Raw genomic sequence first — 58,795 nt, forward strand, 5'->3', positions numbered from 1 at the left:
TGGTAGGTTGCACCATTTCTAAGGGATGTTTTTTAGTTAATCCCCATGGGTATCTAACTTAGTGAGGATGTTAATTTTTCTATCCATAAGCAAATCAAAACATAGAGGTTTGGGGTTTTGTTTTGTTTTGTTTTGTTTTGGGCAACAGCAGAGATTGAGGGCAGAGGATACCTTCTAGATAAAGAGGGTCACCATGAACATGGATTGACCATTACTAGACCAGACATGGAGACCCTAGAGTGTGATGGGTTCGGGGAAGAACTTGCAGGGTTGTGAAGAACTTAAGGGTTGTGGGTGGGTTGAGGAAACAGGCTTCCCTTACATCCAAGGGTCTGTTTGAGTCTCCTGCCTTTCAAAACACACAAGTCTAGGTCAGCTTCCAGCCCCTCTGGGACTTGCTGACCTAGTATTCAGGCCCTGGTTTAAAGGGATGAGGGTAGAGCAGCTGGCTAGCTCAAGATGGATGGATGGGTTGAGAGGCTTCCCCTGTCCCAAGCTCTGTTGAGGCAGACCCCTAGTGTCTTCAGGATCTGGGAGCTTTCTCCAGTAATGGCCAGCCTAAATCTGACTTGCCCACGGTCACATGCCTAAAATCCAGGCCCTGAATCTGAGGGAATGGGGGCCTGGGAAGAAGCTAGCTAGAGGAAAATGAGTGGATTTGGAGGCTCCCATGCCCCCAGGCTCTGGTAGTGCCATCAGCAGTAACTTCTATAAGCCAAGGAATGTCTGAGAGTGCCTCCCCAAGAGTGTCCCAGCCTGAGCCTGGACCAAAAAAAGTGTCAAGACTTTTTTTGTTGCTTTTGGATCCTGCTTTAAAATAGATTGTTTTTCTTCCCTTAGAAGGATGTTAGGTTATTTTTTTTTCTTTCTTCAAAACACCTTATTTGAATTTCTAAATGGGATTTAAAGAGAGACAGACAGACAGAGAGCAAGAGAAAGAGACTGCAGATTTAGGGTAGAGAGACTATTTGAGAGACTAGGAGAAAAATGACCCATAAAACTTTTTTAAGTTAATGTAAAAAGTGTGATCACTTGAGAATTCTATAAAATAAAATAGATGAAATCTTTCCAGAAACGTGTTGCTTAGCATAAATGCTTACTTCTGTTAGATGGCAGCTGTAGGAATTTCCAAGTAAAGATGGCAGAAGGAGGCCAGATCACAAAATTCCCTTCCATCAATATGTAATGAAATTAATTTAAAGAAAGGTGTAAGAGCTCAAAAGAAATATTTCTTATCATACAGCAAAGAAGGAATGGGGGCACAACCTCATTTCATAAACTTCTGAAAGTGAATATAATTTAATAATAAATGCATGGCCCTTGCTATATACCAGGCTCTCTTCTAGCCATGTCTTATATAAAAATGGGTATTTGAAGCCAGCTTCCAGATCCTGCCTCTACAAAAAATTAGATTTCGGTTCATCCTAGAATAATGTTTAAACACTACCCTCACTCATGTTGCTAACAGCCCCAGCAGAGGCTGAGAAATTGTACTGAGGGAAGAAGGTGAGTGTATAAAATGCTAAGAATTCTCACTGCTATCATCCAGTCCTGAGACAGTGGAATGACATGGTGAGTAGCCCTGGAAAAAGTCAGAGTACAATCTTTCAGGTGTAGAAACTTCTCTCTACCTCCATCATGGTCTTGGCAGAGAACAGGGAAACCTGCAGCACTCATGGTTTCCCAGGGTTCAAAAGTATCATGCCATGAGTAGAGGACACACCCAGCCCAGTGGAGAAAAACCTGGTGCATTATTATTAATACTTAACATTATTTCAGATGTTCTTGTTGTAGAGAAACATGTACCTGAGCAATTCTTCATCTTCTTTGTTGAATTCAAGTTAGCTTAAAAGTAATACTGTCATGGAATGAACGTGTCCCCCAGAATTCATATGTTGAAATCTTAAACCCTAATGTGATGGAGGTCATTATGTCATGAGGTTGAAGCCCTCAAGAATGGGATTAGTGCCCTAGGAAGTGGATGAAGAAATCTGAGCTCTCTTTCTCTGCCATGTGAGAACATCAAGAAGACACCATCTATGAACCAGGAAGAGGGTTCTTGCCAGACACCAAATCTGCTGGCAACCTGATCTTGGATTTCCCAGCCTCCAGTACTGTGAGAAATAAATATTTCTTGTTTAATTCACCCAGTCTATATTTTTGTTATAACAGCCCAAACTATCTAAGACAGATACCTTTTAAATTAAATAGTATGTACAGTATGATCCTCTTTATGTTTTTCCTTTTTTCCCCATCTATTTATGCATTGTATTGCTTTCATAAAAATGAGGAAGTCATTATCCTAAAAAAAAAAAGAGATAGCATTTAACCTTTCTTTTTAAAAAAAATTCTCCAGCTTAATCAGTCTTCCTCCAGTTTTCTCCTGTCCTCCCACTGTTCCTAATTTGATTATATTTATTTCTCAGTGAAGTTCCTACTTAAGACTGAGCAAACTTGAGTTCCAAACACAAAATATTCCAAGCTTGAGCTTTAAAAATTTTCTTCTTTGCGTTGGTGTTTGTAATAATTCCATTTTAAACATCTATTTTAGTCCCTATAAAAGTCCACAGGGAGGGACGTATGAGGAGATGAGGAAAAAAATGGGGAGAGAAGGAAGCAACCATAAAGACTCTCCTGTAGCAGATTCCCTTGGGGTTTTATCCCAGACTAGGGTGAAGAGTTACAATCAGTGTACTGAAATCTCCCCCTTCCACACTGCAAGTCCGTTTGCTGTACAACATAGATCTCTAATGGGTGGTGAGGAGAAAAAAAGCACGAGGAAACACATGGAGTAAGGCCTGTCCTGAGTTCACCCTTTGCTTCTGTGAATAAAGAGGAGCCCCTGTGAGGGGCTTGTATTCAGGAGTTAACAGGAGTGACCAGCAGCAGAGCCATGTAGAGGCTGGGAGCAGTGCGGGGGGCACGGGGGGTGTACATAGTGCTGGTGAGCAAGTTCCAAGTGAATAACCCAGGAGAAGGTGGGGGCCGTATTAGAGTTCTCCAGAGAAACAGAACCAACAGGATAGATGGATGAATAGATAGATAGATAGGTAGGGAGAGATTTATTGATATTATCAGGAATTGGCTCCCACAATTATGGAGGCTGGCAAGTCTCAAAATCTGCAGGGATTGTCTGCAAGCAGCAGGCCCAGGAAAGCAGATGGTGTAACTCCAGTCTGAAGGTCAACAGGCACAACACTCAGGAAGAACCCATGGTTCAGCTGGAGTTTGCAGGCAGGACAAAAGGCCATGTCCCAGTTTGAAGGCAGGAAGAATTCCCTCTTACTCAGGGGAGGGTCAGCCTTTGTGTTCATAGCACGACCTCTGCTCCCTTCTCCCATACCTCCTTTCCTCGAAACCCCGGCATGTCATGAGTCCCCTCACTTCCCTGCAAAGTATGATCTCCCTCAGAGCTACCCTACCAGGCCTGACCTGGGATTGGAGGGCAGACAATGGGGTTCACTTCTCAGAGGTTTCCAGAAGTGAGCAACCCGGCAATCCAGGCACAGAGGGGTAGTTTCTGACTACAAAGTCCTTTGAAGGTGAAGGGAAAAGCCAATGTTTGTGCAGTTGAGTGGGGCATCCTGGGGGACCGGGTGGATGCAGATGGGTGTCGAGGGATTGCAGACTGAGTGTTGCTAAAAGACCCGGGTTCCTTGGCCTTGAGCTCTCTCTCTCTCGTTCTCTCCGCCAAGACAGCTGCGTTTCTCTCTTGCCATATCCCTCCTCCTCTCAAAAACTGACAGTCAGAAGGCAAGCACGTGCCTGCCCGCCCACACTCTCTTCCCAGACAGCAGCAGAGCCCACCATTTTCAGCTGGGGTGGTTTTTGCTGTGCAACTGGTCACAGAGTTCCAGAGCTAAAACATCTCCTCCAGTTTCCACCTTTATCAAAAAAGGAATACTGAAACACAGGCAGCAGAAAGGGTGAGCACAGGTGGAGATGCAGCATGCCCTTGGCATTCAGATGTCTAATTAGGCTCCAGTGGTTTCGGTACAAAATCCCTGAGGCCAAGATCACCGGCCCAGTCCTTTAGGTCCTTTAGGCTTTGCTGTGAGAGAGAGAGAGACAGAGAGAGAGAGAGAGAGAGAGAGTGTGTGTCTGTGTGTGTGTGTGTGTGTGTGTGTGTGTGTGTGTGTGTGTGTGTGTGTGTGTGTGTGTTGGGGGCTGGCAGGAGACAAGGCCAGTGCAGCCTGTGAACCTCCTCCAGCCTGCAAACACAAGCAGACTACGTGGACTTCAGCCAGCAAATTCCCTGCCAGTGGGGACAGCTCCTCTCCTCCCCCTGCTGCCTCCCCCCACCCCCGGGCCCCTCGCCCCTCCTCCTCTGACGTCACCGACATGCTCTTTGCAGACTGGCTCTGGGCCTGGGGAGGAGAGTCTGGCCTTGGGGAGGGCCTGGAGAAGAAAGGAGGGAGAGAGGAGCTCACGAACACTGGGAACTTGCCTGACAGCCCCTGGGAGTTTAGAACGTCCTTCTCACGCATGTCACATGTGTGTCAACAACTCTGAGAAGCAGCAGACTTTTCAGCGGGAGTAGAACAATGCAAGTGCTCTGGTGATAAGATGTTCTACCACAACACTCCCTACCTGTAAGAAACTAAATTATCTGGGGTTCAAAGATGAACGATGTAAAAGGGACAAGAGGAACAGAAAGACCGAAGGAAATGAGCATAAAAAGGGCAGTAGATTTAGAACTGAGGGAGGCCTGCTGGGTCCAGGACACAAAGGAACTAACAGGTCAAACTCACCCAGAAACAAACGAAAGAGGAGAAGCAGAGAATGGGATGTGATGACAGAAACAGAGATCCAAGGGATGAGACTGTTGGCTTTGCAGATGGAGCAAGGGGCCCAAGCCAAAGAATTCGGGCAGCCTCTCGAAGCCGGAAAAGGCAAGGAAATGGATTCTCCCCTAGAGCCTCCAGAAGGAACTGGGAGCCCTGCCTACACCCTGATGTACCCCGTGAGATGCTCACTCACTGGACCTCTGACCCACAGAGCTGCAAGACAGCAAATGTGATGTTTCAAGGCACCAAGTTCGTGGTCCTTTGTTAGGGCACCCATAGGAAGGAAGGCACTCCCCAGCTGGTAAGCTGAAGGCGCGGCAGTGGCTTCAGGGTCCAGGCTTTCAACAGCTACACCTTTCTGTCTCCCTCATGCCCGATATCTGTCACCTATTTGTTGGTCAGCAAAAAATTTTAACACCTTCCTGTTTTATTTGGTTTATAGAACAATACATGCGATAATTTTAAAAAATTCAGTGGTTATGAAGATAAGTATCAATAGCCAACTTCTTCATTCTTAGCCCTTCGCCCTATATAAGCACCGTGAGATTGCCTTCTTCTTATATAAGCATGTAACCATACCCTCCATTTTAAGGCAACTTCATTCTTTTAATTCAAAATATGTCTAGGACCCATAGACTTAACTCGTCCTTGGAAATAATTGTGCATTATACTATATGAAAATATATTATTTTCAACCGCTCACTTGTTCATAGTCTGACGGATTTCTTTTTCGACAAATGGCCCTCCTGCACTCCCAGCGCAGGGGCTGGGGTCTGCATCCTGGATTTAAGGCGGATTTAAGGCTGCATCTTCGTGCAAAAACTGACACAAAGCGGGGCCTCTGCAACAGGGGCCGCCGGCCAGGCTCCGCCCCCACCAGCGCGGCCACCAGTCAGATCCCAGGACCGCCCCCCTCTTAGCCACCCCCAACCCTCCGTCCTTTCTACGTCCCAGTCCTCAGTCAGCCGCCCAGTCCCTTTTCGTCTGAGGAACTCCTGCGCCTTGGGAACCGCCGCCGCCCCCTCCTAGCTGGTGTTCTTTGCCCCCAGCCCGCGCTGCAGGGAATAGCGGGGCTAAGGGTGAGTGTGGGCCCGCGATGGGTTCTGGACAGGAGAGGCCTGGCGATGACACAGGCCACGGTCCGGAGCGCGGGTGGCCGGGCGGGGAGACGGGCGACGTGGGCGATGCGGATGCCCGGGACGTGCGTTTGTGTGGGGTCCGGGAGGCGTGAGGGCTGCCGTGGGGCCTCTGCGGTACCCAAGGGGAGGCAGCAGGTGAGTGCCACAGAGGATTGCTTGCTGTTTATTTCTCGGCTCCTTGTGTCTCCCTGCAGCTCCATCTCTGTTCCCTTCTTGCTTCGTTGTTACTCACCCTTGCTGGTCTGGAGGCGCGGGACCCCCTGTTTTCTTGTGCTTTTTTGTGCTCCGCTGGGAGCCGTCGAGATTTCAGCTGAAAGGAACCGTGGAGGCGATGTCATTTCACCTCCCAGGGACTTGCTCTTGAATTCTTTGGGGGTGGCTTGCTTCTGCAGAGCCCGCAAGGTGAAAGTGCTTTCCTCCTCAAGTGCTCTACGCGCCCTCAGGCTCTGAGTGTGTCTGCGGTGGGGGAGTGAGGGGCAAGGTGCGGGAGAGTGGGTGCGGGGCGTCGGGCGGACTCTTCGGAATGCAGTGCCTTTGGCCTGAGGCAGTCAGGGTTGGATTGAACAGTTCCCAGGTAAACAGACCCAAGCTGGCCACTGACTTGGCTCAACCTGAAATGGAGGGAGAAGGCCTTACGTATAGGAGAAAAACATTTACGAATCAGTTAATCATGGAAACTTCTTGGAGGACGTGCAGGTCTAACTAGACATAAAGGACAGAACGTATGGCTAGCTGACCATCCATCCATCCATCCATCCATCCTTCTGTACCCCAAAATATTTATTTGTGAATTGACTTCACTTCAGTACTTTGCTTTCTTTTTTCCTTTGGTTTGATTTTTTTTTAATTTATTAATAAAAGGTATATACGCTAATAAAGTGAGTGCCTGACCATCTCCTAGGTCAAGAAGTAGGACCTAGCAGTACCCCAGAAGCCCCTTTGTATCCTAGGTCGTGCTCATCCTCCCTTCCCTGAGAGATAACATCTATCCTGATTTTTTGTATTAATCATGCCTTTGCTTTCCTTTATAATTTTACCATCTGTGTGTATATATTTTTTACTTTAGTATTAATGGCATTGTACCACACGTATTCTTAAGTTTTTGAAGTTCACGCCAGTTGATAATTCCTTCATTTTCACTGTTTATGGCTTGAGTCTACTATAATTCATTCATTCTACATTTGTTAGTTGTTGCTCCTTTGGGGTTTATATTAGTTATCTATTGCTGTGTAACAAATTACCCCAACACTTAGCAGCTTAAAACAAAACAAACAAACAAAAAGCATACTATCTCACAGTTTCAGTGGGTCAAGAATCCAGGAGGAGCTTTGCTGGGAGCTGACTCAGTGTCTTTCTCAGGCTCTAAGCAAGGTATTGGCTAGCGCTACAGTCATTTCAAGGCTGGGTGGAGGGAACCCCTTTCAGGCTCACTCACATGACTGTTGGCAGGCCTCTTGGCCTCACTGGCTTTGGTTGGCCTCACTTCTTTGCCACATGGGCCTCTGTATAAGATCGGCATGGCAGCTTGCTTCCACCAGAGTGAAGGCTTCCAGAGACAGAGAAAGACAAAAGCCAGAGACTTTTTGTAACTTAATCTCAAAAGTGACATCCCATCGTTTTTGCCGTCTTCTGTTCATTAGAAGTGAGTCACACTCAAAGGAAGGGGGTTAAACAAGACCATGAATATCTGGAGGCAGCGATTACTGGGGGCCCTTTTAAAGGCTGCCTACTACCCGGGATATTAACAAATAATGTCCTCTAACTATCTTGTACATGCCTTCTGGTTCACGTGCACCCATTCACTCTGGTTCCTTGGAGTGTACACCTAGGTGTAGAATACTGGGTTTTAAGATTTGTGTATGTTCAACTTTCTTAGGTTATTGCTAAACTGTTTCCAAAGTGTTGAGCCAGTTTGCACTCTCTCCAGCAACAGATGAGAGTTCCTGTTTTTACATATACCTGTCACAATTTGGTATTATCCAACTTCATTTTTAGCCAGTCGAGCAGGCATGAAATAGCACTGTTTTGATTTTGATTAACATTTCTCTGATAACTAATGAAACTGACCATATTTTCATATAACGATGAGCTATTTTCCTTTCTCTCTGAGAAATTCTGCTTCCTCTCTTTCATTCATTTTCAGGTTGGGTTGTTTGTATTTTTCGTATTGTCTATTGGAATGCTTTCTTTACATAACCTGGATGCTAGTCAATCCCTAGTTAACCACATATGCTGCAAGTATCTGCTTTCACTTTGGTGCTTAGCTTTTCTTTCTCCATATGTCTGCCTATCTCTGCCAATGAATTAAGTTCTGAATTTTAATTTCACTTTTACTATACTTTCCTCTAAAAGTTTTTAAAGTTTTGTATTTGGCAATGTCTTAATCCACCTGGAAGTTTCTTGTTATACTATTTACTCCATATGAATAATCAACTGTCCTAGCACCAGTGATCTGCATAAATCAAGTTTTTCATATGTGCATGGATTTGTTTTAAGCTCCCTACTCTCTCTGATTATCTATTTGTCTAACTCTACATCAATACAAAATTGTTTTTAACTACTATAGTTTTATAATAAGTCTTTAAATCTGGTAGGAAAGATTCTCCCACCTCTTCATTCTAATTCAAGAGTTTTTTTTAGCAATTCTTGGACCTTTGATCTTCCATATAAATATTTAAATAAACTTGTCAAATTCTTCAAAACAGGAAACAAACAAGCAAAGAAACAAACTTGCTGGAATTTTTATTGATACTGAATTAATTCTATGTATCAATTTTGGGAGAAATGTTCTCTTCAAGGTGAATTTTTCCATCTGTGAACTTGGTATATAATGCCATTTATTTAGCTTACCATTAATATTTTTTAATGTTTTGTAATGTTTTATAGTATCTTTCATTGTTTTCCTTTTGCTCGTTTCTGTTGACTTTATTTCTAAGTACATTATATTCTTATTGCTATTGTAAATGTTTTCTTTTATAAAAATATTTTGTAGCTATTGCTTGTTGCTGGTGTATAGAAATCCAATTGTCTTTTATATATTGATTATATATCAAACTTGATAAGCTCCATTAATAATTCTAAATTACCTATAGAGTCAGATTTGCTAAAAAGGCAGTTATATCATCTGAAAATAATGACAGTTTTGTTTCTTCCTTTCTAATCTTTACACTTTTAATTTCTTTTTCCTGTCTTACTGCATTGGCTAGGAACCCCAGCATAATGTTAAATAAAAGTAGGGAGGGGTGTCTTGTTTTATCCGTAAGATAATAAAGAAAAAGATTTCACTATATCAACTTTAAATATTGCATTCATGATGGTTATTTTGTAAATGCTTTGTCCTATGATAAGAAAATTCAGTTCTTCTTTCGGTAAGCACTCTTATTAGTAAATGTTTCATTGAATGCTTCTCCTATAGCTATTGATTTTCTCACATGATTTTTTTCTTTAAGTATGTTAATGTGGTGAAGTTTAGTTTATTCAAAGTAATATTAAATCAACTTTACATTCCTGGAATAAACTCTCTGTGATAAATATCTAATAACTTTTAGATATAGATATAAGGATAAGCATTAAATATTTGTATCTATATATGTGAATTAAGATTGGCCTGTAAATATTCTTTATGGTACTAACCTTATCTGTCATTAATATCATTTCATAAAATAAGATGAGTAGTATTCTCACTGTTGCTATTCTCTGGAAGAATTTGTGCAAGATTGGAATTATCTGGTCAAATATTACTTTAAATCACCAGCACAACACTCAGGGTTTAGAGTTTACTTTGTCAGAGGATATTAAACCTGTTGGTCCAATTATTTTAAAGATTATAGGACTATTTAGGTTTTCTTATGGAATCAGTTTTCATAAATTGCATTTTCTAAGATATTTAACCAAAATTAATGGAACAAACTTGTTCACAATATTCTCTCATTATCCGTTTAAATATTTTATATTATTATGACCCCCTTTTCATTACTAATGTGTGTATATTTTCTTTCTCTTTTTGGCTTGATTAATTTTGCCAGAACTTGGACTACTTTGTTAACTCTTTCACACACACACACACACAAACTGTTTGTTTTCTTCATTATTATTTATTACTTCTTTCTGCTTTCTTAGAATTTTTCTGTTATTTCTTTTCTAAGCTCTTAAGGTATATGCTTAACTCATTAATTTTGAGCTGTCGTTCTTACATAAGCTCTTCAGGCTATAAATTTGTGTCACTGCTCTTTAGCTTTATCTCACAAGATTTGATATGAATATTTTGCTATCATACTGTAAATATTTATCATTTCTATTATGGTTTCTTGTTTGAGCCATGAAATTTTAAGAAATGTGTATTTGAATTTCCAGTCACTCCATAAAGAATATTTTATTATCTTCTAGTAAATGTTGCCTAGCTAATTTATAATTAATTCAGAGAATTATGATACCAATTCCTTTGGATTATTGAATCTAGCTTTACATCCTAGCACATTGTCAGTTTTGTGTGCTTGAAAATAATGTGTAATCTCTAATTATATAATGTCCTGTATATACCTTTAAAACAAGTGTGTTAATTATGAAATCCAGAGCTGCCATATCTTCACCAATTTTTATCAGCTTAAATTATCAATACAAAAATAGATACATTAAAATCTCACTGTGATGGTGAATTTTGAAATTTCTCATTGTAGATCTGTTTATTTTTACTTTATATATTTTGAAGCAATGCTATTAGGGAATTGGAATAAATTGAAAATTTTATCATAATGTAGGGATATAAAATATTATGGCTAAAATAAAATAAAATACTAATGCTTTTGTTTTGAATTCTTAATGTGTTCATATATCATCAAATCAAGAGTTTCTTGATTGATGTTTACCTCATTTATCAATCTTTCATCTTTTCACTTTAAATCTTTCTAAATCTGTGTTTTAAATATATATGTTGACTTTTGTCAAAAGCTTTTCTGCATCTATTGAGATGATTATATGGTTTTTATTTTTCAATTAGTTAATGTGGTGTATCACACTGATTGATTTGTGGATATTGAAAAATCATTGCATCCCTGGGATAAATCCCACTTGATCATGGTGTATTATCCTTTTAATGTATTCTTGGATTTGGTCTGCTAGTATTTTGTTGAGGATTTTTACATCCATGTTCGTCAGTGATATTGGCCTGTAATTTTCTTTTTTTGTGGCACCTTTGTCTGGTTTTGGTATCAGGGTAATGGTGGCCTCATAGAATGAGTTTAGGAGTGTTCCTTCCTCTGCAATTTTTTGGAAGAGTTTCAGAAGCATAGGTGTTAACAATTCTTTAAATGTTTGATAGAATTTGCCAAAAGCTTTTGACAAAATTCAACACCAATTTATGATGAAAACTCTCCAGAAAGTGGGCATAGAGGGAACATACCTCAACATAATAAAGCCCATATATGACAAACCTACAGCCAACATCATACTCAGTGGTGAAAAGCTGAAAGCATTTCCTCTAAGGTCAGAAACCAGGCAAGGATGTCCACTCTCACCACTTTTACTCAACATAGTTTAGGAAGTCCTAGCCACAGCAGTCAGAGAAGAAAAAGAAATAAAAAGGAATCCAAATTGGAAAAGAAGAAGTAAAACTGTCACTGTTTTCAGATGACATGATACTATACCTAGAAAATCCTAAAGAAGTTACCAGAAAACTACCAGAGCTCATCAATGAATTTGGTAATGTTGCAGGATACAAAATTAATATACAGAAATGTGTTGCATTTCTATATGCTAACAATGAAAGACCAGAAAGAGAAATTAAAGAAACAATCCCATTTACCATCTCATCAAAAAGAATAAAATACCTAGGGATAAACCTACCTAAGGATGCAAGAGACCTGTACTCTAAAAACGATAAGACCCTGATGAAAGAAATTGAAGCTAACACAAACCTGAAAAGATATACCATGTTCTTGGATTGGAAGAATCAATGTTGTCAAAATGACTGTACTACCCAAGGCAATCTACAGATTCAATGCAATCCCTATCAAATTACCAATGGCATTTTTCACAGAACTAGAACAAAAAAATTTTAATTTGAATGGAAACACAAAAGACCCTGAATAGCCAAAGCAACCTTAAGAAAGAAAAACAGAGCTGGAAGAATCAGGCTCCCTGACTTCAAGCTACAATACAAAGCTACAGTCATCAAAACAGTGTGGTACTTTCACAAAAACAGAAATATAGATCAATGGAACAGGATAGAAAGCCCAGAAATAAGCCCATGCATCTATGGTCAATTAATCTATGACAAAGGAAGGAAGACTATACAATGGAAAAAAGACAGTCCCTTCAATAAATGGTGCTGGGAAAACTGGACAGCTAAGTGTGAAAGAATGAAATTAGAAAATTCTCTAAGACCATACACAAAAATAAACTCAAAATGGATTAAAGACCTAAATTTAAGAGCAGATACTATAAAACTCTTAGTGGAAAATGTAGGCAGAACACTCTCTGACATAAATCACAGATCTTCTTCAATCTGTCTCCTAGAGTAATGGAAATAAAAACAAAAATAAGCAAATGGGACCTAATAAAACTTGAAAGCTTTTACACAGCAAAGGAAACCGTAAACAAAACGAAAAGACAGTCCACAGAATGGGAAAAGATATTTGCAAACGCTGCTACTGACAAGAGATTAATCTCCAAAATTTACAAACAGCTCACACAGCTTAATACCAAAAAACAAACAACCCAATCAAAAAATGGCAGAAGACCTAAATAGACATTTCTCCAGACAAGACATACAGATGGCCAACAGGCACATGAAGATGCTCAACATCACTGATTATTAGAGAAATGCAAATCAAAACTACAATGAGATATCACCTCACACCAGTCAGAATGGCCATCATTAAAAAGTCTACAAACAATAAATGCTGGAGAGGGTGTGGAGAAAAGAGAACCCTTCTACACTGTTGGTGGGAATGTAAATTGGTATAGGCACTATGGAGAACAGTATGGAAATTCCTTAAAAAACTAAAACTAGAGTACCATATGATCCAATAATCTCACTCCTGGACATATATCCAGAGAAAACCATGGTTTGAAAGGATACATGCACCCCAGTGTTCATTGCAGCACTGTTCACAATAGCCAAGACATGGAATCAGCCTAAATGTCCATCGACAGATGAATGGATGTAGTACATATATACAATTGAATATTACTCAGCCATTAAAAAGAATGAAATAATGCCATTTGGAGCAACATGGATGGACATGGAAATTATCATACTAAGTGAAGTAGGTCAGACAGAAAGATATCTTGTGATATTGCTTATATGTGGAATCTAAAAAAAAAAGATACAAATGAAAATATTTACAAAACAGAACAGACTCACAGAAAACAAATTTATGGGGAAAGGTTGTGGGGACGGATAGATTGGGAGTTTGGGATTGACATATACAGACTACTGTATTTTAAATAGATAAGCAACAAAGACCTGCTGTATAGCACAGGGAACTCTGCTCAATATTCTGTAATAACCTAAATGGGAAAATAATTTTAAAAAGAACAGGTATATGTATATGTATAACTGAATCACTTTGCTGTACACCTGAAACTAACACAATACTGTAAATCAACTATAGTCCAATGTAAACTAAAAACTTTAAAAATAAAGAAATAAAAACCACAATGAGATACCAGTACATAAAAAAGCATATATGTCATAAACTTATGTGTATTTCTTTAAATCCTAGGTTTTTAAAATTTTTGTTAGACAATTTATAACATCATTGAATAATTTAATCCAGTTATATTTACTGTGATTAGTAATACAATTGGATTTATTTTTACCATCTTATATTTGCTTTTAATTTTTTCTGCTTTATCTGTCTCTTTCATTCCTAACCACTCTTTCTTTTTTCTCTTTTATTCCCCATTTTACTCCTTCTCTTATTTAGAAGTTACATGTTCTAATGTTTTAGGTCAAATGTTTTAGCAGTAATTCTAGTAGTATAGCACACTTAACTCATAACATTTATTGAAGTATAATTGAGAAATAAAACTTGCATATATCTAAGATGTACAATGTGATGTTTAGATATATGTATACATTGTGAAATGATTACCACAATCAAGCTAATTAACATATTGATCACCTTGCATAGTTTACCGTTTTTTGGTGAGAACAATTGAGATATACTATCTTAGCAAATTTCAAGTATATAATACAATATTGTTAACGACAGTCATTGTGCTATACATTAGCGCTCCAGAACTTATTCAGCCTGCATAGCTGAAACTTTGCAACCTTTGCTCAATATTTTCCCATTTCCAACCTCTCCCCAACTCCTGGTAATGACCATGCTACTCTCTGCTCCTATAAGTTCAACTTTTTTAGATTCCACATATAAGTGAAGTTGTATAGTATTTGTCTTTCTCTTTCTGAATTATTTCAAAACTTAGCATAATGCCTTGAGGTTCATCCATGTTGTCACAAATGGCAGGATTTCCTTCTTTTTAATGGCTATATAAATTCCATTGTGTATATATGTCACAATTTCTTTATTCATTAATCCATTTGTTAGTCACTTAGGTTGTTTCCATATCTTGGCTACTGTGAATAATGCTGCAATGAACATGGCAGCACAGATATTATTTCCAGTTACTGATTTCATGTCCTTTGAATATATACCCAGAACTAGGATTGTTAGAAAATATGGTAGTTCTAATTTTAATTTTTTGATGACTCTCTATACTGTTTTCTATAATGACTGTACCAATTACATTCACATCAACAATGTGCAAGGGTTTCCTTTTCTCCACATCCTCACCAACACTTGCTATTTTTTCTCTTTTTGATATTAGCCCTTCTAACAGGTGTGAAGTGATATCTTGTGGTTTAGATTTGCATCTCCATGATGATTAGTGGATTTGAGTACTTTCCCATATACCTGTTGGCCATTTGTATATCTTCTTTTGTGAAATGTCTATTCAGGTCCTTTGCTTATTTTTAATTGGATTATTTGTTTTCTTGCTATTGAGTTGTTTGAGTTCCTCATATATTTTGGATATTGTTAACTCCTTATTGGATATATGGTTTGTAAATATTTTCTCCCATTCTGTGGGTTGTCCCTTTACTCTGTTGTTTCCTTCCCTGTGCAGAAACTTTAGTTTGATATAGCCCCATTTGTTTATTTTTGCTTTTATTGCATGTGTTTTTGAGGTCATATCCAAAAATTTATTTCCCAGCCCAGTGTTAAGCTTTTTTCCAATGTTTTCTTCTAGTAGCTTTACAGTTTCAGATCTTATGTTTAAGTATTTAATGCATTTTGAATTGCTTTTTGTATATGGTATGAGGGAAGAATTCACTTTCGTTGTTCTGCATGTGGATATCCAGTTATTCCAACACCATTTATTGAAGACACTATCCTTTCCCCATTGTGTGTGCTTTGCACATTTGTCAGAGATCAGTTGAATGTATGGTTACAGGATATAAAGTGAACTTACAAAAATCAGTTGTGGGGACATCCCTGGTGGCACAGTGGTTGCGAGTCTGCCTGCCAATGCAGGGGACGAGGGTTCGGGCCCTGGTCAGGGAGGATCCCACATGCTGCGGAGCTACTGAGCCCATGTGCCACAACTACTGAAGCCCACGTGCCTAGAGCCCGTGCTGTGCAACAAGAGAGGCCACTGCAAGGAGAAGCCCATGCACTGCCATGAAGACCCAACGCAACCAAAAATAAATAAATTTAAATAAATAAGTGAGTACCAGTTAGTCAGGACCTAAATTAAAAAAAAAAAAAAAATCAGTTGTGTTTCTATACACTAACAGCAATTTAGCAATTTCCTGAAAGGGAAATTTAAAACAAGAATCCCATTTACAATAGCATCAAAAACAATAAATACTTAGAAACCAATTTAACCAAGAAGGTAAAAGACCTGTACACTGAAAACTATAAAACATTGATGAAAGTAACTGAAGACACAAATTAAAAGCTATTCTGTTCATGGATTGGAAGAAGTAATAATGTTGAATTGTCTCTGCAAGTTTATATATAGAAAAGCTTAATAAAAGAAGTTAGTCATCTGTAAACAGAGATATCTGCAAACAAAGGCAATTTAACTTCTTTCTTTCCATTTTGGATGGCATTTCTTTTTTCTTGCCTCATTGCTCTGGCTAGAACTTCCAGTACTATGTTGAAAAAAAGTGAAAGGGGGACCCCTTGTCTTGTCCCTGATCCTAGAGGAGAAGCTTTCAGCCTTCACTCTCGAGTGTGATGTTAACTGTAGGCTTGCCGTATGTGGCCTTTATTTTGTTGAGGTACATTCCTTCTATATCCAATCTGTTGATAATTTTTTGTCATGGAAGGGAGTTGTATTTTGTCAAATGCTTTTTCTGCATCTGCTGAGATGATTTTATCCTTCATTTTGTTAATGTGGTAGCACATTTATTGATTTGCAGATGTTGAACCATCCTTGCATCCCTGGAATAAATCCCACCTGATCATGGTGTATGATTTTTTTAATGTACTGTTGAATTCACTTTGGTAATATTTTGTTGAGGATTTTTGCATCTATATTCATCAGGGATGTTGGTCTGTAATTTCCTTTCTTATAGTCTCCTTGTCTGACTTTGGTGTCAGGGTATGGGTAAGGCTCAAACAATGCAATAAATTTAAAACCATTTATCTTCATTAACCACCATCTTGTAGCTGTGCTCTTGTTATTGTATGTTTATTATGCTTTTATATCCCACAAGACATATTTGTTTATTTAAATATCAATATTGATATTTGCCCAGGTATTTACTCTTTCCAGTATTCTCAATTCCTCCTATAGTTATGTACTCCCATCTGGGATCATTTTTCTTAATTTTGAAGTACTGCTTTTTATACTGTAATGCTAGCAAATTCTCTCAGCTTTTGTTTATCTAAAATTGTCTTTATTTTGCCTTCATTTTTTGAGAGATATTTTTGTTGTGCATAGAGTTTTAGGTTGGCAGATTGTCTTTCTTTTTTTTTTTTTTTTTAACCAATACCACTATGTTCCGGTTTCTATCGTTTTCTTTTGAAAAGCCAGATATATTATTGTTCCTCTAAATGGAAAGTATCCTTTATTTCTCGCTGACTTTCAGATTTCCTCTCTGAATTTGTTTCTTAGCATTTGACTGTAATGTGCCTAGGTGTAGTTTTCTTTGTATTTGTTCTGCTTAGGGAATGAGGAGGGTTTTTTTGTTTTGTTTTTCTTGTGTTTTTTTTTTTGCGGTACGCGGGCCTCTCACTGCTGTGGCCTCTCCCGTTGCGGAGCACAGGCTCCGGACGCACAGGCTCAGCAGCCATGGCTCATGGGCCCAGCCGCTCTGCGGCATGTGGGATCTTCCTGGACCGGGGCATGAACCTGTGTCCCCTGCATAGGCAGGCGGACTCTCAATCACTGTGCCACCAGGGAAGCCCGAGGGTTTTTTTTTTTAATTCGAGTTTTGATGTTTTTCATCTCTTGAGAATTTTCAATCATTAATTGTTAGCATATTGCTTCTGTTTCACTGTCTCTCCTCTTCTTCTGGGAGTCTAATTACACATATGTCAAGACTTTTTACTATGTCTCATAATTCCTATTATAGTTTTACTGTATCCTTTCATCTCCTTATGCATCCTTTCTTTCCTCTGTGTGTTATTTTTACATACTTTCTACTGATTCTTGTTGCAGTTCATCAATTCTTTGGTCATTTGTGTCTAATATGGTATTACAACCAACTATTGAATTCCTGATTTCAATGATTATGTTTTATTTCTAAAATTTCTATTTTAATATTTTACGTTTTAATTCTATACTGGTATTCTCCAGCCTGTTTCTGTTATTTTTGAACACATTAATCACAGTTATTTTAAAATCAGTCCCTGTCTAAGAACTCAAATGTCTGAACCACTTGTCTGTTTCTATTTTTTGTTGTTTCTCTTGAGTTCTTGATAATTCATCCTTATTTTTAGCCTCCTTCTAAATTTTTGATTGGATGCAGGACATCATGAATGAAAAATCAGAAAGTTCTGGTTGATGTTATTGTTTATCAAAGAGGATTTTTCTGGCATGGGGGACAGATAAAGTACCAGCAGATTACTTTAATACTATCAGAGATTAGCTTTAAGCTTTCTTAGAACTGGTCCCTTTCAGGTTTTTCCTTTATCCAAGAGCATAGACCTTACTTCTCAGCATTATTTTTATTCATATGCCATGGTTCTTCTCATGTCTCAACTGAAAGCAGATAGTGTTGATAAAAATCAGTTACTTTGGTGGGACTGGACCTCCATATTTCCATAATAGTACAGCTACTGAAATGACTGCTCAATTGATTGGCATTTTAGCCATTATTTTCTGCAGGTTTTTTGGGTCTCTCCCTGTGCATGCATACAGCTTAGGAGTCAGCCAGTGACTTAAGGGGAATTTGTACATAGATTTTTATTTATTTATTTATTTATTTTTTTTTTTTTGCGGTACGCGGGCCTCTCACTGTTGTGGCCTCTCCCGTTGTGGAGCACAGGCTCCGGACGTGCAGGCTCAGCAGCCATGGCTCACGGGCCCAGCCGCTCCGCGGCATGTGGGATCTTCCCGGACCGGGGCACGAACCCGTGTCCCCTGCATCGGCAGGCGGACTCTCAACCACTGCGCCACCAGGGAAGCCCTGTACATAGATTTTTAGATTCACTTCTCTGAGGTTTCTTCTTGTCTGAAATTTCACTCCTTTGAGTTTTAACTGGTTTGGTAATCTTGAACCAGTAACGCTGACACTTCCTGCTTGGCCTCAGTTATCCTGCATTGTGAACTGGAAAATGCCCTAAAAGAAGAAGCCACAGTGAATGTGCAGTTCATGTCCTGAGTTTTCCTTCCCTCAGGATTGTAGCTTCTCTCATCCTGCTTATATTGTTTGCTCTTCAAAGTCTTCCCTTGTTTCCTACATTTTATCCAACTTTTATTGCTGTTTTTAGTGGAAGCATTGTTCTGAACAAGGTATTTTCTCAATGACAGAATTGGAAGTCTCTCACCATTTTGTCTTACATCTCAGATTATTTATCTAAGATTATTTTATTTCTTCTTGAGATCTATGCTTTAGAATTTCTGTTAAAGCAGACATTTTGATAATAAATTCTCAATATTTGTGGGTCTGAAAGTAACATTTAAGACTCTTATAATAGAAAGTAGGGGACTTCCCTGGCAGTCCAGTGGTTAAGACTCTGTGCTTCCAATGCAGGGGACGCAGCTTCCATCCCTGGTGGGGGAACTAAGATCCCACATGCCTCAGCGCGGCCAAAAAATAAAAAGTAGTTTAAAGAAGGTAGTGCCGCGGTGGCACTAGGGATGAGAAAGCAGTGAGGGTAGCTTTTGGGTCACTTCCAGACTATTAAGGATGGTGCTGCTTTGAACATTCTAGTACATGTCTTTTGGTGACGTGTGTATGCATTTCTGTTGGATATATACTTAAGAGTGGTATTACTGAATAGTCTTATTTTTTATTTCAAAATAATTTTTGTAACATTTTAAAAATACAAAATATCTAAAGAAAAAATTACTGGTCAACCCTTCCCACTTCCTGAGGTAGCCAAATATATCCTTATTTTTCCTGTTAGATAAACAGAAACATACAAAAGTAGGATCATTAATTTTTCACTAAAAATATATGTTGAGAGCATTCCTCAAGGTTTGACTTGAGCTCATCTTTTTAAAAACTGCGTAACATTTTGTAGTATGGACTGTTAATAACTTCTTCATTCATTCCTATGTTGCTGAGTATCTACAGAACTTAATCTCTCAAAAGTTATTTCAGTGCTTTCAGGATTTCATGGCAGTCTCTATTACTCAGGGCAGAAACTGGAAAGTAAAACAGAACCTCTAGGGGAAGTAGAAATAAGAAAGGAATCAGGGGGCTTCCCTGGTGGCGCAGTGGTTGAGGGTCCGCCTGCCGATGCAGGGGACACGGGTTCGTGACCCGGTCCGGGAAGATCGCACATGCCGCGGAGCGGCTGGGCCTGTGATCCATGGCCTCTGAGCCCGCTGAGCGGGCTGAGTGAGAGGCCCACGTACCGCAAAAAAAAAAAAAAAAAAAAGAAAGGATACAGGATTTATACTTATACTTGAGCTAGTAAGGTAGAGTCTGAAACAGAGAAAGAGAGGACAGAACCAGTTGAAATTTTGGGAGACACAGAAAACAAAAGGCTTAAGAGAGAAAATTAAAAGAGCACGAAGATGAGGAGAAAACTTACAATACAGAAAATTTGCAATTTGGTCAGTTTTCTATGTCATGGTCCTATTTGTTTCATAGAGGAGTGATCCTAGGATTGCTTTCCTCACCCCACAATCATCTGTCTTGTGCATTCAACCATCAGTTGGACATCACGGATCACCCGTTTACGGCCACATGAAGTGGAGAATCTGGAAAAGAATGACAGAGTTCTTGGCTTGTGCTCTAGTTTGGGGAGTTGTAATGAAACCCTGAAGTAGTACAAGGTGTGGTACTCTATCCACTTTACCTTGAATCCACATTCCTGTGGAAGGTCCAGCCTGGACACTGTTTTGTGCTAGGGGAGAAAGCTTTAAAATTGTCTCTTCCTGAGGATAGTTTGGTCTGGGGACATCTTCTCCTTAGATACCCAGTGTATAGGGACCAGGGTGGTGATGCGTGAGGGGTGAGGAAACAGGACAGTATACAGAGGCCCCACAGATCTTGTAGGCCTTTGGGGCCAGCCATAAAAAGGGGCTGTGGGGCTTCCCTGGTGGCGCAGTGGTTGAGAGTCCGCCTGCCGATGCAGGGGGCGCGGGTTTGTGCCCCGGTCCCGGGAAGATCCCACATGCCGCGGAGCGGCTGGGCCCGTGAGCCATGGCCGCTGAGCCTTCGCGTCCGGAGCCTGTGCTCCGCAACGGGAGAGGCCACAACAGTGAGAGGCCCGCGTACCGCAAAAAAAAAAAGGGTCTGTGGTTTTCACCCTGGTTTCTAATGTTGAGCTCACCAAGCTAGATGAGCAGACACCTGATTCAGGACAACACGTGGTCAGGCATAAAGCCAGATCCTGGCTCAAAAGTCAAGTGTTGCATCCCACTCTTCCTTGATTAAAATGAGTCAGGACTAGGAACGAAATTCAGGAAACCCATACACAGGGAGAAATCATTTTCATAGAAGGGTCACTACTGGCTGCTTGAGCAAGGATATTTTATCTATTTAGTTGATTAAATGTATCTATTTTTATCACAAAATAATATATATTACCGTTGAAACGTTAATGAGGTGTATGAAGAAAAAATACAAATAATCTTCTCTTTACTGTCCGATTCTTATAGTTTGATGTATGTCTTCCATAAAATTTGTGTTTATATAAGCATATAAAAATACTTTAAAATTTATTTGTACAAAATTGCAAAATCTGTTTTACTACCACGTTAAATGTTTATTAAAAATATAAATATAGTAAGACAGGAATAAAGACACAGACCTACTAGAGAATGGACTTGAGGATATGGGGAGGGGGAAGGGTAAGCTGTGACAAAGTGAAAGGGTGGCATGGACATGTATACACTACCAAACGTAAAATAGATAGCTAGTGGGAAGCAGCCGCATAGCACAGGGAGATCAGCTCGGTGCTTTGTGACCACCTAGAGGGGTGGGATAGGGAGGATGGGAGCGAGGGAGACGCAAGAGGGAAGAGAGATGGGAACATATGTATATGTATAACTGATTCACTTTGTTATAAATCAGAAACTAACACACCATTGTAGAGCAATGATACTCCAATAAAGATGTAAAAAAAATAATTTTAAAAAAACCTTTGTTAGCTGTGATAAAAATAAATATAGCCAAACTCCTGGCAAATATATATAGATTTAACACATCCTTGGAAATAGTTGTATTATTTTATATAAAGAACTACCACTATCCACCAACTCGTTTGCTGGTAAATAGTATCACGGATTTCTTTTTCCGCAAACTGCCCTGCAGCACTGCCAAGGCGGGGGCGGGGGTTCTCCGTCCTGCATTTGCTGGGGGCATCTGCGCGCAGAAACTGACACAAAGCGGGGCCTCTGCGGTTTGTGGGCTGCCGGCCAGGCTCCGCCCCCACCGCTGCGTCAGCCAATCAGCTCCCGGGACGGCCGCCTTCTCCCTCCCCCACCCCCGCCGCTGCTCACCTCTACCCGCAGCGTCCACCACCATCTACACCAATTTTCAAATCCCGGGCTGTGTGCCCCTTCTCCTTGTCACGTCTCTGCAGAGGAGTCCCTTCCCCCTTTGAAGTAGCGGGTGTGGATATTGCTGGACTACGGGTGAGTCTTGTACAAAGATGGTTTCTGGGACCAGAGCAGGCCACGGAGCACCAACCGAGTTCCCTGCGGCCGGGCTTCGAGAGGGAGGGACGCGGCCAGGGTCCCAGGGGAGTGGGCCCAGCGGGACTGAGAAAGTGGTCGGGTTTTTGCTCTGAGACCAGTTGGGCCTAAGGAGGCAGATGTCTTTCAAAGAGGATTCCCTGCGGTTTCTCCATGTATGTTTCTGGCTCTGCTTTTTTTCCCACCGCTCTGGCTTTTATTTCTTTAGTTCTGTTATTTCTTCTCCTCCAGGAAGGTAACCATCAAAAGTCTAATGCATTCTTGCCCTTTCTAAACATTTTTCATAATAAAATCTGTCAAAGCTACAGATAAGTACAGAAAATAATATAACAGATTTATCAGGTGTTGACATTTTATCACCTTTCCTTCAGCTCCCTCTCTCTCAACGTCACTCCCCCTCTCTCCCTCTGTGTGTGTCTCTCCTCCTATTTAAGAAACAAAATCTGACATTTAAAACCTTTTCCCCACCAAGTCTCATGCCACCATCCTGAGAGGTAAGTTAGGTTGTATCCCTCCCATGTATATTTTTGTCCTATTATTTATTTTTATGTATGCAGTATATGCATTTTTGTTTTGAAGTTTAAATTTTTCATGAAACAATGTTTCAGGTTTTACCTTGGTGCTACTAGTCTTGGCATTTCAGACCCAAAAGGGTCTTAGCAAGCAAGTCACCAGCCCTCTTTGTTTAGAAGAGGACCCTGACCCCTGGAGAAGATAAAAGACAGCCTCACCATCACTCCTTCACCAAGCAGGATCCTGAATTTAGGTCCTCTTGATTTCTGTTCCTGGCATTTCCTCTATGTAAACCCTGCCAGTGAGCTCACCTGCCCACATGCTCCTATTGAATTATTGTTCATAGGATTCAATTTGGGGAAAGAGGATTGAAGGGAGATGGAGAAAGGAAATATGACTTGGATTTGGACCAAAATCCTAGTCAAGATGAAAAAGTATGCATTTTCTTGAAACATATTTATTAACTCTTAGGATGACCAGAATATTTATTTTATTTAACAAGCAGTCATACAGTCTTACTGTATATGCCAGACATTGATCTAAGAACTTTGTATTCACTCACCAGGCTTAAGCCGAGGAACAGAGGAATTAAGTAACTTGTGCAAAGTCACTCAGCCCCTAAAGTATAGCACTAAGATCTGAATCCAGGTTATCTCGTGACAGTCTGAGTTCCTAACCATTATCCTACATTATACTACCGTAGCACCTGAGCTAGGTGAAGTCACCACACAAAGTAGGAACTTGGAATTCAGAGAAGGGAGGAGCAACTGTCAGCTGGTCATCAGAAAGGACTTTAGGAAAGAAAGAGGATTTGAAAAGTACACAGAAGAATCCATTTTAGCCACCTATTGTTTGCTTGAGATATAATATATTCTTATTTTTAATTTACCAGACGACACAGTAACACTGCAAATAATGCAGCGCTATATAAAAGTTGCCCTGCGCTATTCCTCAAATTAAACAAATATTAGCAGGTAGAGATGTAGCTATCCTTTCACCCACCATAATACAAATATATGGAGGGATGCTTTTTATTATAAAAATGAAAGCATATCCAACAATTTCTGCAATTTTTATTTTCCCCTAGGCAATATGTCAAGTACATTCCTCCAACGAAATGGAGATCTAACCTCTTCATGAGAATTGAATAATACTCTGTAGACCGTGTCCTATGGTTTGTTCAGCCATTTCCTTTACTAATGACTAGTCAGAGAAGTTTCGTCTTTAATTAGACGGCCGTCCCCACTGCCAGAATGGGGACCACCGCAACGCCGAGCCGACAGGGCCGGCGACACAAAGAAGTGCTGTCCCCTGCCAAGCGCCGCCCCTCGGGGTCGCGGTCCCGCCCAGGAGGAAGCGGGGAGGAGAAGACTAGTCCGGAACCCCACCCCCGCTTCGTCTCCGCCCAGCTCGCTCGCCCAGCGCCGCTTGCTGGGACGCCCCTTCCCCGCAGAACCCTGCGTCTCCCTCTGCCCCCAGCCCTCCTTCTTCCAGCTAGCGCCTTGGAAGTTGCAGGGCGACCTGGTGAGTGGCCCTCTCCGAATGCCCCGCAGGCTGGACCGGGGGCGGGTGGCCGTGAACTGAGCTCGGGTAGGGAGAGGGCGGTGCCGGAGGCCGAGGGGGCGCGAGGGGGGCGCGGGCGGACCTGCGGGCCCCGGCGAGCGGCAGGGTTGCCGGTTCCCAGATAGGGGCACAATCCCTCGCTGTTGTGTCCGCCTTCCTGTGAGAGATTGTTCTGTGTTCTCCGGCTCTGCATCCCTCCTGCCGCATTGCTCCTCCTCTTGGGGTTCTAACATCTGATGTTTGTTTAATTGCTTTGTGTTGTCGAGTTGCGCACAAACATGGCCTAGAGAAACAGCATCTAGTTCGCAGCTTTATCGGGTGAGACTACCGTAGCCCAGGGAGGTGGCAGGGCTTGCCCAGGGTCACACGGGGAGCTGGTGGTAGAGCATCACTTCTGTCCTACTGCCCTTTGATCTTTGCAAACACTCTCTGGGACTGAGATCCCTCGCCCACTTGCATTGCCCCCACCGAGACTAGGGAATGTGTGTGTGTGTGTCTAAGAGGAGCCGATGGTCTGTGTACCTCCAACCAACCCAGACCTCCGTGCCAGCGGGCCTGGAGAATTCCCTGCCAACGCACGCGAGCTTTTCCGCTGTCTTCCCTCCTCTCACCCCTCCTTCTGCTGCTTCCCCCCACCTCAGCCCCCTCTCCACTCCTCTGACGTCACCGACATGCTCTTTGCAGACTGGCTCTGGGCCTGGGGAGGAAAGTCTGGCCTGGTGAAGGCCTGGAGAGGAGAGGAAGGAGGAGGATCCCACACCAGAACTTAGTCCTGACAGCCCCTCGGAGTCAAGGCCGGCCCTCTCCCATATTGTCCATTTGATAGGACACCCTCTGAAGCCAGATGATCAACAGCTAGGAAGAGGCAACACCTGGATTTTTTTTTTTTTTAACTCAGGTCTCACTTATGCGCTCATACTCCTACATTATGCTGTTTTCCTGGGATTTTACCTAGTAGAAAAGTGAGCAAATATGAGTGAGAGAAAGACAGAGAGCCCAGGGGGAATTAAGAAGGGAGCGCAATTAAGATTAACTAGAGGAATGGAAAAAGCAGAGTTCTGAATCATGCCTATTTTTATGGGGATGGGGGGAGGAATTGATTCTGGAGGGCCACAAGAGGGCCTTCAAAAATGTTAGTAACGGTCTGTTTTTTAATCTGGGTGATTGGTGTATGGAAGTTTGTTTAATTTTTAAATTGTTTTATTATTTTACCATCCAAATTCTTCCACGTGCATTACATATTCTTTTAAATGTATGAATTAAACCATTTTAAGTGAAAAATAAGTAAGATTGGGCTGGTATGAACCCACCCCAATTCTGGCTACTATTAACAGAAGATGGTGGACACTGGAAAAGATACTGGACATATAAGGAAAAATAAACAAAGCGTTCGCGGAAAAAAAGGCATGAAGATGAGAAAACCTATAGGATTGGATGTCTGTGATATGGATCATTTTGCAAGGCCCGAGTAGCTATATGCTGAAGAATTGATCCCAGGTTTGCCCTTACGTTCACATCCATGATTCAGTCGCCCATCCGTGGAGCACCTCTTCATTCTTGTGGGGAATCCAGATATATAAATCACGTCCCCTGACCTCAGATACTTACTCTACTTTGGGGATTTCAAATCAAGCTACAGTGCGGGATGCGGTGCCATATCCAAGGCAGGCCCACTACCCTTCTTGCGTTCTAGATACGTCTCTTAAAGGGAGACCCCGTTTAGGTGCCATGGGGCCTCTTTGTGGAAGGGGTAAGGGATCTGTAAAGCTCTCTCCTTGAGTTACAGGTCGTGCCTGAGGTGCCTTGTACTCCCGAAGTGCCTTGGGTTCCATTAGTTAGCGGGCCTGGGGAGAGAAAGCAGGATCCACAGAAGGAGAACCAAGGATGAAGAACTTAAGGGGAGAAATAAGAGATTACCAGGCTATGTCCATCTGCGCTCACCAAGCTAGGAGGGCAAACAGGGATTCAGGCACAAAGAAGAAGCATTTAGTTGAAAAATTGAGTGTGGGACTCATTGATAGCTGGTTAAAGTGGGGACAGAACCAGCTACAAAGTTCAGGGAACCTCCACAGAGGAGGAATTCACATTTATTGGTGGACAAACGCACAACTTGGGAGATGAAGGAAGACATTTTAGAATGAGTGAGATAGGATCAGTTGATGAATCCAATCATTTATATATTCAATCATTTAATGTGTTTACTTGATTGAACTTATATTACCTGTGCTATTTTTCATTGCAATAGAAATACATGCAACGATTCAAAGGATCGCTGTGCAGACTTACATAAAGAGAAATACTGTTCACCTCTTCCTTTCCTATGCAGTCAGTGTTAGCTTGTTGAAATGTGGCCTCCGTAGTTTTCTGTTTATATAAAATCCTAGTAACAGGCTTATGTATTTCTGGTACTTAAGAACGTGGACTCCAGTGCTAGATTTCCTGGGTTTGAATGAAGGATCCACTTACCACCTATGTGACTTAAGCAAGTAACAAGTTCTCTGGCCATCAGGTTGTTTGTTTCGTTTGTTTTCTGGTCTTGCGCATTTTTAAAATTGGGATAGTGATAGTACATACCTCACAGGTTTATTGTCAGGATTAAGTAACGTATGTAAAGCGCTTATAACGATGCCTGCAACCTGGTAAGCACGATCTTGCCGTCACTACTACTAAAATTGCTAGTCCTACTATTGTTAGTAACTTCATCCATACAAAGGTGGGTTTTTGTCCTACATGTTATAGCAACTTGAAATTTTCACTTCAGATATATCTAGGACATTCTTCTAGGTAGAAGACAAATAGGTGTAACGCTGTTCTTTATGAAAGCCTCGTGATATTCTGTAATACAGATTAGCGTGCTTTTCTCAAGCATTCTCCTTCTCAAAGCTTGTCTTGCCACGCTCAGAGCCTTGCTGTCAGACTAAGGAACAAGGAAAACCGGCAGAGAGAAGGGCGCTCAGGTGGTTCCACCCAAACCCCACTCACCTCAGGCCACCCGTCAAGCCCAGGAACCAGGTGGGAGACTCAGCAGGAAAAGCACCCCTCTCCTCCCTTGTCCCCTACTTTTCAAATCTCCAGGCCACCTGTCCATCCCTTTGTCACTTCTCTACAGATACTTCTCCCATGAACTAGCTCAGAGTACAACGAGTGAGGCAGAGCTGCGAGTTCCCTGCTCTGGGTGTGTTTGGAGTATCAACGCTGGGGGCAGCATGGCAGTTGTTTACAGTGTGTGTATGGGTGGCCGCCTGGGGGCTGTGCCCCGGGGTCTCAGGTTCGGTGCCATGGCAAACTCCGGGGGTTACATGGAAGTTGGGTAGCCGTGACTTTGGGTTAGAGATCCTGTACCCACGGGAGTCAAAAATGGTTCTAGGGAATATTGTTTGTCATCTATCTATCTCCCTGTCTAGATTTTCACTTATCTATCTCCATTTGCAGTTTTGTTGGGCAGTGACCATCCTTGTGCGTATATCTTTAATACTGCTGTTCTTATTTTTGTAAGAAAGGTTATGAGTAGGCCTGCTCATCTTAAGATGGGCACACCTTTGAAACTGAGTTGCCACTGTCAGATTGCTTTCAGATTCTCAGTCCTTCTAACAGATCGTGCTAGTGTTTCCACAGCCTTGGGGCATTGGACATTATTATCTTTACCTTCCTCTCCTCCTCTTCCTCTTTCTTTTTTGCCCCCTTCTTTCTGGACAATCTTATGGGCAACGTACATTGTACTTAAATTGCCTGATTAGTGATATTGAGCCTATTTGCAGAGATTTATTAAGTTTCCTTTTCTGTGAATATTTTCTCTCAGAAAGGTAGGATTTCAGTGGCCTGAAAGATGTGGGAGAGGGAACAGGAATAAAGAGAACGGAAAGAGAATCTAAAATGAAAGCAGGGCATGTCCAGGAAGGCCAAGTATCCTGGAAGCTGCAAGAGATATGCTGGAAAGTAAGAAGCAGCCAGCCCTGGAGGCCTTAAACCCCAAGAGGAAGCTCAGATTTTCCCCTGTGGGCAAAGGCGAAGCTCTGGGGGGTTCTTTTCTGGGAAATAATACAATCAGTGGCTGTAGAAGAATAAAGGCGAGAACAGATGCTGGTGACTTAGAAGCCGGGTCCATTTAGTCCAGGAATGAATCACTGAGGACCCAAACTAGGTTAACGGCAGTGTGATTGGAAACCATGAAGGACGAACGACACTGTGACCAGCTGGATATGGATCAGAAGAGAGAAGGGACACAACTGTGACTCCTTGCCGTTTGCTGTCCTGGCTGTTTGTGGACCCCAGGAGGAGCCAGGGACGTGACAGATTCTTATTAACCAACTGTTTGCTGATTGTATCTTCTCAGTAGTTCTCTGGGGTGGAGGTTACCCTCTTTAACAACTAGGGACCTCGAGCTTATGTTTTTACCCAAGAGGAGCTAACTTGGAGGGAAAAGAATAAATTTAAGACTTTTCAGTTTCAGAGACAGTTACAAATGGCAGAGTGTGCTTTCAATAGGGGTCTTGAGTTTATGGCTTATGTCAGGACCAGGGCCTTTGCATCTGTGGCCTGGGGAAGGCACAGAGAAGGCCTCTGCCAAGGGCCCGTACAAATCCTTGAGAACTAAACAATCATCAGTATTAGTACTGGCTCCAAAATATGAAACCTGTAAAATCAAGAGTCAACAAATGCTTAATCCAGTGTTGGTAAAATCTAACCTTAGGTTAGATTTGTTTTCGCTTTACAATAATTCCCTATTTTGCACATACTTAAATAGCTTATTCGTAACCAAGTAATTTTAAGCAAAGATATATATATAATAATTGAACACGTATATGTATGTACATATCTATAGATCCATATATAATACATAATGGAAAGGCACTTAACCTATGCTATTCCTTTAATCTTCAGAACAGTCCTATGTGGTAGATAGTATTATCCCTACTTAATGAACGAGGAAGCTAAGTTCAGCCTAACTCCAGAGCCTAAGCTCGCAATTGCTGTGCCGTAGTACCTTGAGTGAGCATATTCTTTCACAGGGAAAAAAGCAGTAAGGGCCAGAGATAAACACCTAAAGAATACCTGCATGTTCAGAAGAGGGAAGAGAAGGATAGGAATGAAGCGGTTTGAGAGGTTACACATGATGAGGTTGGCTCGGGCCATAAGGCTGGAGGTGGTAATAGCCTCAAGGACCAGGAGAGCAGCACTGTCCAGACCCACCAAGTGGTCAGTGAGGCCTGGATGTCCTGACTATTCAACGCGTCTGTCCTTGAGGGAAGTGCTTCGGTGAAGTGCGTATGGAGGAGTTCAGACTGCAGAGAGACCCTGAGCGGGGAGCTCGTGGTGAAGAAGCAGAGGGGTTTTGTGAGTACGCATCCACAGACATACACACCTTTCTCTGCTGTGTCCAGGTGCAAGTAAGAATCCGCCGTAAGTTCATAAATTGTTACCTCGGCTTCTGATTGTCTGGGACCTGGACTCAAGCCAGAGGACTTCTGCTTTCCTCTTACCCAGCCTATGACTGTGACCAGAGAACCCTCTATGAGGACCCAGACTTTTCAGACTGAAATTCTGGCCCCAAGCTGAGATGAATACGATCAGTGTGGAAGCCAAATGGGGAGGAGTGGGGGTGGGGAGATAGCATGCTACACCACTGCATTGGTTTCCACTGGTTTACCGCAGCAAAGTACCACAAACTGGGTAGCTTACAACAACAGAAACGTATTCCTCTAACACAACGGTCCCCAGCCTTTCTGGCACGAGGGACCAGTTTCGTGGAAGACAATTTTTCCACGGACGGGCGGCGGCGGCGGCGGGGTGGGGGGGGCGGGGGGCGGGGATGGTTCAGGTGGTAATGCAAGAGATGGGGAGCGATGGGGAGTGGCAGATGAAGCCTCACCCGCCGCTCACCTCTGCTGTGCTGCTCAGTTCCTTACAGGCTGCAGACCAGTAGTGATCCGCGGCCCAGGGGTTGGGGACCCCTGCTCTAACAGTTCTGGAGGCTTAGAAGTTTGAAATCCAAGTGTTGACAGGTTTGGTTCTTTCTGGAAGTTCTGAAGGAGAGTCTGTTCCATGCCTCTCTCCTACCTTCTGGTGTGTGCCAGCAATCTTTGGCATTCCTTGGCTCATAGAGACATCACCCCAGTCTCTGCCCACATGTTCTCGTAGCCTGTGTGTCTCTCCCCTGTGTACCTGTGTCTGTGTCCAAATATCCTCTTCTTATAAGGACACTAGCCATTAGATTAGAGCCCACTCAAATCCAGTATGACCACACCTTAACTTGATTACATCTGCAAAGACCCTATTTCCAAATAAGATCACACTCACAGGCGCTGGGAATTAGTACTTAAATATATGTCTTTGGAGACTCAATTCTGCCCGAATTCTTCATTTCTGTTTGCTTCCTTATGTGATGCAAAATGTCGAGCTTGTTTAGTCTGACCATGAGAATGTTAGCTGACAGCGCACAACAGGGTCTCCTGGATTGGAGACACTGAGGGCCCTGATGAGTGCTTGAGTCAGTTCACAGTGTCGGTCTCATCTGCTTAATGGGAAGAATTGCCCCAGCTAGTGGAGGATTGAACTCTTGGCTTGTTTGTTTGTTTATCTATTCTTCACCAGGCTGAGGCTTTGCTTTCCTCTCTGCAGAAGCCGATCCAGCCATGGCGACTCCGTCTGCTGCCTTTGAGGCCCTTATGAATGGAGTGACAAGCTGGGATGTCCCTGAAGATGCCGTCCCATGTGAACTGCTTCTAATTGGAGAGGCCTCCTTCCCGGTGATGGTGAATGACATGGGCCAGGTCCTCATTGCTGCCTCTTCCTATGGCCGAGGCCGCCTGGTGGTGGTGTCCCACGAGGACTATTTGGTGGAGGCCCAGCTCACTCCTTTTCTCCTCAATGCAGTGGGTTGGCTTTGCTCTTCCCCTGGGGCTCCTGTTGGTGTACACCCATCCCTGGCACCTCTGGCCAAAATCCTTGAGAGCTCTGGTGTAGAGGCGAAGGTTGAACCAGAAGTGAAAGACTCCCTGGGGGTTTACTGTATTGATGCCTACAACGAAACCATGACTGAAAAGTTGGTCAAGTTCATGAAACGTGGAGGGGGCTTGCTAATCGGAGGCCAAGCCTGGGATTGGGCCAACCAGGGCGACGATGAAAGGGTTCTGTTCACGTTCCCTGGGAACCTTGTGACCAGCGTGGCCGGCGTGTACTTCACTGACAATAAAGGGGACACGAGTTTCTTTAAAGTCTCTAAGAAGATGCCCAAGATCCCAGTCCTAGTTAGGTGAGTGCATTACCCCAATGGGGAGTTGGTCCCAGGTTAAAAAGCAGAAGGTGATTCTTGTCTTCAGGCTACTCCCAGGCTAACAGAAGAGAATTTGGCACTCAACGTGGACTCGCCATAAATCAACCAGAGTGTTAAAATACCCTGAGGTGCAGGAGGGGCAGGATCCCTGTTGCCTCCTCAGACCAGATCACTTAGCTCTTTGAGGGGAGAAACATCTTAGTGACCATTATGTCCCCCGGCATCTTGTTTAGTAAAATATATTGCTGAATCCCAGGGTTCACATGACTAATCCAGGAAGGTGACAGGTGAAGGTTGCCTGCAACTGAAGTGTAAGGAAAAGGAAGACGGACGCGAGGGGTCCAGTAAGACAAAGTCTAGAGAGCTGTGCGAAAGGTTTTGCAATGTCCAGCCAGATAGGGTTAGGATGGAAGTAAAAACTAGAGGATTTAGAAGTTGAGATACCAGAAAGATGGCATAAGTTCTATGTGCTAGATCTTAAATCTAGGAGTCAGAGATGATTTTTATCTCTGGAAGCAAAAGACCTGCTGATGGAGGATGAAGAAGGCAGCTGATAGGTTCCAAGACAGGCTACACAGAAAGTTCTTTGAGGGCCTTGCCCAGCCTGTTCCTTTCACATTGTGCTCCAGCACCTCATATGGTGCTGAACATGGAGCAGGTTAGTAGGTGCTCAGTAAACATGTGTTGGATGGATGACTGGATGGATGAAGAGAGAGATGAGAAGCTGGAGTAGTCCCAGAAGTAGAAAAATCACACGAGGCCACGCCCTATATTGTGCATGAAAACTGTCAGCATCCTTGGAGCAAAAAGCATTGGTATTTCTGTCCAGTGGGAGCAGAACGAGGTAGAACTGAGTGAGGATGGTACACCAGGGTAGTACAGAGACTTAGGGAATGAGCTGTGGCCTCTCCTTGGCATGGAACTCCTGGAACACCCCACAGCTCCATTCTCACATGTGCAATGAGGAAAGAGTTGTTCAGAGGCACAGTGATTGATCAGATTGATCAAACTTCAGCTTACTAGTGATCTTCATTCTAAGGAACAGGAAGGTAAAACTTGGGTGTAATTCTATTTCTTAACAACGTAATCCCCTTTAGTTGCCTTAAAAGATGTTTTTCTCTATCAAAATCATACCTCTTTTTTCTTTGGCTATGCCTATATCATCTCTCATCATCACTGAATCTTAATTTTTTGCCTTTTGGTTAAATCATGTGTGTGTGAGTATGTGCACACGTGCACGTGGGAAATCAACTTGAAGGCTAACGCAGGAGGAAAAATCAGACGTAATAAGGGAAGTGCATAGAATCTCCTGTGGAGATTATGGGTTATTAGCATCGGTTATTCCCTAGGTAAGACTTCACTGCAACTCTTGCCTCTGTGCTTGTGCAGGTAGGTATATCATAGAATTACCTGTATGTTATGAGGGTCATTTTTTGACTTGTGGATGGATTCAAGATGGCAGCAATGATTTCCTAAGTTAATTGGCTGAGATGAAATGAAGAGAAGGAAAAGGTACAAGAGAATATATGTCTGTGTGTGTGTGTCACATATATACATTTCTTAACTTATCTACATTAAGAAATACCTATGGGGCTTCCCTGGTGGCGCAGTGGTTGGGAGTCCGCTTGCCGATGCAGGGGACGCGGGTTCGTGCCCCGGTCCGGGAAGATCCCACATGCCGCAGAGCGGCTGGGCCCGTGAGCCATGGCCGCTGAGCCTGCGCGTCCAGAGCCTGTGCTCCGCAACGGGAGAGGCCCGCGTACCGCGGGTAAAAAAAAAAAAAAAAAAAAAAAAGGAAATACCTATGCATAGGTTGAGATGAGTAGGGAAAAACAAAAGAAAAACCTCTCCTCCTCACCCCAGTTTCCTTAATATTAGCTTTCAAGCACCCAGTATGTGTGTTCCATCCAACCCTCCTTCCCTCCCTCCTTCCCTCTCCCTTGCTCATCCCTTATTTCCTTCCTTCTACAAAGTAATATATTCACAGAGTTCAAAAAATCAAAACAATGCTGAAAGGTCAGCATCAACCTATCTTTCTCCCACCTCCTGTTGTGGTCGTTACCAAACTATACATTTATCCAAATTCATTCATTATAAACCTAAATTGTGTGAATTTTACTTATGTAAATTAAATCTCAACCTTTGAAAATATATTTGTTAAAATAGGACTTTAAAAAATAAATAATCTGAGATATAATCAGATTCAGGTATAAGGATTGCAATTCAGCATTATTTGTTATTGGGAAGGGTAGAAATTATAGAACACTATACAATGGATTATTAACTAACCATAAACATATTATGTTTCCAAGAATATTTAAGGACAAGGGAAAGCTCTTTGGGGATACTATTAAGTGAAATAAAATAGGATACTAATGGTGGTTCAATATGTTCCCAGTTTTGTTAAAAAAATATATAGCTATATGTAGAAAATATTACATAAGAAGAAAGCCCCAAATATCAGTAATAGGTAGATCTCTTGATTGTGGGATACTGATAGATGATTTAAAGTTATAAACTTTAATTTTCAAACTTCCTATCAAATTTTTTAAGAAGGCATATACTTCATTACCTTGCTTCACATGCAGTTCAGAAATCACATTTAAAATCTTCCACGTCTTTATGACACACAAATGCTTTTTTATTTAATAAGCAGAAAATATTTTTAAAATTCTAACTCGTTAATAGATCACTTTTTTTTCACTTTCCTTTCTAATATTTCTGAAACATGCACACACACATGCGTGTGCAGTGTTGCCAATACAGCTGACCCTTGAACAACTTGAGGGTTTGGGTCATCCCTCTACACAGCTGAAAATCTACGTATAACTTACAGTCAGCCCCCTGTATCTTCGGTTCCGTAGCCTCAGATTCAACCAACTGCGAAACGTGCAGTACTGTGGTATTTAGTATTGAAAAAAACAACCTGTGTAGAGTGGACCTGCACAGTTCAAACCTATGTTGTTCAAGGGTCAACTGTACTTTTGAATTACGATTCTTCTTCATTGGATACTCTTAGATTACTTTTTCAACATTGCTGGATCTCTTATTTTTTTATTTTCATTTTAAAATTATTAAATCATAAACCCACAATACAACTCTCTTTTCACCTTTGCACATTATTTTCCCCACTCATTCATAATTTTGCTCCCTTGTCATCTTAGTATACATGCTATTTTGAATTCTGCTCATAAACTTTTTCATTCTATGTAATCTTTAAAATTATACTTGATTCATTTTATGCAAATGCCAGTGTATATACCTCATTTATTTAATCATTTGCCTACTGTTGAAGATTTGGATCTTTCTTTAGTGTTCTTGTAATTATGTAATACTGTATAACATTATCATCAACGCATTTTCAGCAATACTAGACACCAACATGCTTCTATTAGAATTCAAGAAGGAAGATTATTTCCATCACAGGCTGTCAGGTTCACATTGAAAGTCCCTGTGGGTTTAGTTACTCTGCCCAAATATCTTATTTATTTTTAAACCCACATTTGAACATGCGAGTGTGAATTAAGATAGCTTTAACCTTGCTACTTGTGCATTTCTTACTAAATTAAATTCTAAATAAGATATTAGGATGAACCTTCTAAGAATAAACTGTCCACAGGTCTTATCAAGATGAATCAAATTTTTATCAGAAGAAGTTACTAATTTTATGATGGAAAAATAAAACCCTACATAATAAAACCAGATGATCTACTTTTAGCCTGGTGAGAATACCTGCAGATATCAGGACACAAGTCTCATAGTCACTGCCCTCACTTCCTGCCTGGAAAGCACCATGATCTGCACTTAGAGCACTGGCCACCATGTTGTCTCTATGGCCACACTGCCTGTACTCTGTTCCCTGAACAATTTCTAATCTTCCATCCGCTTATCCTCGGAGGTCTCCACTGTATCTCCAGATCTGAGGGCAATGGCTATTGTACTTTAAATGCAGAACCAGTCCCACCTTCTTTCTATTAAGTATTTCATTTGAACAAACACTGGATCCATTGTCATAAACACAGCCTCATTTCAAGACTCAGGATTCTAGTAAGAGATTTCATATCTACTGGGAAAAGCACAGATTTTAGTGGAGGCCAAATTTAATAAGTTCCCAAGCTCTGTCTGGTGCTTGCTCTAAAACCTTGAGCCATAAGTAAGCCTCATCTCTAAAGTAGGATTAATAATGACTACCTTTAAGGGTGGTTGTGAGGATTAAATGAATTAAGAAACATGTTCAAAGTACCTAAAACACTTTATTTTGACATCAGCTTTCAGGCTGTGGTAATGTAAGCGTATGAGGTCATGAATATCATTTCCAAACATTGAAAATTACTTGGCAGCCATCATTATGCTGCTTTGCCCCAAGTCATGTACGTTTCTCCAGTTGTATAAGCTATCGATTTTTTTTTTTTTTTTTGGCTGTATGCGGGCCTCTCACTGTTGTGGCCTCTCCTGTTGCAGAGCACAGGCTCCCGACGCACAGGATCAGCGGCCATGGCTCACGGGCCCAGCCGCTCCGTAGCATGTGGGATCTTCCCGGACCGGGGCACGAACCCGTGTCCCCCGCATCAGCAGGCGGACTCTCAACCACTGCGCCACCAGGGAGGCCTAGCTATTGATATTTTAACTGGTAGTTTTCCTACTTCATCCACCAAACTGAGGCAGCAGCATCATGATGGATTGCCATGTTTTACCCTTTTTCTACATTTAACAAAACAGGGACTAGACACTGAATTGGCTTTACCGATAAAGGGACTTGATGCTGATTAAACATATCATTAGATAACCGATCTGAGGGAGGTTTGGGGAGAATCAACCACAACAGTTTAATCTGTTTCATGGATAAGAAGGCCCTTGTCTCATTTTAACACAAATCTCAGGCTTTTGTTAGAGTTCTAGTTCTATGTGTGTTCATTCATCCATTCATTTAGCCAGCAATTTATTCGGTATATGCTATGTCTCAGGCTTTATTTCTTATTTCAAAAAAATGATTTCCAAATATCTGAGAATTAGAAGAGCAGAAACGTCTCCAATAACCAGGCCTGGAGGAAGTCACAGAAACCAAGTAACTGTTGTAGGAAGAAGGCTTGTGATATCAAGGTTCGGTAGAACCTGGAAACCTGGGCTTGCTGCCAGCAACTGCACGCCGTGACCTTAGCGTGTGCTTTCAACTCTCTTTCTCCCTCTAAATGGGAAGTGCTGGAGTAGAAGGTCCTTGCCCTCATTTCAGCCATTACTCCATTGAGACTGGTTTTCAGTCTTCAGTAATCCCTGTATATTCACGGTCATCAGAGATGCAGAGAAAAGCATGTCGAACAGTGGTCATGCTCTGAAATGTCCACATGCTCCAAATTGCTTGGCTTGAAAACACCCCTGTGAAACCTGAATGGGCAAACATTATCTAAATTGATGCCATATGTGTATATATACACACACATATATATATGTATATAGACATCTCTACTTCATTTTGAAAGATGGCCAAGGGATATTATATAGAAAAGTCTTTTGAATTCCAGATTTTGAAGATTTCAGGATTTTGAAAATAGACTACTTCAAATGAGCCGAAATGCAACAAGAGAACTGCCAAATTCCTGAAGATAATCAATGTGTATATGACTCTCCAAGTAGTTTGGAAAACAAAAATACCTGAACAGATATTAATACGCTTATTTGTAACAAGGATCCACAAGTCTTTGGAGGTCATTGCTAGGATAGATAGAATGCTAACTGCAGATGTTGGTCAGGGTCATGGCCCTGCGAGATGGGGTGAGCATACCTACCTAACTCTGAGCGTCTTACTACAGTCCTAGCCATGTATAGTAGAATTGTATTAACTGGTTCTCACAAAATAAATTAGAAGTTTTTAGAGAGTGAATTCAAGTGGGAAGATATGCCACTTTAGAAGAGAAATTGCTAGGTCACAATTCAGTTTTCTTTTCCTTTTTATGAACATTTTCCTTTTTTCAATTTCAAAATAATATGCTTACTGGAAAAAAGAGAAATAGTCCCAAAGTATACAAAGTAAAAAGTGAAAGATCTTCGTCCTCCACCTCAGCCTCTTACTAATTCTTCCCAGAGGTAATCACTGCTTAGTTTGGACTGTATCTTTTTTGATGCTAACGCTACATGAACTCTTTCGGAAAATAAGAGGAGAGGAAAGTTTTTGTAACTTATTAAAACATTATTTCTCTGATGCTAAAACCAGAAAAAGACATTGCAAGACAAGAAAACTACAGAACAATGTCCCTCATGAACATAGATAGAAAAATTCTTACTAAAATATTGTAAGCAGACTACAATATATAAAAAGGATACTACATCATGACCAAGTAAGGCTTATTCTAGGAATGCTTGGCTGGTTTAACATTCAAATATCAAATTAATTATTCTGTTCATACAGAATAAATGAGAAAAACCATATATAGTCAATAGATGTACACAGACCAAAAAAAACCTTTGACAAAATTCAGTGTCAAATCATGACAAAATTTCAGCTAACTAGAAATAAAAGGGAACTTCTTCAGTGTGATGAGTCCTCTTTGAAAAACCTATAGCTAAGAACATACTTAATGGTGAAATACCCTGATACTGAGAACAAGGCAAGGAAGGATAGCTGTTTTCACAAATGATGATTAATCCCTGTTCTTTGGTTTTCTTGATCTTCTCTTTCACATATGTGCAGTTACAGACTCTTCTGTTCTCTTGGGTTTCTGATCAATCTGATTTCATTTGATTTATATTTCCTATAAATTCCTCCTGTCCCAGCTTGCGGATTGCACCCTTCTTGAAATATAGTGAATCTAGTGCTATCATGATTTTATTGTCTTTTTTTTTTTTTTTTTTTGGTACGCGGGCCTCTCACTGTTGTGGCCTCTCCTGTTAAGGAGCACAGGCTCCGGACGCACAGGCTCAGCGGCCATGGCTCACGGGCCCAGCCGCTCTGCGGCATGTGGGATCCTCCCGGACCGGGGCACGAACCCGTGTCCCCTGCAATGGCAAGCGGACTCTCAACCACTGTGCCACCAGGGAAGCCCTATTGTCTTTTTTTTTTTTTTTTTTTTTTTTTTTTTTTTTTTTTTTTTTATGCGTTACGCGGGCCTCTCACTGTTGTGGCCTCTCCCGTTGCGGAGGACAGGCTCCGGACGCGCAGGCTCAGCGGCCATGGCTCACGGGCCCAGCCGCTCCGCGGCATGTGGGATCTTCCCAGACCGGGGCACGAACCCGTGTCCCCTGCATCGGCAGGCGGACTCTCAACCACTGCGCCACCAGGGAAGCCCCCTATTGTCTTTTAAAATAACTTTTGTTTCATTTCAGACCAGAGAGGGAAAAGAAAAGTAAAAATCCAATTCAAGTTTTTTTTGTTGTTTTTTTTTTTGGTGGTAAGCGGGCCTCTCACTGTTGTGGCCTCTCCCGCTGCAGAGCACAGGCTCCGGACGCGCAGGCTCAGCAGCCATGGCTCACGGGCCCAGCCGCTCCACGGCATGTGCGTTCTTCCCGGACCGGGTCACGAACCCGTGTCCCCTGCATTGGCAGGCGGACTCTCAACCACTGCGCCACCAGGGAAGCCCCAGTTCAAGTTTTTTTATGAAACATTTATCTCCCCCTGCATATAAGCCATGGCTGTCAGAAATAACAGGTCTCTGACGATGCTTCCGACTCAGCAGGGAGCATCTAGGGTCCTGCTAGTGACGCAGTGTCTGGGTCTCAACTTTGCACATTCAGTATTGCTCATCTTGTCGTAACAGGCTAATGTACAAACCTTGATACCAATGTAAATCACCTCTTCACTGACTACACTTCTAAAACAATTAATTGCATGAAATTTATGAACAGAACTCGTGATAAGAACTAAAACACAAAGCACCGAGCTAATCTCCCCGTGCTATGCTGCTGCTTCCCACCAGCCAACTATTTTACATTCAGTAGTATATATATGTCGATGCTACTCTCACTTCACCCCAGCTTCCCCGACCCACTCCAAGCCCTCAAGTCCATTCTCTACATCTGTGTCATTATTCCTGTCCTGCCCCTAGGTTTTTCATAACCTTTTTTTTTCTTTTAGATTCCATATATATGCATTAGCATACGGTATTTGTTTTTCTCTTTCTGACTTACTTCAGTCTGTATGACAGACTCTAGGTCCATCCACCTCACTACAAATAACTCAGTTTCGTTTCTTTTTATGGCTAATATTACATTGTATATATGTGCCACACCTTCAATAAAGATCTATTTAAAAAAAAGAACTAAAACCTTTTCTATTTAATCTTGTATGCATAAAGTACTTAAATTTTAAAACGAATGTTTTTTGCTTTAGAATCAGCAAATTAAAGATATACTAAGATGTTGCTAGAGAAATATAAATGTCACAAAAAAATAGAAGATTTTGGTTTTCCTGGCCAGTGACTTCTTTCTTTAGGCAGATGATCCTGGGAAGTAGTATTATTATCACAAGGTTGTTTGGTAAATTTGGAATCAGGGCACGAACAGCTAGTTGAATTTTAATGGCTAGTGCTTCAAGGAGGTGGAGAGTCATCTTGTAGGGTGATACCTTTATCTTCAGGAAAGGTTTGTACCTGCTAAGAGGACTATAGTTTCCCCATCAGTTAATTACGGCTCTGCCAACCACAGAGAGTACAACACAAATACTGTAAATATGCCACCTACCTGACCCCCATTTTTCAGTGTTTCCTTACAACTGCCTCTGACCATACGGTTGCCAGAGATTTACCTAACGAGAGTGACTTAACCAGCTCTGGGACCTCAAGCTTAGAGATCACTCTACCTCTTACCCCCTCATAATCCCACTACCTGGGGCTGCTTCCCCCATTTTGGGGGTTATAGGGGTCCTGAGAGTCTTATAGGAGTTGGTTACCCTTAGAGAGGAACAGGTGGTGATGAGAAAAACCTTATAGCATGGATGTGTATCACTCCTGTTGGGCCGGCAATGAATGTGTGGGATTCTGGGTGTAGGCAGTCAGTCCTCTTGGATTCACATAACCCGAGAGTCCCACTAGAGTTGAGGCCGGTCTGCCCCACCTTTTGAGATAATAGTGATTCTTCACTAGCGCCACTGACTGACTCAGCTCTCCGTTAACTTTATTTGTAGAAAATTAGATGCATGAAATTATAAACAAGCCTCCTTATAAGAATGAAACCATGATTTTCCATTCAGTTCTTTGTATAGTGCTTAAAAGGCCGAAACACACACTTAAATCCAGAATATTTAAGATACAGTATTGGGTACACCCAGCAGGACTTCTTTCGAGATTTCCTTTGGAGGGTTTGCACACAGAGAAAGAGCAGAATTAATGCCGAGTGCCTCTGTCTTCCCTCCAACAAGTCTCCATACCCAGTGAGGCCAGGTCTGCCCACTTTGTTCTCCCAGTTCCCTTGTAAGAGCTAAAAATGGTATTGATAAGTCTGACACTTGCTATATGCTGGGTGCTGTTCTGAGCGCTTTGTAATAGCGAACACATGTGTCTTTTGCAGTTGTGAAGACGACCTCTCCGAGGACAGAGATGAACTCCTGCACGGGATTTCTGAGCTGGACATCAGCAACTCAGACTGTTTCCCGTCCCAGCTGCTAGTGCACGGGGCTTTAGCCTTTCCCCTGGGGCTAGATTCCTACCATGGCTGTGTCATAGCGGCTGCCCGCTACGGCCGGGGCCGGGTGGTCGTGACTGGCCACAAGGTCCTTTTCACCGTTGGTAAACTGGGCCCCTTTCTGCTCAATGCTGTGCGCTGGCTGGACGCGGGCCGCAGAGGCAAGGTCGTGGTGCAGACAGAACTGAGGACTCTGAGTGGGCTGCTTGCAGTGGGGGGCATAGACAGCAGCATTGAGCCCAATCTGACCAGCGATGCCAGTGTCTATTGCTTTGAGCCCGTGAGTGATGTGGGAGTCAAGGAGCTGCAGGAGTTTGTAGCAGAGGGCGGGGGCCTATTTGTTGGAGCCCAAGCCTGGTGGTGGGCCTTCAAGAACCCAGGAGTGTCCCCTTTGGCTCGGTTCCCAGGAAACCTCCTCCTCAACCCCTTTGGCATTAGCATCACCAGCCAAAGCCTCAACCCTGGGCCCTTTCGTACTCCTAAGGCAGGGATAAGGACCTATCATTTCCGTTCCACTCTGGCCGAGTTCCAGGTTATAATGGGCAGGAAGAGAGGGAACGTGGAAAAGGGCTGGTTGGCAAAGCTGGGACCGGATGGTGCAGCTTTCCTGCAGATCCCCGCAGAAGAGATCCCTGCCTACATGTCGGTGCATCGGCTCCTAAGGAAGCTGCTAAGTCGCTATCGGCTCCCAGTAGCGACCCGAGAGAACCCTGTCATCAACGACTGCTGCAGGGGTGCTATGCTCTCCCTGGCCACTGGGCTGGCCCACTCTGGAAGTGACCTCTCTCTGTTAGTCCCAGAAATTGAGGATGTGTACAGCAGCCCCTACCTGCGCCCCTCGGAATCTCCTATCACTGTTGAGGTCAACTGCAACAATCCAGGTAAGGAATGAGGGGTGGGAGCCTGGCGGGTGGGAACTGGAGGGCAATGGGTCGTGATGACTTGAGCAGCTCAGCTCCAGATCTGATCACCCCCAGGAGGCCATCTCCGTCCTCTGCCGTGCACTCTAAAGGAGATGGGGGTTGAGGTTTTAGGTGATGTTTGGAAGAGTAGAGCCAGGGCAGCATGGAGGCAGGAAGATGTACAGAGCTCGTGAAGGGACTCTGGAAGCTGGGTGGCGATGGAATCATGGAGGAAGGGTAACGTCTACTCTTCCTTTGCTTTTGGCAGGCACCAGGTATTGCTGGATGAGCACCGGGCTCTACATACCCGGGAGGCAAATTATAGAGGTCTCGCTGCCTGAAGCCGCTGCCTCTGCTGACCTGAAGGTAAGGCATGCCCCATCTCACCACCTAACGTGGAACCCAAATACGGAAGCCAGATGCTCTTGCTTTCATAGTGGGCATCTTACCTGACCTTCCTACAAAACCAGCTGGCACTACAGGGCATGTACTTGTACCCCCTTAGTTGCTTAGGATGAAGCAGCTAAGGTGCAGAACAGCTATAACTGATTGATTGAAATGTGTGGATTTGATACATTTCAGCGCCCAGGACTCAAACCTAACCAGCTTCTGGCTCAAGTTTTGTGCTTTTAACTTAGGTCATAGAGTGGGGAATAAGAAAGGTACCAGACGGCTGGTGCCCTAGCACACAGTCCAATAAATCTTAGCCCACGTTCCATCCCGTGTACATTTCACATCAAAGCATGAGGTCCTTCTGACTCCAGCTTCTTCCCTGTGACACCATAGGCTGTTCCTAGCGTGCACGGTCCGCGTCAGCTCTGTCACTTTCACGTGCACACACACGGTATTCACAACATTAAGCTGCTGTCCTGCTCCATCCCCCTCGCGGGTCATCGTGATGGTTAGCGTCCGTTTTGTGCCTGTATCTGTCCTGGAACTTGTTTAGCATAAACCCGGGAGAACAGTCCCAGGATGCCTCTGAGGACAGGGGTGACTCCACTGGCGCAGGAATAGGGGCCTGGGAGAACAGGTGGAACTGAATCCATCTTCCACGTCAACCGGTCACGTTTTCTCCCACTGGGCCTCTCAGGTCAAAAGGCAGGATCCCCTCTGCCCCTTCCCAAAGCCAGAGTCACCACGGGGGAATAGGCAGCCGAGGATTCTGGTGTTACAGAGACAGCAAGGGACTCTGTGTGGGAGTCACCCACCTCAGAATTAGCATCTGGGCCACACCTGGTGCCCCTACATCAGCGTCTCAGCGTGACCCTTTGTGGAGCTGTTTGACCCGCCCTGAGAGTGAATTTACACGATCTGGTCCATACGACCTTGAGGGATGATACAATTTCATGGGTTTAGCGCACAGGGCTTATAAATGGTGGGATGCCTGGACTTGCCTAGGGTCATGGCCCCATGACCCTTCCTGTCCCCATGTCCTGGGCGCTCTCCCCTTTGGCTCGTGCATGCCCCAGCGTCACTACGTGGGGGATCTCTCTGCTCCAGGTACAGATTGGCTGCCACACCGACGACCTGACCAGGGCCAGCAAGCTGTTCCGAGGCCCCCTTGTGATTAACCGCTGCTGCCTGGACAAGCCCACAAAGTCGATAACCTGCCTCTGGGGGGGCCTCCTGTACATCATTGTGCCTCAGGGCAGCAAGCTGGGCTCCGTGCCTGTCACGGTTAAGGGGGCTGTGCATGCTCCCTACTACAGGCTAGGTGAGTGGACGCCCTGGAGCGAACCCGAGGGACAGGGGGAGCTGGGGGTGAGGAGGTCATCTGGGGCTGCCTGGTATGGGAAGAGGGAGATTCGGATCCGTGGAGGGAAGGGAGGGAAGCTTCCTTATCGTCAGCTTTGAGGCTGAGGGGATAAAGACCAAACCGTATCACATCCATGGGACCTTTGTAGGAGAAGGATAGGGCAGGTATGTGGTCGTTCATGGCATTGGTGTTCTCCTGCTGGGGTTCAAGTTGAACGTGGTAATGTCAGGGGTTTGGGAGAACAAGTTTCAAGCGCTGTGGCCTGTCTTCCAGGGGAGACATCCCAGGAGGAATGGAAGAGGCGTATCCAGGAGAATCCAGGTCCCTGGGGAGAGCTGGCTACAGACAACATCATCTTGACGGTGCCAACCGCAAACCTTCGCACTCTGGAGAACCCTGAGCCGCTGCTACGCCTCTGGGACGAGGTGATGCAGGCCGTGGCCCGGCTAGGTGCTGAGCCTTTCCCCCTTCGTCTGCCTCAGAGGATCGTTGCCGACGTGCAGATCTCAGTCGGTGGGTACCTGGGGCGAACCTCTGCATGCTGCCCCCCCCCAGGGCCTTCCTTCTTGCAACAGCCATGCAGTGGGCAGCCAGCAGGGTAGAAATGTTCTTATGGCAAGGCATATAAAATGTAATCCTTGCTGTTTAAATGGAAAGGGAAAAAATGCGTCAAAAAAAAAAAAAAAAAGACTCGCTGTGTCCCCCAACAAAACATTGGAAACTACCTAAGTGCCCAACAGTTATGGAATGGTTCAGTAATGTATTGTGTATACCTTCAGTGGACATTAAGGAAGACATTTAAAGTGATATTTTGATGGCATAAGGAAATATGATGAGGTTATGTGACACATAAAAAGCAGGCCGTAGAACTATATGTACACTGTATGTTAAAATATGTAACAGTTTTAGTCAAGAGATGTTATCAAACAGTGGGAATGGTGCAGAAAATACATGCTGGGTTTTCACAGACTTCCATCAGGGGACTTCAAGGAGTGGATAAAACCGACCGAGGGCCTCTTCCTAGGTCACAGGTGTTGGGAGAAAGCACTGAATAAAGAGATCTTTGCCAGCAGGTCAAGAGGCCTGAAAAGTGAAGGGCGTATAGAAATTAAAGAACCGAGGAAATCTCTCTGGACCTTAGTTTTCTTGGCTTATGTAGATGATCACTATAAGGTAGTCTCGACGTGGGCAATTCCATGTCTAAAGAATGAGAACCACAAGTTCTTAACTTTGAGAAAAGAGTATAATGATGGGTTCACAGGACAGAGCACTCCCAGAGAAACAGAAAAATTGAATAGTGACACGAACGGTGATCTGTAACCTGCCTCGGCTCCCATAGCCAGTCAGAGCAGCGATGAAAGCATTATTACAGAACGAGAGGGTAAGGAGGAAGGCCCAGGAGGCTCTGGGCTTTGCCTTTCTGAGCATTACAGGGTTCTGGAAGTCATGGGATCAGCGGGGACTGGGTGTTTGGGGAGATACAATAGAGAGAATAATTTTGTTAGATGGGTGGGGAGCGCTCTAACCTTCTTTTCCCCCTCCTGCATCTCCCAGGCTGGATGCACGCAGGCTACCCCATCATGTGTCACCTGGAGTCGGTGCAGGAGCTCATCAGTGAGAAACTCATCAGAACCAAGGGGCTGTGGGGCCCTGTGCACGAGCTGGGCCGCAACCAGCAGCGGCAGGAGTGGGAGTTCCCCCCGCACACCACCGAGGCCACCTGCAACCTGTGGTGTGTCTATGTGCACGAGACGGTCCTGGGCATCCCTCGAGGACGAGCCAATATCGCTCTGTGGCCCCCAGTTCGGGAGAAGAGAGTCAGAATCTACCTGGGCAAGGGTCCCAATGTGAAAAACTGGAACGCGTGGACGGCCCTGGAAACGTACTTACAGGTGCTGGGCCAGCGTGGGCGGTGGTGGGAGCCCCGCAGTGGGGACCCTGAGCAGACGGTAGCGTGGTGCCCGGGGGAACTCCCGCTGACCCGCCTCCCGCACCAGGTTGGGGAGGTCCTGACAGCGCCCAGGTGTGAAGGTGCTAGTTGAGGATGCTTCTCAGGGCATCACTTTGCATGGCCCTAAGGTGGACTTAATTGCCTCAGCCCCACCCTTCACCCCAGGACTCTGAAGAGATTTTTGAGAGTAGACAGAAAGCACTGAGAAAGGTTAAAAATTGGTAGAGGCAAATGTGATGCTACATATATAGTTGCTGTCACTGGCTTTAAACCTAGACATACCTGAGACTGAAGCCAAACTGCGCTGTTTAAATAGCTCCCTAAAGCTGAACACACCCTGATTTGTGCGCGCACGCGCACACACACACACACAAATATGTGGGAAAGGAGCTGTTTTTTCCCTAGGTGAGTAAACTGTCTTCTTATTATGACTTGGCTGTGCCTCAGTTTCCACCTTATAAGCAAGCCAGGTTTCCTCACTGAACTGGACGTGGGGGTGGCCTTTGCCTTTCAGTTATCACACAACACCCCAGTGGATCAGTTCCCAGCTCACTGTGGAGAGTTTCATCACCTTGGATTCTGGAACTCAGTCTCAGGCCAGCCACACTCCATTCTGGCCCTTCCACCTGCTGGAGTTCTCACTGCAGATCCCCTCCGCCACAAGAATGACGATGACACTGCTAGAAAACTGCTTTAACCTTGTCATCGGGACAGAAGTTCCTCCTCTGTGAAATCAAGTTGAGGTTGGAACTGCTTCCCTGGTGGCGCAGTGGTTAAGAATCCACGTGCCACTGCAGGGGACACGGGTTCGAGCCCTGGTCCGGGAAGATCCCACATGCCACAGAGCAACTAAGCCCGTGCACCGCAACTACGGAGCCCGCGCTCCACAACAAGAGAAGCCACCACAATGAGAAGCCCTCACACCACAGCAAAGAGTAGCCCCCGCTTGCCGCAACTGGAGAAAGCCTGCGCACAGCAACAGAGACCCAGCACGGCCAAAAATAAACAAATTAACATGGGCTGTTTCCAACAGCCTCGGGATGGCTGCCTTTTCCCAAAATTATGCCTTACTCTTAATTCTAGCTACCTAGACTATACATTGTCTTCTGCTTCTACTGGACTCACCTTTTTTCCCAAAGGCCGTTTTTGGTCGCCTTGCAAATTGACATAGACCTACAGTTAGTGTGGATTATGTCAGGATACGGCTGGGAGTTCCCTAATTGTTGGGGTTTAACTTTGCAACTATGAAAAACAGTGGATTTTTTCACTTCAACCAATTTTAAATCCTCGTGTAATATCCGATGACTACTTTCATGGTCTAGTGAGATAGGTGAATAATGATATTGGTAGTAAATCCTACAGTTTTCACCACAGCTGTCTTGAGTGTCTGCTTTGTGTTGAGCCCTGTGCCGGCTCAGAGGCCCTTCTCGTCGTCAGAACATGAGAGCAGCAGTGAGGCTGGCAGGTAAAACAGTAGAGGGTCAGTGATAGATACGAAACTGGTGTTTAAGGGGTGAAACGTGTTAACTCATTTAGAGTGTTTGTTGGGTCTCTTGTAGATCAGATGTCTCATCCTCCTCCTTCCTTCTCTTTCCAGCTCCAGGAGGCCTTTGGGTGGGAGCCGTTCATCCGTCTCTTCACTGAGTATAGGAACCAGACCAACTTGCCCACAGACAATGTCGACAAAATGAATCTGTGGGTGAAGATGTTCTCCCACCAAGTGCAGAAGAACCTGGCTCCGTTCTTTGAGGCCTGGGCCTGGCCGATCCAGAAGGAAGTGGCAACCAGCCTGGCCTATCTGCCTGAGTGGAAGGAAAATATTATGAAATTGTACCTCCTCACACAGATGTAAGGAGTGCCCAGCGAGGTGGCAGGTAGAGAGGTTTGGGGAGTTAGGCAGAGATGGGGATTCACTCCTCGACCTCTGTCTCTTAGGTTCTAGCCTTGCCCTCTCAAGCTCACTGCCCCTAGATCTTAGTCATATCTCTGGGGAGTGGGTTCAGAACATAGAAAAAAGTGGAATCATAATTCCTCAGGAGCAAAGCCTTCTGTTTATGAGCTCGTTCCTCTGCTCCCAGCCATCAGATGCCCTCCTGACCCTGTGCTGGGCCAGTGCTGAGAGCTTTGGCCCCTGCTCCTATGCCAGCCCTTGGTTCACCATCGTGGGCCATAGCCCATAGAGGGTGGCTCTCACCCTGAGGACTCCCTGGGCTTTTATTTTGATCATTTCCCCAAAAACCTGACCATAGAACCCAACTGAAATACTAACTTACCATGATATTCAGACAGCTCCCTGATGACTCATATATTTTATGTCTTGGGTAGTTTTCCAAAAGCTGTCTGGTGGATTACGAAGAGCCCATAACTCGGGTTAGCTCTTGGGAAAGTCGTTTTACCTCTGAACTCCCATTTCTTTGTGTGTAAGGTGAGGGTAAAGATCCCTGCCTCACAGGGTTGTGGGTGAAGACAGACCGCTCATTCTGAGGAGTGTGGAGACCGGGCATGCACTCTGAGGGGTGGTTTTATTTCATGATGGTCCACAGAGTAGTGAGTTTCCTACTCCCCATTCTCTTCCCACAGCCCAGGGGTTAAGGTCATCATCTCTCACAGTTGACTTACCACATCCAAGTTCTGGTTCTTTCACCAGTTAGTCATATGACTCTGGGCAAGCTCCTGAACTTCTCTGTGACTCAATTTCCTCATCTATAAAATGGGATCTATTTCATAGGACTATTGTGAGGATTAAATTTTAGTACCTCTAAAAGTGACAGTACCTGGCATTTAGTAGGTACTGAGAAACTGTCAGCTGCCACTGTTACTGTCAGATTAACTCAACATAATTTTAGATCAGGACTGCACTTTCAGATGGCATTTACAGATGCAGTGAATTAACCCTATCCCATCCTACACTTTTATACACTGACTCTGAAAGGATTCTGGTATATTGCCCTATGATGTAAAGGAAGGTCTCTATATTTATAGTGGGGTTTTAAAAGCTGCTTGGGGTTTGGTCTCCTTCAATTCCATCTTTCAGGTAAAATCCCTTCTTTGATTAAGAGTGGAAGTCGCTTGAAAACCAGAACAATTCCACGAGGATGTTCATCCTTAGCAAACAAGGAGCATCCGGCTGAGTGATGGTGTTTATATTTCCGCAGTGACACAGATTCCTGTCGGCTGTTTGGCAGATAAAGTCCATGCACAAATAGAACCTTTACACTGGAACAAGATAACTGGATGCAGCTGACCCAAATTTCATTTAATTACAGTACATTCAGAGATTTTTAACTTTTCTTCCAATCTTACTCAGAACCTCCCAATTCTTCGTAGTTTCAGCTAGAGCTGGGGCTCCAGGATTAATGCTGTGTACATCCAGCCAGTTTTCCTTTAGCTCACTTCTTTTGATTTAGTTGCTTTAATGCACTGTTTTATTTGCTTAATTGGGAATTGGATGGATGCATAGACAATAAGATTTGACCTAGACAATGTTTTTCTTTCGATTCTTTTACTGTGTCATTTCTTAATACTAGAATTATTTTCCCTTATTTCATGAGTATCTATCATCCAAGTACTTCAAACATAGATGTTAAATATTCATTCAGCGTTGAAAATAATTGCTATCAATTAGTGGGTTGTTGAGTATGTGCCAAGTATATAGACTGTTTCATTTAATCTTCACAGTAACCTTACGGAATGGAAACTTAACAGCTCCCATTTTTCAAATGAGTGAACTGAATTTTATGGAGATTGAGTAAATTGCCTAAGCCTTTATTGGTAATAAGTGATAGATCTGGGATCTGAACCCAGGCATTCTGAATACAAATGAGTTTTAGTAACTACAGTGCTTTGAACAAGCAAATAAATGAGGAAATGAAGAAATGAACCAGCAAATAGAAGGAACTTTATGTCCCTCCTCGCCAGCACTTTGGCTGTTTTTACTTAGCTCTCATCTAATTTTATCAGAACAGAAAGTCCTTTTGTTTACCCCAAATGCCAGTTCAAAGGAAGACTTTGAGGTAGGCTCCTGAGGTGCTCCCAATGGACAGTGCTGGGATGGTCCCTTTAGTACGGTCCCAGTCATCTGGGTTCCGGGATCTTCGGGTTTCAGTCCTTATCTCCAGGGCACCATGAAAGCATTCTACTAGCTTATTGGATTTTGAACGATGGGCTATTTTGGTAAAGTGTCTGACTCCCAAAAGTCTCAGACACTGTATGTTTTCAGAAAGGAAATTAGATCCTCAGTCATTTAGAACAATTTTTATACCCATTCTTGCCCTCCTTAGTCCATTTTCAGCAGTACAGCCCCGGGGACCTTTTAAAAATATCGAGTTATCCATGTCACTCCCCTGTCAAAAAACTTCCAATGGGACTTTGAATTTAAGATGATGAACTGAACATGTAAGTTTACTTCCCTCCCTCCCCAGGCCCCACTGAAACCGAAGTCAAGAAATGTAAAAGAGAACTGACACATCTCAGCAAAGAAAACTGAAGGAATTTGGTTATAAGTGAAGAAGATCTCAACACATTTCTGGAAGAGAGAAAGCGGAAGAAGTGATAATGAAAGAGTGCAGCTCCTTTCAGATGGAATATAAGCTGATCTGAACATGTAACCCCAAAGAGATTTGGGCACCTGAAAAGTCTGTCTACTGAAGAATTATGTCAGTTGTGAAATTGAACCCCATCTCATTCTACCCCAACCTTTGCACAGAATACAGGCAACCTACCACTGGTTTCTGTTAAGTCTGTTGTTGTTGTTGTTTATTGTTGTTGTTTGTGTAAAGGAGTCGAATAAACTGCTTGAGGAAAGGTAGGAGTTGGCGCTCCAAAATAAATTTCTCTTCTGGGGAAAAAAGTGAGCCCCTAGCAGTTAGTTCTCTACGGATGGCTGAGATCCCTACTCAAGTAACCAAGTGCTTTTAGTCACAGAAAGGCTTACTGGAGAAGCAGACAGACCACACAATGGCAGAGGGAACCCACAGCAACTCCTATAAAAACAGTTATACTGATTCTTCAATGCAAATGGTCAGCTGGGAATTCCCAGATATTGAGCCTTAGGGGTAGGGGTTGGGGGAGGGACCAGGGGAGCAGCATGTGAGAAAAATAAACAATCAGGAGATTTGAAAAATATAACAGACTCTGGGGCAACAGTTAACATGGAAGAAAATGACTTAAATATCTTCGGAGACATCTAAGGTGCATTTGTAAGATAAAAACAGGATGCTACAAAGAAGGGGAAAACCCTGAAAATAAGAGGAGCCCTTAAGTTGAAATAGGACTGCCAAAATTATTTAGTAGACAGGCTGTAAAATAAGGTTGAGGGAATCTCCCTAGATATAGAGCAAAAAGAAATAGAAAATATAAAGAGAGGAAAGAGACACAGACAATATCTAACTGTTACGAGTTTCTGGAAGAGAGAACACAGGAAATGTTGTGAAGAAAAAAAAATTGAACAGAAATAAGTCTCCAAATTGAGAGGACCCTATACAACCTACATCTAGACATAATCTTGTGAAATTCTGGATATATATTAAGGATAGAGCGAAGATACTGAAAGTGCCAAGAGAAAAAAATAAAATTAGGTCATCATAATTAGCTCAACTAAAAAGGGATGAGAAATAGACTGGGAGCCGATTTTTCATCATCAGCACAATGCTAGAAGCCAATAGAGAAGTGTCTTCACACGTGGAAAATCTTTGTACCCAGAATTCCATAGCAAGCCAAACTGTCAAGAGTCAAGTCGAAAGGAATTTTCCAACATGCGCGTTTTCAGAAAGTCTACCCTCTTAGCACCTGGAAAGGAAGTTCTCTCTCACCTCCTGAGGAAGTTCTCCAGCAAAATGAGAATGAAAATCAGGAAAGAGAAAGAAATGGAATCCAGAAAACAGTGGACCTCACCAAGGATGGCTGACTCCAGAGTGACCATTATCCAATAGGATAGCTCACTCCAGAGTGACAGTTATCCAACAGGAAGGCTCACTTCAGACTGACAGTTATCCAATAGGATGGCTCACTCCAGAGTGACCATTATCCAACAGGAAGGCTCACTTCAGAGTGACAGTTATCCAATAGGATGGCTCACTCCAGAGTGACAGTTATCCAATAGGATGGCTCACTCTAGAGTGACAGTTATCCAATAGGATGGCTCACTCCAGAGTGACAGTTATCCAATAGGGTGGCTCACTCCAGAGTGACAGTTATCCAATAGGATGGCTCACTCCAGAGTGACAGTTATCCAAGAGACCCATTTCAGATGAGAGTACACAGTTTCAGGCTCTCTGGGGAGAACATGCATTCTGTGCCATAGATATTATCCTTGAGAAGCTGGAATGTTTGAGAATATGGAGGAGATACATTCTTTAGTAAACAAGAGAACAAAACAAAAATGTCAAATTCAGGTTCAATTATGAGACAATAATAAAAAAAATCATGGAATGTAAGAAGAGACTCATTTTGACATTGGCAGTAGGTACACTTCATTTCAAGTGACACAGGAAACATGACATTGGATATGTTTGGAAGAAAATATCCTAGCTTCTACTTAGTTCCCAGTAAACAGTATTTACAAAGCCAAAATAATGTAGATACTATTTATTGGTATTCAGTGTTCTGATCAGCCTATAGGTAAAACATGAAAGGCTTGATCTTTTATTCAGAAATAAAAGGGAGAGTAATCCTGAAAAGGAAAAGGAAAGCAGAAAGAGGTTGAGAATTAGTTGGGGGAAGAGAGGTGGAGGGAAGAGTAGAATTACTTACCTATTCAAAATGGGGATGAAAAGATAAAGTCTACAGTTAATGGAACAAGGACTAAAGGATTGTTACTGTTCAAAACTATAAACCAATAGAAGTATTAAAAATTTGGAAAAGGACAGGCAAATGAAAGGTGGGAATAGTGTAAGTTAAATCCTTATCTTTTGTAATGGGGGATTATTAAAGATTGTCTAAAGTTAATAAGTCAAGAAATTATTGTTCAAACATTATTTAATGTTAGGAAGTTAGTTAACAGAATATCTAAAAATAGAAATTGTTAAATGCATTGCCTCTAGGGTATGGGACTAGGGTTAAAAGGGTGGGGTGGGAAACTGTGTTTTTCATTTTAAGTCCTTCTGTACTATTTAATTTTTTACCTTGTGCATGTATTACTTTGAAAATTTTTTAATAAACTTAAATAAAAACCCTTCAATGGCTTCATATTAACTAAGATACAGTCCAATCAAAACACTTAAAATGGCTTATAAGGCCCTCAAGTATTTGGATCCACCCAGTGTGTCCAAGGCTCATCACATCTCCCCATCCCTCTCTAGTTCTAACCACACTAAATACCCTCCAGCTATTCAGACACACTTCCCCTTCTCTTGTTTCTACAGGTGTTCCACAGAAAACAAATCCTGTCCCGGTCTCACCATGTGTCTGATTAAGCTTACTGTCTAGCAGGTTTTCAGTATCTGTTGAGTGAATGAATGTGCAACAGGGTGTTCATGAAAATCACCAACTAGTGCTCTTTCCCAAGAAGGCACGTGATGTCTGTCTCTATTCCAGGAGCATTTCAAGACCATGATGTACGCTTTCCTGAACTATTCATTTGACAGTTTTGACAAGTTTTAGTCATATACGAGACCAGGTGATGTCAGAGGATTTCTATCCATCTGTTAGTCTCTTTGGTATGTTCTTTGCCAAACTGCCTCAATATCATAATCGATTTTCAGCTATTTTTTCCCTGTAGTTGGGAGAAACAGCCAGCTATCTAGTGGACATCTTCAGGCTCCCAAGTTTCATGTGTCCTGCTATGCCTAGTTTCTTGGTGGCTCTTCCTTCTTCATTAATTTACCCTCTTCTATTGTCTACCTTCCAAGGCCAACTGGAGCTCTCTAATGAGTATTGACTGACCTTACTGCCAATCTTCAACAACTGCATTTATTGGAAATCTTTCCTATCTCCTCTTAAGATCACTCTCTGATTTACCTAGTCCCTAAGCCAATGTCCCCACCCAATGTCACAACCTCACCTAATACATGTACTAAACAGGCCAGTAAGTAATCAAACACTGCCCTAGATATTGACTATTCTTGCTGACAAAAGTAACACACCCTTCTTTCAAGACTAATTCACGCCTATGTTCTTTACTCCTTCAAAGATTTTGGACCCCTACTTGGCTTCCATTTTGAAACAGATTTCTTTCATTGACCCACATAATTGGAGTCAGTCTTCCAAGTGTGGTAGAGAAGGGGTGGAGGTTATCTTTAACTTTTCAGACATCTAGCTACAGATACACAAAAACAATTCCACATCTAATTCGAAAGAGTTACAGAAATGTTACTTATTTGGATTCTTGTGATTTAAATGCTGTAAAGAGAAGCGTTTCTTTGATAGGAAAGCTTGAGCAGTTTATTTCCAATGTTCTAGTGTCATGTTAGGTGGTTGGTTTCATAGGTGCTCATTATATTAGAAATAAATAGAATAAATAAATGAGTACATTAAAAACAAGGTGCGCATTGACCAGTGATGACTGTCAGAAGGCAAGGATCATGCTAATACAAATGTGTGCACCTGAGGGCCATCAGAGTTTATCCTGTCCATCTGCACTATACGGGACTCATAATTAGTTAAGAAATATGTACGTGGAGGCGCTAAAAAGTTCTTTGCATGAGCTGCCTAAATTTGGACATCACAGGCACTTTCACAGACTGCCAAAATTATTTAGTATAATTTGAGAACTGAGATAGTGCTGAAAGGGTAGGAGGGAGGGCAAAATGATCAAATGCACAGTATAAAAACAAGTCAGGTGGTTGGGAAGAGGCCCCAGAGACATAGAGAGAAGACCCCTCTCCGCTTCTCAACAATACAGCAGGCTCTGCCTATGCCTAGTCCTCTCATCTGTGAAGTGTCTGATGTAAACAGGAGCCAAGAACCTGGAAAGATCATAAGCCCATTCCTCACCCTTTGTCAAGGTTAATAGAGACAGGAGAGGAAACTCCAACTTTTTTTTAAAATAGTTTCTCCTTTTCTTGCTATCTGTGTAGCCTTGGAACCAAACTGTTACAAAGTAGACAATAACAAGCCTTAGTTAAGGCTTTTGACATTTAATCACAGGATGATTGGCACTATAAACTTATTTATTGATGACGAACTTAATCAAAACTTAGAGCAGACTTAAATCTCAGGTCCTCATAGGGAAACTTTCAGATAAACTTTAAAAGGGCAAAGATCTGACTTATCAGAAGTGTTTGAATGACCTTTGGATAAAACCTAGTGGATCTCTGGTACTGGATAAAGAAGGGCCTTTGGGGCTTCCCTGGTGGCGCAGTGGTTGAGTGTCCGCCTGCCGACGCAGGGGACATGGGTTCGTTCCCCGGTCTGGGAAGATCCCACGTGCCGCAGAGCGGCTGGGCCCATGAGCCATGGCTGCTGAGCCTGCGCGTCCGGAGCCTGTGCTCCACAACGGGAAAGGCCACAACAGTCAAAAGGGCCTTTGATGGGGTGGGGAGGAGAGAATATGCTCAGGTATAGCCGGTGATGGTGTTAATGCCCTCCAGCCAAAGACCATCAGGAACACACCTGTAGTTGAACAAGTTGGATGTATTACTTATCGCAGCTGGGGGAAATGCACACCACAGGGAACTGTGGGAGTCTCAGTAAAAGAGTGTTAGAAAGAACCTGTTATAGGATTTGGGCTTGGGTAGGTAGTTTAAGGGAGGGTCTAAGGAAGCAAGGCTTTGTTCTGGATTGGATGCTCTCAAGAAGCAGTGGCACTTCTATGAGTGAGTTTCTCAATAAATCTCATCTCTAAGGAGGGCTGACTAAAGTGAGCTTAAAGCTGGAATTGGCTTTTTTTAAAAAGCAGCAGTTACTCACTTTAGACAAGAGAGAGATGTGTCTGGTATTTTGTGGTTGCCCAGAGATCTTGTTTCCATCTAACTTTATTTATCATAGTCTCAGAGTGACCTTGTCTGATGTCAATGTTCTGTGAAATTTTTATGTCCGACAGGGCAAACATGGCCATGTTCTAGCTGTGAGTGTCAGACAACTTCCTGGGTGTCAGGGGCTGCCTTTTTTTAATTTTCCTTATGCAAAAGAATAGAGAAAGAGCCTTTGTTTCTCTTACAGAAAATTCAAAACTGTACTTCGCTTGACTGAGCATAAGGGATAAGTTAGAAAAAAATTAATATCACAATTAATATCACAAGAGATATCCTGGGAAAGGATGGTTCCCTAGTGATCCCCTAGACTTGGTGGAAGTCTTGGTTGTAAACCAAAATGAAGTTGGGACCGTGCTCAATACTCAAGGGGCGCTCACTTATTGTCTGAAACATGCCCACTCCTTAAATGTAGGTTCTGGGCCATGCCTAGGAAGAATAGGAAGCAGTCATGAGAGTAGCAGTTTGCTTTTACATAGGAGGGATAACAACAAACCTTTACAATTCATGTAATTTCATTTGCTAACTGTTATAATTGGTGCACACAGAAGGAATTGAAATTTAAAACGGAAACTGGAAGATGCATTTCCCCAGTGCTCAGACTTCCCTTGCTAAACTTAAGAATCTCTGTTGGGATAGGAGATTAAGGTAGTAAAGGTCCATGGCCTCACCCAGATTTTCAATATTTTTTTAGCACTAAACTAGATGAAGCCACTAGAGAAACACTTCTCCAAGTTAAATTAAAAACCTTTTTTTTTTTTTTTTTTGCAGTACGCGGGCCTCTCCCGTTGCGGAGCACAGGCTCCGACGCGCAGGCTCAGCGGCCATGGATCATGGGCCTAGCCGCTCCGCAGCATGTGGGATCTCCCTGGACCGGGGCACGAACCCGTGTCCCCTGCATCGGCAGGCGGACTCTCAACCACTGCACCACCAGGGAAGCCCAACCTTCTTGTTTTATCTGCCCTCTTTTAAGAAACATTCATAACATGTTTCTTAAACATTCATAAAACCAGTATAAAATTTTGGTTTCTGAAAGATACATTTCCCACATTTGGGCATCCTCTTCTAGTCTAGCCATCAAGTCACCTAAAAATTCATTAGATAAACATGTATTGAACACAGACTGCAATGCTAGTTACTGTTACAGGGTCTGGAAATACAAGGTAAACATAATAAAGCTCCTTCCAGTTAGAACATAAAAATGAACAAATAAACATATATCAGGTATGTTAAGTCCTGTGAAGCATTATAAAACAAAGGATGGGGAAGAGAGTGTTCTGGGATAGAGGAGTAGACAATGGGTAGTGAGGTCCAGGAAAGCCTCTCTGATAAGGCGACATTTGAGCAAATTCTTAAAGGAAATGATGGAGCAAACCCTGCAGATAATTCACGGCAAAGAGAGGTAAAATTATATTTGGCATATTGAGAGCAGCAAGACAGACATGAGTTTCATCCCTAGGATAGTCAATAGCTACTTTCTCAGATGTAAGTCTTGACCACAGATTTCTGACCTTAACAATCTATTAGGGGCCATTAACCTAATGGACACTTGTAACTTTTGAATGTCTGTCCTCAAAGTCAAGCCACATTTCACAATGAATTTTGCAGCTGCTCCCCTCTGAAATTTCTCTGACTAAAAAGAAAGAGGGGCTCATCTCAGTAGTTGTTATGGCCTCTACCAAAGGGACTGAATGGAGACATGACTCTATACTTTTCTATACTAATTTCTGGGCCCCTGTCAATGACCCGATGGATCCAGTAAGTAGAATTTGGAACCAAATTCATATGGAGAAAATTGATCTGGAAACAATTGACAAAATTTGCATACCAATGAAAATTTTAGTCTTATATGTTGATGCCCATCACGACAAATGTGTAGAGAGTAGCAGGAACCTTAGACTCAGTTATTCCTGGCTTGTCATTCTATATCCACCCTTCCCCCTTTTCCCCACCTGCCCAAGCTGAATGATGTCCATTTGACCTCAGTTCAAATTAAAAGACACTTCGGATCACAAGTCTCAATATATAACGGGAAGACTTAAAAAGGAAGGCCTTCATGTCACAGGAACTTCAGAATAAATTCTGAACTAACATCTGCAGGAAGAAGAATTATGTTGCTGGTCTTTATAAGAGTAGGAACTTTGACACACTCTTCCTCTGTAGGAATTTTGTTATGGAGATATTTGGCCTTCCATGATTCCCAATGCCCATACAACAGCCCCTCTGGCATCTTGATAGTTGCAACCCTTGTGGGATTGTGTATGAAGATGTATAAACCACACTGGTGTAGGTGCGATCATAGGAACTTGGATCTGTTGTGTGCCTACCCATTGGGTCTGATATTTCAGAGCTGGAGGAATAACATCCATTCAGCCTTGGGCTAAGTCAGCTCCACTGGTTCCCAGATGGCTGAAATCTTCAGTACAAAACCAAAGTTTATGTCTGACCTGGAAATGGGAGGAGTTTAGAAATGTAAGAAGCCCACTCCCTCATTCATCAATGGAGGGAGAGAGTTTCAGCCTGGATATCTCTGGAGTGGCAGTGATTTTCTCCAAGACATCTTCTGTGGTTGGAATATTACTGGCTCCTACCATATATATTCCATATACTTATAACCCAAAAAAGAAAATATCACCCCACATTAATTTCACAAATGCACCAAAGGAGAATATGAAAACTTTTATAACTCTGAATTAGGGCTGGCCACCTGTCAAGATGGCCAGCAAACTCTACCTTATTGCTTTAAACAAACATGCAGGCAGGAACTTGCCCCTGGAAATAGACCATGCTATAATTTGAATAAAGGTTATCATACATGTACTACAGAATGAAAAATGTGGATGAGTCTTCCCTAAATGCTCAAGTTGATGACTTTGCTCTTTACTCCCACTACAATGCAATTTTAATGAATACACTTGAGCATTTTAATGTTAGGAGATATAATTATAACAGTACTTATATTAGCCTGGGTCCTCCAAGAGGCAGAAGCCTGATGAGGTCAGGTGTACAAGAGGTTTATTAAGGGAAACACTTGTGAGAGAAGATGGAGAGAGACCCAGAGG

General features: G+C 42.9%; 1 protein-coding gene across 4 annotated transcripts; it reads left to right on the forward strand.

Annotated features, from left to right (window-relative positions):
- The first annotated feature begins 5,732 nt into the window (after nucleotides 1-5,732).
- Nucleotides 5,733-52,029, forward strand: TCAF1 (TRPM8 channel associated factor 1). 4 transcript variants are annotated; one of them, XM_032643349.1, is made up of 9 exons: nucleotides 5,733-5,866; nucleotides 30,953-31,586; nucleotides 41,103-42,097; nucleotides 42,387-42,484; nucleotides 43,619-43,832; nucleotides 44,148-44,387; nucleotides 45,429-45,766; nucleotides 47,423-47,673; nucleotides 50,247-52,029. In XM_032643349.1, exons 2-9 carry the CDS (start codon nucleotides 30,967-30,969, stop codon nucleotides 50,254-50,256), a joined length of 2,766 nt encoding a protein of 921 aa, XP_032499240.1. In that variant the 5' UTR covers nucleotides 5,733-5,866; nucleotides 30,953-30,966; the 3' UTR covers nucleotides 50,257-52,029. The 4 variants fall into 4 exon arrangements, with proteins under 4 accessions (XP_032499240.1, XP_032499241.1, XP_032499238.1 ...); XM_032643350.1 differs by lacking the exon at nucleotides 5,733-5,866 and adding an exon at nucleotides 22,071-22,198 and having other exon boundaries at nucleotides 47,423-47,699; XM_032643347.1 differs by lacking the exon at nucleotides 5,733-5,866 and adding an exon at nucleotides 22,071-22,198.
- The last annotated feature ends 6,766 nt before the right edge of the window (nucleotides 52,030-58,795 follow it).

The sequence above is a fragment of the Phocoena sinus genome, chromosome 9 (genome assembly GCF_008692025.1).
Source record: "Phocoena sinus isolate mPhoSin1 chromosome 9, mPhoSin1.pri, whole genome shotgun sequence".
NCBI classification, from domain to species: domain Eukaryota; kingdom Metazoa; phylum Chordata; class Mammalia; order Artiodactyla; family Phocoenidae; genus Phocoena; species Phocoena sinus.

What these genes read in the sequence shown, in the direction of transcription:
- TCAF1 (XM_032643349.1), top strand. Translation starts at nt 30,967, where the DNA reads ATGGCGACTCCGTCTGCTGCCTTTGAGGCCCTTATGAATGGAGTGACA. An exon ending in AAGATCCCAGTCCTAGTTAG is followed by an intron (nt 31,587 to 41,102) that starts GTGAGTGCATTA and finishes TGTCTTTTGCAG; the next exon opens with TTGTGAAGACGACCTCTCCG. An exon ending in GGTCAACTGCAACAATCCAG is followed by an intron (nt 42,098 to 42,386) that starts GTAAGGAATGAG and finishes TGCTTTTGGCAG; the next exon opens with GCACCAGGTATTGCTGGATG.